The sequence below is a fragment of the Vigna umbellata genome, chromosome 8, assembly GCF_029865625.1.
Source record: "Vigna umbellata cultivar VRB3 chromosome 8, Vumbellata_1.0, whole genome shotgun sequence".
Lineage (NCBI taxonomy): Eukaryota > Viridiplantae > Streptophyta > Magnoliopsida > Fabales > Fabaceae > Vigna > Vigna umbellata.
Window position 1 is genome coordinate 22,317,635 of NC_142172.1, and position 72,089 is coordinate 22,389,723.

The 72,089-nt window shown below is 33.7% G+C and overlaps 3 protein-coding genes across 4 annotated transcripts; 2 read left to right on the forward strand and 1 right to left on the reverse strand.

Moving 5' to 3' along the window:
• The first annotated feature begins 27,196 nt into the window (after positions 1 to 27,196).
• Positions 27,197 to 29,743, forward strand: LOC124835718 (U1 small nuclear ribonucleoprotein C-like). 2 transcript variants are annotated; one of them, XM_047310692.2, is made up of 7 exons: positions 27,197 to 27,321; positions 27,432 to 27,472; positions 27,558 to 27,600; positions 28,291 to 28,332; positions 28,419 to 28,689; positions 29,162 to 29,425; positions 29,579 to 29,743. In XM_047310692.2, the coding sequence occupies exons 2-6, from the start codon at positions 27,465 to 27,467 to the stop codon at positions 29,410 to 29,412; spliced, it is 615 nt and encodes a 204-aa protein (XP_047166648.1). In that variant the 5' UTR covers positions 27,197 to 27,321; positions 27,432 to 27,464; the 3' UTR covers positions 29,413 to 29,425; positions 29,579 to 29,743. The 2 variants fall into 2 exon arrangements, with proteins under 2 accessions (XP_047166648.1, XP_047166647.1); XM_047310691.2 differs by lacking the exon at positions 29,579 to 29,743 and having other exon boundaries at positions 27,198 to 27,321; positions 29,162 to 29,564.
• A 3,694-nt stretch (positions 29,744 to 33,437) lies between these two features.
• On the forward strand, positions 33,438 to 34,227 carry LOC124835716 (uncharacterized). Its single transcript, XM_047310689.2, has 3 exons — positions 33,438 to 33,467; positions 33,661 to 34,047; positions 34,129 to 34,227. Exons 1-3 carry the CDS (start codon positions 33,438 to 33,440, stop codon positions 34,225 to 34,227), a joined length of 516 nt encoding a protein of 171 aa, XP_047166645.2.
• A 25,818-nt stretch (positions 34,228 to 60,045) lies between these two features.
• LOC124821579 (30 kDa ribonucleoprotein, chloroplastic) lies at positions 60,046 to 62,497 on the reverse strand. Its single transcript, XM_047293488.2, has 5 exons — positions 62,056 to 62,497; positions 61,850 to 61,951; positions 60,956 to 61,285; positions 60,435 to 60,532; positions 60,046 to 60,291 (listed from the first exon to the last, which is right to left on the reverse strand). Exons 1-4 carry the CDS (start codon positions 62,395 to 62,397, stop codon positions 60,473 to 60,475), a joined length of 834 nt encoding a protein of 277 aa, XP_047149444.1. The 5' UTR covers positions 62,398 to 62,497; the 3' UTR covers positions 60,046 to 60,291; positions 60,435 to 60,472.
• Between the last annotated feature and the right edge of the window lie 9,592 nt (positions 62,498 to 72,089).

Below are 72,089 nucleotides of genomic sequence, written 5' to 3' on the forward strand. Positions count from 1 at the left end.
GAATTATCACAGATAATGTATAAGTATGCAATGATGTAAATGTGACAGTAAAACATGTTCAATTGCATACATACAAAGTATGCAATCAATTATCAACTATTTTATGTTACTATCATCTGGAATTCCTAGTTCATTTTGGATTGTGTAAAATCTTTCCTTCTTCAACGATTATGTGAAAAATTCAGCCCATTGATGTAAGGTGTCTACATATTCGACCTTAATTTCACCCTTGAGGATGTGGTCTCGTATGAAATGATGTCTTATTTCAATATGCTTAGTTTTAGAGTGAAGAACAGGATTCTTAGTCAAGTTTATTGCATTGGTGTTATCACATTTTAGGGGAATATGATCTAATGATATCCCGTAGTCCTCTAGTTGGCTCTTGATCCAAAGAGATTGAGCACAATAACTTCCAGCTGCTAGTGGCTTCTATGGTAGATAATGCCACACAAGCTTGTTTTTTTGAATGCCAAGATACTAGTGAACATCCTAGTAGATGACATGTACCACTAGTGCTCTTTCTGTCTAGCTTGCAGCCACCAAAATCAGAATCACTATATCCCTCAAGAAAAATGTTTGAACCACTAGGATACCATAGTCCAAGATTCTTGGTTCCCTTTAAGTATTTCAAAATTCTTTTTACAGCTGTTAGGTGTGATTCTTTTGGTAGAGACTGAAACCTAGCACAAAGACAGACACTTTGCATGATGTATGGTCTACTAGAAATTAAGTACAGTAGAGATCCAATCATACCTCTATACATTTTCTGATCAACTGCTTTGCCTGCTTCATCAAGGTCAAGATAGCAGTTTGTTGCCATATGTGTTGCAGCCTCTTTGTAGTCCAACATTTTGTATTTCTTTAACAGATTAATGCAGTACTTGGATTGATGAATAAAGATGCCATTCTCAGTCTGCTTAACTTGAAGTCCTAGGAAGTATGTGAGTTCTCCCATCATGGACATCTCGAACTCATCCTGCGTAGTCTTAGAAAACTCTTTGCGTAAAGTAGGATTAGTTGATCCAAAAATGATATCATCAACATAAATTTGCACATATAATCTATCCTTTTTGGAATTCTTAATGAAAAGAGTTGAATCTATTTTACCCCTAGTGAATCCCTTCTTTACCAGGAACTCACTTAGGTGCTCGTACCATGACTTTGGCGCCTGTTTCAGTCCATATAAGGCCTTTTTCAATTCGAAGACAAAGTCTGGATGTTCATAGTCTTGAAATCCTGGTGGTTGTTCCACATAGACTTCTTCCTTTGATATACCCGTTTAGGAACGCACTCTTGACATCCATTTGGTACAACTTGAACTTCATAACTGAGGCAATAGCTAGCAGTATCCTTATTACTTCCAATCTGGCCACTGGTGCATATGTCTCATCATAATCAATTCCTTCTTCTTGACTGTAACCTTTAGCAACCAACCTTGCCTTGTTCTTGATGATTTCTCCTGATCATCCATCTTGTTTCTGAAGACCCCTTTAGTGCCTATAACTTGAAGTTTTTTAGTTCTTGGAACCATCTCCCATACGTTATTCCTCTTAAATTGATTTAGCTCCTCTTGCATGGCCATCGTCCAATTTTCATCCGCAAGTGCAACTTCAATATGTTTGGGTTCGATCTTAGAAACATACGCTACATTCATGCATAATTGATTAAGTTGACGCCTGGTGGAAACACGTCTCGTGATATCACCAATGATGTTGCTTGTCGAGACATTTCTTGGTGTTTTCAATTCCTTAATCGATTCAGCTTTGGGGGATCGATTACATTCTCAGAATTTTCCTCTTTTGGAATTTCTTCATTTTCTTCTTCCTCTCCAGCAGAATCATCTGCATCTATAGACTTTCTAGAGTGTACAGGATTAGTGGCAATATCAATATACTCGTCAAGAGATACATGTACAAACTCTTCAACACACATTGTTCTTTTGTTATAAACACGATAACCTTTACTTGTAAGAGAATAACCAATAAAGATGGCCTCATCAGCTTTGGAATCAAACTTACCAAGGCTTTCCTTACCATTGTTTAGAACAAAACCTTGCATCCAAAGATCTGCATATGTGAGATGTTAGGCTTTCTTCCCTTGAACAATTCATAGGGAGTCAAGTTCAACATTGATCTTATCACTGTTCTGTTCAGTACATAACAAGTTGTGCCCACTGCATCTACCCAGAAATACTTCGGTAAGTCCCTCTCATTCAGCATGGTTCTTGCCAGTTCTTCTAATGCCCTATTCTTTCTTTCAACAACTCCATTCTGTTGAGGTGTTCTTGGTGCTGAGAAGTTGTGAGAGATTCCCATCTCCGCACAATATTCATCAAATGCTTCACTCTGGAACTCCTTGCCATGATCACTTCTAATCAATTTAATCTTAAGCTCCTTTTCATTTTGAATAAACGCAACAAATTTCTTGAACACCCTGAAGGTTTCACTCTTGGCAGAAATGAAGAAGGTCCAAGTAAAACGAGAATAGTCATCAACAATTACTAAACCATACAAATTTCCTCCAAGACAACTAACCCTTGAAGGACCGAATAAGTCCATATGTAATAGTTCTAGGGGTCTAGTGGTAGACATTTCTCTTTTATTTTTGAATGATTGTCTTGTTTGTTTTTCATTTTTGCATGCATCACACAATTTTTCAGAAGCATAGCGAATATTAGGAAGACCAATAACAAGATCCTTAGACAGTACCTTGTTCAATTGACCAATATTAATGAGCTAGTCTCTTGTGCCATAACCATGCATCATCTTCTTTAGACAAAAGACATACAACAGACTTGAAAGAAGTTTTTCTAAAATCGATTATGTAAATGTTGTTGTATCTCTTTCCTACTAGTAACAACTCATCAGTTGAACCATTGCTAATCAAACAGTATCTTTGTTCAAAAGTTTCTTTCAGCCCTCTATCACACAATTGACTAATATTGAGCAAATTGTGTTTCAATCCTTCAACCAGTAGCCACATTATCAATTTCATATGCAGAGGGAGTTTTTTGATTTTACCAATACCGATGATTTTTCCTTTGTTGTTATCACTATATGTGACATGGCCAGTAGTCTTGTAAGAAATGCCGGTGAATTTTGTTGGATCTCCTGTCATGTGCCTTGAGTATCCGCTGTCCAGATACCACATGGAATCTTTCGCTCTTTTTTCCAAACATGCTTTCAACGTTTCAAATTTAGCCATCATGATGAGATCACTTCTGATACATTTTCTTGGTTATCATTTTGATGCTTGTGACTTTTCTTCTCATTGAGGAATCTTGTAAACTTTTCAGCCAGCAGATTCATCCTTTCAGCTCTTGATTATCTACACCATTTTTCTTATTTCTCAAGAAACATGTTTCATGAGACTCATAAAAGGTATTAGTAACGGAATTTGACTTAGCATTACAGGTAACATGCACAAGTTCAAAAACAAATTCACTTGTCCTTCTTGTTTGAGAAACCGAGGCCATTTTTTAGGATCGAATCGATTAATCGGAAATAGTAATCGATTTTTTTTCAAATATTTTATGAAAACCAACTCTGGTGTCAATTGTTAAAATAGAATGGCTTAGTTTCTCACACCAAGAGGGGGGGTGAATTGGTGAAGTGGAAAAATACAAGCTTTCAAAATCTATTTCAAAAAATAAGATGCTTTTACACTTTTCTTGAATCGCAAGTTAAAAGATATGCAATGTAGCAGTAAACTTAATCGAATATACTGACAGCTTAATCGACTTAATAAAAGAGTGTAGGGATCAGAGCATTCAAATGCTAATTTTTATACTGGTTCAATGTCCTTCCAACCACAGGAAGCAGATGCACTATAAAGATCAAGGTTTTTACAACAAGGTTCAGTGACCTCCCATCAAAAGTGTAAAACACCTCTCTAACCCTCTAATCTAAATATAGGCAACAAACAAACAAGACCAGCAACAAGAACACCCTCTTCTGCTGTCTATACCTTTGAGGCACCCTCAAAGTCAAGAACATCGTTCTTCTTCCTGCAAACACCGTAGGGAATCTAAGCCAATCTTCAAAGATTGCAAATCCTGATCGCGCATAATACACCCAATTGTGCAGATTGATTAGACGTTTAAATCAGCAACCCTTGCTTCTCAAGAAACCTCAAGTCTTTGATCACCACGGTTAATCTTGGTTCTTGGAGCTTTTCCTTTCTCTGTAAGATCACTCAACGTTCTGTAAAAGATATGAAAGTGTCAAATGCACAAAAGTTGTTACAGAATTCAAATCAGCGTCAATTTATAGTAATACACACATCAGACGCACTTTAATCGATTTTTCTACTAATATAGTCGAATACATCATGTAGTTATAACAGACTAACATTAGTCAATCTCATGAATTGAATGCACATTTAATACAGTCGACTCAAAATAAATGCTGGGTCAATATATTTAAAAATATGACCGTTAAAACAATTATGTCAAGCATTCAACCAGTTTTCAAAATAACAACCAACTTAGTCGAATACAAATTGCATGCAGTCGATTAAGAAAAATCACTTAGCACATTTTTGAAAACTTTTCTCTTAAAAATAACTCATAGCACACTTGATAAAAGTTTGTGCAAACACACGAGTTTTAATCAATTCATCCCATAATATAATCTACTTAAAAGTGTTGTTTTGCTACACATTAAAGTTCAACCAAAGTGCTTATGGTTTTCCATTTTCAAAAACTTATGTCATGCATACACATATAAAATCACATATTAAACACAGTGGTTTGCAATGAACAACACAATCATGTTCACAAATATGCTTATACAGATTTATGACAATAAGAAAAAGCATATACCATGTAAGCACATAACATGTAACATAGTGTCGCAACCGGGATCGCGACGGCACGACGAGCCGAAAAACAAACGGGTTTGAGAAAAAGGTTTTGGGAGTCGCCACCATAATTTATTATGGAAAAACTATGTAAAACCATAAAATAAGACATGGTCTACGAAAAGAGATTTTCAGGTTCGGGAATCGGTTACGCGTAAGGAAGGTATTAGCACCCTATCGCGCCTACCCAAAGGCAGTACCTTTAATTAAATGTATAAAGTTGACGTGGTTTTTCAAAATGTTTAAATTTCCCTAAAAAAATAAAAAAATAAATAAATAAAAAGCTATTAAGAAACAAAAAAATATTTTTTGTTTTATGAACCCGACAAGAATTGACCTTAGTCCTACGTACATCCATTTATAATGGACAATTAGGGGTCACGTAGTTCTTTATGTAGAAAAAGGTTTGTGAGTTTGTTTTAAAAAATTATTATAGATTGACTTAGAATTTTGAACAGCGAACCCAACAAAGATTTGATTTAACAAGATTGACATTTTTTTTGTTTTAAAGATCTTGTATTTTTTTTATTATTTAAGAATGGTGGGAAAAAGAAAGAAATTGGCCATAAGCCGACACATACTTATAAAAAAAATTATGATTTAAAAGAAACATTATTTGTGTGTAGGAAAAATAATACCTTTAGGAAAAACTTCAAAGTATGATAAAAAGAAAAAGAATGGTGTAGAGGTGACATACCTTTTTAGCTTTCAGTACTCTCGTATTTCTTCTTTGATGATTGTCGTTGACAGAACCCTTATGGGTGAGAACCTATTTTTCTCTATACTCTCTTTCTCTCTTTTTATTATTTCTACATGTTTCTCCTTTTTTTTCGTCCTCCTCTTTTCTATGACAGAGTGCGTATTTATATACACACTGTAATATTATGGTAATCTTGCCTTAATTGTGAATAAAACAAAATAGGGAAAGAAATGGTCTTGGTTGCCAAAAAACAAATTAAATAATACTCAAAACATTGATTATCATTATTGTTAGAAAATCATATTTTCCTCTTTAAAAGCAACTAACGGAACAAATTATATTAATATACTATTTTAATTATTGTTTATAATTACTAGCATAATATTAATTCAAATTATTACCATATTAAACTAATATTTCAAAAATATTGTGTTTGGTATTAAAGTTATTATTTTATCCCTTTTTACCCAGTATTAATTATTATTCTCTTATTTTTTTATTTTTATTTATTTACTTACCCGAACGAAATTGGGTGTTGACACATAGAATACTCATGTGTTATTAATTATGTGTTGTCATCATCAAAAACACATATATCACTGAGATTGTGGGTTCAACTAAACCAGTGCCTCCCTATCAACAATCTCAACAATATATATATATATATATATATATATATATATATAATATTAAATTAATTTGGTAAATAATAATTACTATTCATAAATGTCATTACTATATGAAGTGATATATTTACTAAGTCTTTGTACTTTAAGTTATTTTGACACTCATAAGCAACGACATTTTCTTCCTTTTTCAACTTCAATTTTCTTCTTCTTTCAACAACATTGAACTTGTTCTTCTTTTGAACAACATCCTTTATTTTCTTTAATAAAACTTCCTTCATTTTCATTCATCTTCGTTTGAAACAGGTACACACTTTGTTTTTCTTACATATACTTTTGTTTTAGAATGTAAATTTGGTATTTAATTTTATTATATTTTTCATATACCAGATTTTGAAATCCAGTTTATAAAATTATTCACCGGATTTTGAAAGTCGTAGGGTAGTTTTAGTAATAACCAGATTTCGAAATCTGGTTAATAAATTTAACAACTTTAGGAACTCATCATATTTTGAAATTCAGTTTAGGAAGGTGCCGAATTTTGAAATTCGATTATGCTTTCTATCGAATTTCAAAATATTGTTAAGCTTTCTATTGAATTTCAAAATCCAATTAAACTTTCTCCCAAATTTCAAAATCTGGTACTATTTTTTTAAGAAAATTAAATATATATTTTTATATTTATTTTACCCTTTTCTTAAATTTATTTTGGTTGTTTCGTTTTATAAATTTCTTGATCTCCATTATTATGAAACAAATGAGGTATTTTATGCTTATGTCATGTTATAGTTGTTTACAGTCTAAGATGAAATATTATCATTTAAGTTTTATGGATCCACAAGTAAATTCCAACTTCATATCAGATTCCTTTTATTTTATAAATGAAATGTGCAAGAAAGATTACATAAATAACTTCACAACTAATCATATTTTTCCACACGTAATGAGTTAGTTTAGTGGGTCTGAGGGGTTGCTTTTGATCTTAGTTTTGTTGTTGTCATTATAAGATTCTATAGTTAATAGTCAACTTAAAAAAGTACAAAAAATACGAATATGATGTTCAACCTAGTATATACTCAGCATAAGAAAATGTGATTGTCCTTTAAAATTGAGAGGTAAATCAATTTCTAGTGGAGAGAGGTGGGTATTGAAGGTAATGTGTGGATATCATAACCATTAATTGTTACAGACTTTAATTGGTCACTTTTTTGTTAGGAGGTTAAAATCCATTGAACACTCATTATTTGTTGATATGACTAAGAGTAACCTAAAGCATACAATCATTCTCCTTACTCTCAAAGAAAATAGTGAGTGTAATGTGACAACAATCAAGCAAGTATATCATGAAAAATACACTTACAAACGATCATTGAGAGATTCAAGAAATGCTAAGAGGATTATATATGATATCTTAAGGTAGTTTAAAAGTCATTGTTAGCAACAAAGACTTAGCTTTGATGAATGTCATTAACATTATATTCTCTGCATATTATCGTCTCTTATGTCATTTCCATATTCAGAAAAATATACAAGCCAAGTACAAAATATTAGTCAATTATGTTGAGGCATGAGATATTGTCATGGAAGCATGAGAAAATGTCATGGATTATGTGAACATGAGCCAATCTTTAGTGATTGTGTTGATCGCCTGCATCATGCTTGTAATTAATGGCCTTTATTCTTTGAATATGTTAATGACTCTTGGATTATTTTGTATAAGAAATACTTTGTAAAGGCGTGAGTAAACCGAGCAATGCATTTAGGAAACACAACATCAAACATGTATGTTTGAATCTTATTTTATTTAGTTGTTTTTGTTAGATGTTTTATGATATTGTTCATGTCCTTTGTATCAAGGTTGAGTGTGCTTAGTGGAGCCTGAAGAAAGTGTTGATAGGGGGAGCACTGTGATAGCTGAACCGAATCCCTGTGATAGTGGTTTTTGATGATGACCACACATTGATAATAAAAACACATGTATATGTACTATGTATGTTGATTGTTGCATATTGTGTTAGTAAAGTGATTATATTTGTGTATGCATACTGTATGTTTTGGTGATAAGGAAATCATGTGCACAAAAGCATATCCGAATGACTAAATCGATTACAGAGGTGTGATAATCAATTCAGGTCATCAGGCAACTTATGGTTTTAATTTGAGGCAAAACAACTTGTTTTGAATCGATTACATTAATTGGTGAATCGATTAAAACACGTGTGTTTGCATATATCTTTTTCAAATGTGTTGTGTTATGATTTAGAAAGAAAAAGTTTTAAAAAATGTGCTAAGTGTTGAAGCTTAATCGATTACATGGATTATGTATTCAATTAAGTCTATTATTGATTTGAAAATTGTTTCATGCTTTTCATAACTGTTTCAACGGTCATATTTTTAAATGTGTTGACTGAGCATTAAATGAAAATCGATTCCATTAATTGTGTAGAAGGTATGACCAAGACCGAGCAGTCGAAGGCATGACCGAGACAAAGTGAGGTATGACCAAGACCGAGCAGTGGAAGGCATAACCAAGAACAAGCAAGGCATGAACGAGTCCAAGCGGTTGGACAGTGAAGTGGTGGTAGGAAGAATTCAATCCTGGAAATCGAGCAAAGGCATGACTATGACTGAACGGTCACTAACAAATGAAGGTTGAACACTAACTGAACTCAAGCTGAATGATGTTAAGTGTAGAATAAAATGTTAGAAATTGGAAGGCGGAGTGAATTTTAGCCGCACGGTGGACAATGGTAGGAAAAAAGAAGAAGAGCACCGAATGGTGGAAAGATGTAAGAAAGAAGAAGAAGAAAGTCGAACGGTAGAAGGCTGTGAGGGCTCAAACCGAACGGTAGAAGGAGTTGAAGAACTGAAGTCGACTAGTTTGAAGAGTCAATATTCAAACTGTTCCAAGCCTCGCAGATAATTGATAATCACTTACAATAATCGATTATCACTAGTAGTTGTAATATGTCGTTTCAGTTTTAGACCAGTAGGCTATATACGTTCTTCTTCCAAACCTTTCAAAAGCAACTTTTGCGATTTTGAGAATACAGTGCAGTCTGAGGAAGTTCTCAAGTGCTAGTTCGTGCTCATTGTCAAGTCTTGTGAATAAGAGAAGCTCGCGCTTTGTGTGTCAAAGGTCGGAGCGGTTCTCTTCAAGTTGGCTGAGCAGTTCACTTCTGGTTCGTTTGTCAAAGGAAGGTTCTTTCTATTCTTATTTGTATTTCATCCTATTGTAATTTGTGAACAATATTTTAGTGAAAAGGTTAATCACTATTTATAGTGATTAACGACTGGACGTAGAATCTTTTGATTCGAACCAGGATAAAAATCATTTGTGTGATTTTTCTACTCCAAACACTCTTTATATTTTCTGCACATCAATTATTTGATAATATCTTTGTAAGAAAATTAAAGGAACCATTTTAATTGACCGAACACGATTTACGCTATTTTATTCCGCTGTGCGACTCGATGATACCGATTGTTGGTACCAACAATATACAAGCGAGGCAAAAGGTCTACCCCTTTTTCCCTCGGTTCACAACTGAGGCAAAAAGGAGTAGGATTTTGCCTCGGTTCAAAGGTAACCAAAGTAGTAGGGTTTTTGCTTTTTTTTTGAATGACTTTACGCCTTGGTTCCTTATTAACCGAGGCAGTATCTCGGACACTACTACCTTGGTTGGGACCTGAACCGAGGTAATAGAAATTTTTTTTATTTTTTTGCTTTTTTGATAGTCTTTCTGCCTCGGTTGTGACCTTAACCGATGCCATAGAGGGTTTTTTGCCTCGGTTATTGTCACAACTAAGGCGTATTCCCCTGTTGTTTTTTTAAGAACAAGTCTGTTTCTACAACATTCCCAATTGCAGAAACAAACCTGCATATATTTATAAACCCAGAATAGTCCAGAACAATCTAGAAGCGTAAATTTTCAATAAAAATTATATTAAACATAAATCCATTCAATTTAATCATAAATCAACTTCTTAGAAGCATAAATCAATTCAATGTAATCATAAATGAACTTAGAAGCATAAATCAATTTAATCAATTGTACAAAGTTAAACTAATAATAATGTACAAAGCATAAATCAACTTAGAAGCATAAACTTAGAACTTACTATATCCTAATATCTACTACAGACTATTATACAATATAATTAGATGTTTAGCCAATGCTTTCCTAATGAGTTTAAGTGACCTCTCTAAAACTGAAGTAATCAAATTGAATTTCTACAAAAAACACAATGATTTCAATTAGTGTATATGAAATCTAAACTATAGAGAAAATAAAATTCAAACCAAAATATTACCTATAAAAGAGTCAGATATCTAGTTACTTGTTTTGTCTCTACAAAGCTAGCATCTCTAAGATGCTCGTAGGCAAATGTAGCAATTCTCCATGCATATCTACCACAGGGATATAGATCTATAAAGACCATCAAGTAGGAAATGTTGAGAAAAGATCGTCTTGAGAGATTGGATCATCTAGAGCATCTTTGCTTTTAAAGTTTAACAAACAACATTAAACGAAATAATCTTGAATAATCAAATGTCTAACAAAATAGGGAAAAAACATAGATATATCATGCAAAGAATAAAATTTCACTCTCGAGTGGTCATAAGAGAGGACATTTGAACACTAGATAACAAACAACATAGAATCATCTAAGCATCTATCAAATGAACAATCTAGATGTCTGTTTAACTACAAAAAGAAGTTAAAGAGAAAAACGTCTAAAGATTAGAAACATATAAGCGTCAGGCGAAATCAGAGTTGTCGCAACCGGATCGTGACTAGGAGACGGCGAAACCTTTGAAAATAATAAATAGTTTGAAAATCATAGTTTGGAGTTCCCACCATAGTTTATTATGGAAAACTACAGAAAAACCATATAATTAAGGTATGGTCTACGAAATCCAATTTCTGATTTTGATAGTCGGTTACGTTTAGGGAAGGTATTAGACCCTACAATGTCTGCCCAAAGGCAATACCTTTAATTAAATGTGCAAAGATCATGTGGTTCTTAAAATGTCATTTTTCCTCGAAAACAACAATGCAAGATAACATGAAAGAAACAACTTTTTTAATTTTTTTGGAAGTCCAACAAGGATTGACACTACTCCTACGTATTCTCATGTGAGCAATCAAGGGTACGTAGTTCTTTTAAAAATCTGTTTGGAAAGTTGTTTGAGAAAATATTTTGAGAAGTTATTGGAATGTTTGGAAATTTGTTTGAAAAATTATTTGGAAAATTATTTGGAAATTTGATTTTGGAAATGATCAAAGATAGTTTGGGATTTTTTTTGGGAAGTGAACCTGACAAGGGTTAACCTTGCTCCTACGTATCTCCACTCATGATGGAGAATCAAGGATCACGTAATTCTGGCTGAAATTTTCATGAGAAATTTTAATATTTTTTACTTTTAAGGATTTTATGATTTTTTTTTGGTGTTTTACGAAATCATTTAAAGAAGAATAACATAATACAAACAACAAAAGTGTGTGAAAGATAAAATCATTATGTTTTATTTTGTATTTTTATATTTTTTTTGGTAACTTTGACATGATTAAGGAATTGAGGGTAATGAGCATTACGCTGATGCGAACGATCACACGAGTACTCATTCCGCTTTTTATTTATTTTATCGTTTTGCATAATAAGCACTAGGCTGATGCATACCATCGCACGACTACTCATACGGTTTTTTGTTTATTTATTTTATTATTTTGCGTAATGAGCACTAGGTTGATGCGTACGATCTCATGAGTACTCATACGATGTTTTGTTTATTTATTTATTGTTTTGCGTAATAAGTATTAGGCTGATACGGACGATCGCACGAGTACTCATACGACTTTTTGTTTATTTTTATATTTTGGGTAATGAGTACTAGGTTGAAGCGTACGATCGCACGAGTACTCATACCACTATTTATATTATTATTATTATTATTATTATTATTATTATTATTAATTTTTATATATTTTTGTCATTATTTATTTATTTTTTTAAGGAAGAGAGATGTGTTAAAAGATGTGGTAGAAAACAAGATATATGATAAAAAAAAGTATATATAATTGGAATTTGAAGAATATGTGTACCTTGTTGAAGATTTGAATGATGGAGGAAAACCTTACTTGCAATAAGTTGTGAGAAGAGGTAGATGGAAGGTGAAGAAGATGACCTTGGAGTAGAAATGTGGTATGAGATTTAATGTGTATAGAAGATGACCTTGGAGTAGCAAATGGTAAAGTGTGAGAGAAGAATGAGGTAGAGTTTTGGAATGGAATGAAGAGGTTTCATGTGAGAGAGAAGAGATGAATATTGTGTAATTGTGTGTAGAAATGAAGTGAAGAGAATGTGGGTATTTATAGAGTTATGATTAGAGAAAGCTTTGAATAAAATATAATTTAAAAAAAATGGATAAAAAAAATGAAAAAGTTAATGTGGAAAATAAGTAAACAAAATAATATTAAAAGTGGGTGGAGAAATTAGGTAAGATAAAATATAGTAAATAGTAAAGGTTAATGTGAAAAATAAGTGCAAAAAAGTAATAAAAAAAGTGGATGGAGAAATTATGTAAAATAAAATATAATAAAAAAATGAATAGAAAAAGTTAATGTGGAAAATAAGTGAAAGAAATAATATAAAAAGTTGGTGGAGAAATTAGGTGAAATAAAATATAATAAAAAAGTGAATTGAAAAAGTTAATGTGAAAAATAAGTGAAAGAAATAATATAAAAAGTTGGTGGAGAAAGTAGGTGAAATAAAATATAGTAAATAGTAAAAATTAATGTACAAATAAGTGAAAAAATAATATAAAAAGTGGGTGGAGAAAGTAGGTTAAATAAAATATAGTAAATAGTAAAAGTAAATGTGAAAAATAAGTTAAAGAAATAATATAAAAAGTGGGAGGAGAAATTTGGTGAAATAAAATATAATGAAAAAAGGTAAGTGGAAAATTAGAAAAGTTAGGAGAAAAATTATTAAATAAAAAATAAATATTAAAAAGTAATTGTAAATGAAAAAGATAGGTGATGTGGAAGGTGATGTGGATAGCGAGGTGTGATAAGAAAAAAAAAAAAGTGGTGAGGAAGTAAAAATGTGTGGTATTATTTTGGGTCATTGGGTTAAGGGTTAAAAATTTAATCTGGGGGTGCAAACAGTAAAACAAATAATATTTTTTTATTTTTTTTATTTTTTTCTTTATTTATTTTTTTGTGATGACTTTTATTTACTCGGACAAAATTGGGTGTTGACAGTGGCTCATCTTTACTTAGATTTTACTAGATTATATGAAAATTTACCATTTACATATTATCGTAGTAAAAGATAAGTAAAGATAAAAATATTAATTTTGTTCGGGTTTCAAAACGAATAAGAAGAAAAGAAATAACAATAAATTTTCAACAAAGTATATACGAGATGAGAGAATTGAGGTGCGCAAACCTTGTAAAGGGTGTCCTAACTCTATGGATGACTTTGTTGAGGTGTCGCAACCTCGTGGAAGGTGTACAGACCCTATGGATGAAGTGAAGTGAGGTGTCACAACCTCATGGAAGGTGTCCTAACCCTATGGATAGATTTGTTGACGTGTCACAACCTCTTGAAGGATGTACCAACCCTATGGATGAAGTGAAGTGAGGTGTCACAACCTCGTAGAAAGTGTACCATCCTTATGGATGAGGTCAAGTGAGGTGTACCAACCTCGTGAAAAAGGGTGTACCAACCCTATGGATGAACGATGTGAGGTATACCAACCTCGTGAAAAGGGTGTACAAACCCTATAAATCGATTATGTGAGGTGTACCAACCTCGTGAAAAAGGGTGTACTAACCCTATAAATGAATGATGTGAGGTGTACGAACCTCGTGAAAAACGATGTACCAACGCTATAAATGAATGATGTGAGGTGTACCAACCTTGTGAAAAAGGATGTATCAACCGTATAAATGGATGATGTGAGATGTGCCAACCTCTTGAAAAAAGGTGTACCAACCCTATAAATGAATGATGTGAGATGTACAAATCTCATGAAAAAAGGTGTACCAACCCTATAAATGGATGATATGAGGTGTATCAACCTCATGAAAAAGCATGTACTAACCGCATAAATGAATTATGTGAGGTGTACCAACTTCGTGAAAAAGGGTGTATCAACCCTATAAATGGATGATGTGAGGTGTACCAACCTCTTGAAAAAGGGTGTACCAACCCTATAAATGGATGATGTGAGGTGTACCAACCTCGTGAAAATGGTGTAGCAACCCTATAAATGGATCATTTGAGGTGTACCAACCTCTTGAAAAAGGGTGTACTAACCCTATGGATGGATGATGTGAGATGTACCAACCTCGTGAAAATGTTGTACCAACCCTATATATGAATGATGTTAGGTGTACCAACCTTGTGAAAAGGGTGTACCAACCTTGTAAATGGATGAGTGATGCGAGGTGTATCAACCTCTTGAAAAGGGTGTACCAACCCTATAAATGGATGAATGAGGGAAGAAAAAATTGAGTTTGATGATTGGGTTCAACCATTGCCTAGTAGAGGGCCGAGACACCAATGGCAGAAAAATAAAATTGGGCTCGACCATTACCTAGCAGAGGATAGAGATACCAATTGCAGAAGAATAAATTGCTTGTTATGATTTTGAAAATTTTGAACTATGTGATTTTTTCTTAATTTTTCTTTTTGAAATTTTGAATTTTTTGAATTTGTTTTTTTTAAAAAGAAATCAGTGTGCATTTCCGAGGAAAAGTCCTAATCGAAGGATATGAGAAACAAGGTTTTAACCTTGGCATAGTGTTGAAACTATAACCTTGATATGAGAGATTGGTCAAAAGGGTAATAAAGATGTTTAGAAGAGTTTGAAGGAGATTGAGATGGCCACTTGGACATGTCATTCCTCGTACAATCATCAATGGAGATGATGTGAATGTCAATGTGAAATATGATATACCCAAAGGTTGCCCCTGTTTGGTGTTTCAGAAAATGAATGTGAGGGTATAAGTTATGAATGTGGGAGTGAGAAAATCATGTGAGACTCATAAAACTGACCCAATTTTGGTGGTATGGGTTTATGAAAGCCAAGGCGAACCAAGATCATGCAAGGCTCAATAAGGGTTCCCCAGTTTTGGGTATGGGTTCTGATGAAAAATTTGTGAGACTAGCAAAGTTGCCCTAAATTTACAGAATGGGTAAAAAAGTTATGTAAAACCCCCAAGGTTTCCCCTAGTTTGAGGATCGGGGGAAGAGTTTAAATGGGATATGAGTTTTGTTTCAAACACTAGTAATGGATATGGAAATGATTGGCTTAAAGGATTGCCCCAATTCGCTTGATTTTCCTTTCCATGAACAGGGAGTTTCATTCTTCCAAGGACATTTTTATTCTGTCAGTTTTTCTAACAACCACATTGTTAATGATTTTGTCTTGTCTCAAAATTAAGATTTTATGAAAATTTGAGCAACCATTATTCAATATGTGTGGGCTTTTATCAGGCTTGTAATGGGACTTGGGCTGAATGGTATTGAAAAAATATAAAGGCTTAAATGAATTTTTGTGCGTTATTTGAAACAAGAGTTATCATCTTCACCTTCTATCAGCTATTCGTCAAATTTGTTTTGACTACTTTGCTATTTCTTTCATTTTTTTCGTTTGTCATCATTTTGTGATTTTCTTTCTTGACAAATTCCCTTCTTTTGATCATTGAGTGCCCCTTTTTTTTATTTGAATCTTGAGTTGACTTCTATTGTGATGATAACTCTTGTTAGGGTAATTTTGAAAAAGATTGTTTTTAGGGCTCGATGTGGGTAAAAATGGATATATATTTTTTCTCTTTTGGATGAAGAAAGATGGTCACACATCATTTCAAATTTTGATTGTTTTATTTTCAAAAGATTAATTATGAGACAACACTAAATAAACTTAACATGAGTCATTTTTTTCTTTCCCCTTTTCTTTTGTCCTGACGGATTCAAAGATCTCCCAAATAATACCAACGAGGATGATCTTGACATGGAAAATTTGTCCCAGCATAAAACATGTGTTCATTATTTCTGCTCAAATAGCATGATCTAGGAATATTCTTATTCAATGAAGGTTAGAGGATGAATGTTTTCAAGCAATGCACATGCATATGTTTTGTCTAAAAATGTGATATAGTCAATTGACCACAGAAGATTATGACATCCATTATATTTTTCTTCTTTTTTTCTATATTTTTTGAAATGTCACAAAGTTGATGATTTGCATCGAAAACAATTGACTAAAAATGTAATATATTGTTTTTCTTTTTTTCTTTTTTTTGTGAAGCAAAAATTATAAAACTTATTGAAATATTTTTTTTAATTTTTCATAACCAAAGAAAATTGGGTTTAAGGAATGAGACAAAACTAGGCTCAGAGGCCAAACAATATTGGTTTAATGGGTCAAATTCAACAAGGATTGATGTGTCAAACCAAATTGGACTTAATGTAAAACAACTGGACTTAATGAACCAAACGCAATTGGACTTAACGGGCTAGACACAACTGGTTTAGTGGCCAATGTGACAATTAAGCTTCTGGGAATTGGTCTTTGAGGCCTTCTACGAGATTTAGGGTTTACAAACTAGTGTTAAAAGTGGGCTTATTAACAAGTGTAGAAGTTCAACTTGGGAGCCAGTGTTGGAATTGGGCTTTGATGGTTAGTTTGAAAGTTGGGTTTGAGGGCCAGCATAGAAATTGACTTTATGGGCTAGTGTGGAATTTCGACTTTAGAGTAGTGGGAAAATTGGGCTTTGTGTCCAGTGGAAAAACTAGGCTTTGGAGCCAATGAAAACAAGGCTTTGGGGCCAGTGCATGATTGGGCCACCAGGAAAATGCGCTAATTAGGATGGTTGGCCATTATGGAAATGAGTGCTAGAACAAAATTGAGTTTGTAGAAAAATTGGTTTGAACATCTAATAAGGTGGTGTTAATGGGTCACATGGATTGAGCTGGACATACTAGACTTAGGAAAGTATTAGAGAATTTTTTTTTTTTGAAAGAAAGAAAAACATCCGACATGATGAAACATATAGAAAGAAATTCATTTTTTTTATTTTTCATTATCAAAGAATTTCAAAGGAATTGGAAGAAAGGAAAAATTTACAAGACAAAATCGGCCCAACAGGCTTGAAAACTAATCTTTTTATTGTGATTTTTTTTTTAAGAAATTGGATTCCTTTCTTTTTCATTTTTTTTAAAATGCAAGAAAATTTCATAAGAAAATGAAAACTATGAAAACAATCTATTTCTCATCATTTGTTTTTTAAATTCAAAGATATCGGACTTGAGGAAAACCATAATAGAATTTAGGCCTAATGGGCTCGAGAACGTTTTCTTTTTTCTTTTTAATTTTGTATTTATTTGCAATGAAGAAACAAAGAATTAAATGAATTAAATTCAAACAAAATGATGTGAAGTTAAAATTATGGATCTGCTACAAGAATTTTTTATTTCAAAAGAATTGGGCTCAAACAAAAACCACACATGGTAACGAGGCCCAATGAATTTGAGATTGATTTTTTCCCATGAATGATAAAGAAAAATATTGGAAAATATGAATTCAATTTTCATCATTTTTTTAAATATTCCTTTTCATTTTATTTGATTTTTTTTAGAAAAATAGAACTCAAGGAAAATCATTTTTGTCAATTGGGCCTAATGGCTAGAGAACTATTCATTTTTCTATTTTTTGATTTTTTTTATTTTGTATGAAGAAAAAATTTTATGTACATGCAAAAACATGAATGTACATTCGAAACATTTTATCTCACAGAATAAAAGAGAAGAAGAAAAAACATAAAATTTTTATTGATTTTTTTTTGTTTTCTGATTTTTTATATTTTATATCTTTTTGAAAACACCGGTACTATTAGAGCCTTCGGTAGCCTGGAACTGTCGTCATAGTGGGATTTTTGGATATAAAAAGCGAAGCGGATCACGTTGGGTGACACTTTGAGACATTGCGAGATTTGAGTGTTGCCTCCCTTTGTGAGATCTGAACATGTGAGGGTTTGAGAGGGCTATCCTTTGAGCGCGTGAGATTTGAGAGTTCTTGAGAGCCTCTGAGTGTGAGAGCTTCTGGGTGAGCAAAAACTCTGCATCTATGTTTGTAAGTCTCTCATTCCTTCTCTTTGTCCATTATTTCTTTTACGTTCTTCCTTTTATGCTCGCTCTTCCTATTTACTATTTTTTTCTCTTCATGTCTTATGTTCTTTATTTGCTTTTCGCTCTTTATCTGCTCTTATCTTTGTGTTATTTACTCTCTTTTGCTTTATATTCTTTTTCAGCTCTTCGCTCTTTCTATTTTTTATGTTACACTCTATGCTCTTCGCTTCCTCTTTTACTTTATTCCTTGTTCATTTCCTTTCTCTTTCATCTTTTATTTTTCTTTTTATCAAATTAATGAACACACTATCATGAAATACGGGGTATATAGGCTTGAAAATCGTTGTTTATCTCCCTTCGTTTGAAGGTATGAAAGAGACATTTAGGTAGAACAACGCCACGTACCCCACTAAAAAAAGAAGAAACTTTTATTCTGTTATGTACAAAAATGGACATGGACATTTTGGATCTAGACCTAGTTAAGATCCATTGCGATGAAATAGATATATTCCTGGACATTGAGACTTCAAAGATGGGACAATGGACAAAACTTGACTTAAAAGAAGAAAAGAATAAAAATGGATAAAGATGACATCTAACTTGAACACACTAACTCTCTTCCTTTTGCTTGTTTATATTTTTTTTTTGTTATTTTTATTTTACAGAAAAAATGAAGAAAAACTTAAAAAAAATGAAGATCGAAGAGAAGCTAGTCTATCAACAGTGGCAAGCCACCCAGAACCAACTTAACATCTTGGTGAATATTTTCAACCACGGGGTCACACACCCTAGTCAGGATCAAATACGCGAGATTATTGCACGACCGAGGGAGTACGGGGAAATCAGAGAATTTAACATCTACTGTTGGTTCCAAAACCATGGAAACCCAATGAAGCTTCGACATTTAGAGTTGGATGTTACCGGCGCATTATATTCTCATCTATCGCCGTTCATGTTTGGTAAGCTTATTTTTTACCTCATCATTTTCTTATTATTATTTTTTGTTATTATCTCTTTTTCTAACCTTTTCTTTTTTAATTGGAGATCTTTCCTGGTAATCATGAAAGCTCCAAGGCTCCTAAGCCTCTTTCCAATCCCGATTATACTTGAAGAAGAAGAGGAGGTCACTCAACCTATGCCATTTTGCATCAGACCTCCTTCCACGGAGCTTTCCTTGAGACTATCATTACCCGATCAAGAGTCTCCTTAAGGGGACCATGAAGAAGTTTTTTCTTGTTTGTTTTTGTTTTTATGGGCCACTTGTGGCCGAATTTGAATAATGTCTGTAAAATATGCACATTAAATGTTTTTGTATATTTTTTTTATTATTTTTGGTTTTTTTTATGTTTTTATTGGTCACTTGTGGCCTAAATTGAACAAAATATGAGTAGTATGTACAATGAGACATATTTTGTTTTTTTATTTGCTTATATTTTTATCGACCACTTGTGGCTCAACTTGGATAAGGTTAGTAATATGTAAATTCTATTTTATTTTTGTATTTTGTTTTTCATTTTTTTTGTTTGATTTTTTTGAAGTATCAAAACATCGCATTTTATGTTGTTTATTTATTTAAAACCTACCAATTATTTATGGTTCGATCGTCAACCCCACATGTGTCGGTAGGAGACAAGGCTTTTGAAGATCTTTGCTCTGCATTCTTTTTGTAACTTTGGTGCTTTTGTAAAATTATTTTTTTTGTTTTGTTTTTTTCTGCCACCTGGGCATCATTATTTGTAATAATTCAAATACTGCAAAAGTAAATGTATTTTTTGTTTTTTTTATGCAACTGTAAAGGTAAAAATGTATTTTTTATTTACATGTTTGAGAATTCATACATATAAAAAATTTAATTTTCTTATTATGTGAATCCATGGAATCATCCTTTACTTTTTATTTTGCAATTCTTAGTTAGATCAATTAAAAAAAACCTAGTTCATCATTTATTTTGAAAAATTATTTGAATAACATGCACAAAAATGCTCAAGCTCTTTGAAATGATTGAAATTTGTGCAATAGATAATTATTGATAAAAAAACATGTACACAAATTTGTTCCTAATTTGGAAACAATTTCTAGGTCTCTCGACCTAAAATTAATGTACGCATGTTTACGTTAAAACAACAACATAAAGATATGCCCCTAATACAAAAGTATGAATGAACCCTAAAATGAGAAACACAGATTGACATGAATGAGGTAAAACAAGAGTCGGGCTTACACCTATTGATCATGGTAGAGTGAAATGATGAGTAATAAAAAAAATTAAAAATGGAAAATTGGACATGGTTTAAACTATGATATATAGGATATGTTTTAAAAATGAAATTCCTACATAATGAATGAATAACAAAAGATGCTCCTCATATGAGTGAATTCGTGATTATTTACCCGTGACCCTTGAAACAAGTTGATTATGATGAAAATCGCCCTGTTAATTGCAACCAAATATCTGAACACATTTTTTTTATTTAAATTCTTTTTTTTAAAAAACTTGCTAGTAAGTAATTTTTTTTGTTCGAAATATAATCACCAATTTTAATTTTATGTGGACTTGTAAATAATCGACATTAAAAGACTAAATATGGTAAATGTTTTGATTTCTCTCATTCGTTTTTTTTTTGTTTTTTTTCAAAAACATTTTCTATGTCAAAAAAATGTTTCTCGAAATTTTGATTTTGTTTTTTATTTTTTTAAGACTAGAAGTGGGTATTAAAAGTTGGTTATTTTTAAGAAATAGGTCTACACAGACCAAATTATAGTTGTTTTATTTTTCAAACACCCTAATTTAAAAATTTGTGAAACCTTGCCCCTTGTTTCTTTGTTTTACATTTTTTTTTGTTCAGATAATTGCTTGCGATCAACTTAGAGCAAATCCACTTGTAAAGTGATTTTTTTAATGAACAATGGATGATGAAAAGTGATGAAGATGAGATTTATTTGAGCAATTTCATGTAATGTAAATCAAATAAGTGTTTCAAAATTACTGATAAATGTTGTCATTTGTCCTTTTTATTCAATCAACTCATCTTGAATGGTTTATTTTGTCTTATTTTTATACTTTTTATTCATTTTTTTCAAATTTTTAAGAATGATCCCAAGAACTTGGTAACAAGGAAATGAAAAATAATTAAGTATGAATTCAATTATTTTTTATTTATTTTTATTTATTACGTTTTTTTTCACCTTTTTTAAAAAAAACATGACACATTTAATGTAAAATACAAAGAAAAAGTGAAAAACAAACTATACAAATAATCTCCCTTTTGTGTCTTGTCAAAGGTTAGGTGCTTAAAGTTCTAAGGTCAAATACATGCACTTACAAAGACAACTCCCTAATACTTAAAGATCAAGACCACTAGAGTTATGGTTCCCTTCACCGCATCTTCACAATAGTCAGAGTAATCAACTAGGTGTGAAGACACAAATGAGGAGAACAGACTCTGGGTGGAGTTCTCACGATAGCCAAACAGGAATCCCAAATTGACATTGTTACACAATCCCTCTAATTCTAAGTTACACTCAGACCTGGGTATAGGGCCCTACTCATGATATGCATAATATGTGTGTGGTGGGAGAATATAAAACATATCTAAAATAACACCAGCAAAATGAACAGAAGATCCCAAACAGATATATAGCATGTCATCTACCCTAGGATTCAATATCCAATCATACAATTATTTTAAATATAACAAATAAGCAAAAATATTCACATGCAATCATTTCAAATATCAAAATTAAATAAAGACACACATGCAATTATTGCAAACATAATATACATACCCAAAAAGAAAGGGGAAAGAAAAACATACTGAAAAAACCCATCAATTTTGCACAAAAAAAGGCCTGACTCTCTTAAAAATGGATCCCTAGTGGAGTCACCATCTGTCGCAACTGGAATCGCGACGGGGAGACGTCAAAACCTTTAAAAATGATAAATAGTTTGAAAATCATAGTTTAGAGTCACCACCATAGTTTATTCTGGAAAACTACGGAAACACCATATAAATAAGGTATGGTCTATGGAATCAAATTTTTGAGTTCAGGAGTCAATGTAGGGAAGGTATTAACACCCTATAGTGCATGCCCAAAGGTAATACCTTTAATTAAATGTGCAAAGACGATGTGGTTTTATGTCATTTTTTCTCGAAAATAAATTTGCAAGATAAGATGAAAGAAATAATTTTTTTTAATTTTTTGGGAAGTCCAACAATGATTGACCTTGCTCCTACGTATTCTCATGTGAGCAATCAAGGGTACACAATTCTTTTAAAAATCTGTTTGGAAAGTGGTTTGAGAAAATATATTTGAGAAATTATTGGAATGTTTGGAAATTTGTTTGAAAATTTATTTGGAAAATTATTTGGAAATTTGGTTTTGGAAATGATTAAAGATAGTTTTGGATTTTTGGGGGAAGTGAACCTGACAAGGGTTAACCTTGCTCCTACGTATCTCCACTCATGATGGAGAATCAAGGATAACGTAATTCTAGCTGAAATTTTCATGAGAAATTTTAATATTTTTTACTTTTAAGGATTTTATGAGTTCTTTTTTGGTGTTTTAGGAATTGATTTAAAGAAGAATAACATAATACAAACAACAAAAGTGTGTGAAAGATAAAGTCATTATTTTTTATTTTTTATTTTTATATTTTTTGGTAATTAATTGAGGGTAATGAGCACTAGGCTGATCGGACAATTACAAGAGTACTCATACCACTATTGATTTATTTTATCAATTTGCGTAATGAGCACTAGGCTAATGTGTACGATCACATGAATACTCATACGACTTTTTGTTTATTTATTTTATTGTTTTGTGTAATGAGACTAGGTTGATGTGTACGTTCGCATGAGTACTCATATGACTTCTCTTTATTTATTTTATTGTTTTGCGTAATGAGCATTAAGCTGATGCGGACAATCACACGAGTACTCATACGACTTTTTGTTTATTTTTATATTTTGGGTAATGAGTACTAGGATGATGTGTAAGATCGCACCAGTACTCATACCACTATTTATATTATTTTTTTTAAAGTTTATATATTTTTGTCATTTTTTATTTGTTTTTTTAAGGAAGAGAGATGTGTTAAAAGATGAGGTAGAATACAAGATATATGATAAAAAAAAGTATGTATAATTGGAACAAGAAGAATATGTGTACCTTGTTTAAGATTTGAATGATGGAGGAAAACCTTACCTGCAATAAGTTGTGAGAAGAGGTAGACGGAAGGTGAAGAAGATGACCTTGGAGTAGAAATGTGGTATGAGATTTAATGTCTATAGAGGAGTTAGGAAATGATAAAGTGTGAGAGAAGAATGAAGTAGAGTTTTGGAATGGAATGAAGAGGTTTCGTGTGAGAGAGAAGAGATGGATATTGTGTAATTGTGTGTAAAAATGAAGTGAAAAGAATGTGGGTATTTATAGAGTTATGATTAGCGAAAGTGTTGAAAAAAATATAATTTAGAAAAAATGAGTAGAAAAAATGAAAAAGTTAATGTGAAAAATAAGTTAAAGAAATAATATTAAAATTGGGTGAAGAAATTAGGTGAAATAAAATATAGTAAATAGTAAATGTTAATGTGAAAAATAAGTGAAAAAAATAATATAAAAAAGTGGGTGGAGAAATTATATAAAATAAAATATAATAAAAAAATGAATCGAAAAAGTTAATGCGGAAAATAAGTGAAAGAAATAATATAAAAAGTTGGTGGAGAAATTAGATGAAAAAAAATATAATAAAAAAAGTGAATAGAAAAAGTTAATATGGGAAATAAGTGAAAGAATCAACCACAAAGAAATGTCTTGCTTTTGTGACCTTACATCGAATATCATGGGGCATTCGATGTCCAACATAGCATGGGAAGGGCAGTGTTGAGACTTAATGGATGTTGTTATTACCAATGACGAGGTTTACGTCATATTGTGTAGGAGTTCGACGTCCAAAATAGTAAAAAAAAATTCTTTGGGGAAGCAAATGACCGTTTAGCATTCATTGTGCATTGGGGTTTGACGTCAAACTTGGTTGGTATTCGACGTCATCTATGCAAGGGAAAGGAAAATGATGAGTCTTAATGGATGTTGTTGTTACCAATGAAGAGGTTTACATTGTATTGTGTAGGAGTTCGACAGTAAAGACTTTTTCTTTGGGGAAGCAAATGACCGTTTATTATTCATTGTGCATTGGGGTTTGACGTTGAACTTGGGTGCTATTCGACGTCATCTATGCATGGAGAAGGGCAGTGCTAAGTCTTAATGGATGCTATTGTTACCAATGAAGAGGTTTACGTCGTATTGTGTAGGAGTTCGACATCCAACATAGTAAAGATTTTTTCTTTGGGGAAGGAAATGACTATTCAGTATTTATTTATTTTGGATTAGATGTCTGGTGTTTCCTGAGCGAATGTTATATGATTACTAAGGTCATTGTTTAACGTCGAACTGGTGTATGGTTGAACGTCATTTCATTTTAGATGGCGGTTTGTATTTTCAAACGACGTCGAGATTGAATTTATTTACAACAATGTCATCGATCATTGTTAACATTGTTGTTCTGTTATTGGACGTTGAATGCTTGATGTTATACACTATTTTTGCACTAGTGTATGACAAGTAATATATTTAATTTAATGTTTGTTGCACTCTTGCTATTATATCATTGGTCACTTTTGTTTTCTCTTGAATAGTCTAGATAAGTTTGACAATAATTTCCACAATGCAAAAAATAGTCTTAAAAAGACAAACCTAAATCAATCAAGTTTACATTCCATAAATATTTTTTTACTATTATTATATGAATAATATACTTTAAACCATTACAAAGCAAAGGGAAATGTAATGAAAAGGGTTTTGCATTTTTTTCCATTTGTATTTTTACTTTATTAATCTCTGCATATTATTTCTATTTTCAAGAACATAATTTACATATGTTGCTGCATTGTGTGCTCGATACTTTATAGTCTAATAAAGTGATAGTCTCCTCCTTAAGCTAGGATGATCCAAAGCATGAAGATGAGACCATGAAGGTGAGTATGCACATGGGATTGTATGGTGGGGATGCTCTCGATTTGGATGTTAGGATGGTGGGAATAGGGATATTTAGTGCTCTTAAAAGATATTGGATAAACTCTCAAGGAATGTGATTAGGGGATATCACATACGATGCTTTATCCATGACTTTGGAGACAAGTAAGATAACACAAAAAATTGACAGCATAACAATATTAATCTCAAAGTTGAGTTTACATGGGGGAGACACATCTATTTATAAGCTTAAGTTATTCAAAATGTGTCTCTAAATTATAGAAGCAAAATCCTAATACTCTAACTTGAAGACCAAGGTAAAATCATCTCCATTAGGAGAATGACGCATGACCACTACTAAGGAGAAATCCTCTCTATTAAGAGCATGACACATGGTCACTACTAAGGAGAATCTCCCTTAGGAGCATGCCACATGACAAGAGCATGTGTCTCACAAAAGAGAGCAATTTGGAAACCACTATAGCCAAATGCTCACAAGCTTCTAGAATGTTTGCTCTCCAAGTTAGGTTTTTACCTTAGATCCATGTGTCTTCTCAGGGCCCATCTCTTTTTGGCCAAAAACCCTACCCTACAACTCAAGGTCCAAATATAAGGCCTAAAAGAAATCCTACCACTTAGCACATTATACAAGACCCCAATTAAACCTAATATATTAAGAACTTACTGATGGTCCATGATGATAAGAGTTTGGATCCACCTCCCACATATGAGTTTAACTCTTCTTGAGTATGTTTGGTCATGACTAGGGGTATGCTATCATCCCCTCTCTTGAAAATGATGTCTCCTCAAATTTTCATGTTTCTTCATAACAATACTTTTTCTTATTATTGATAAACTTGTGTATCATTCCTCCAAGATCAAAGATCCATTTACAGTAATTACCAAACATAATCTCAATTAATTTTTATTTCATAAGTAAAATATATCTCAATGAAAGATTAGAAGGAGACCTTATGTTAATTTTGAAAGACTTTTCTTGAAAGTTTTTAAAACTTTCCATGATCTACTTTAAGTTAAATGTTACCTAAAAAATAACATTAACTTAAAATATATTTTGGAAATTTTGAAGAATTTAAAATAAAGAAAAATTTGCTTAAGTTATTTTAATTATTTGTGATTGTTTAGAAACGTTTTTACCCTAAGAATTTGGATTTGATTTTTTGGGTTAAAAAAAAAGTGTAGGTAGTTTTGCAAAGATGTGGTTGGATCTCAATTAGTCGTTTTTTCAATAATATATTATGCTTAATAGATTTGTTTTTTCGATATTGAAAAGTTTATTTAATGCAATTTTTTTAATTTAGTATCTATTTTATTTTAAAAAATTAATGTAATTCCCAATTATGGATTTCTTCCTTTCTTCCACCTTTTTTTTCCTATTCACCTGAACTAAGAATTAAAGAAATTGACAAATCACAATAAATAAATCCTTCAAAGATATCTAAAAACGTGTTAAACTAATATATTATTATTGATTTATAAACTATGTACTATGTGTAAATTGTTGTTTTATGGGTGATCGATTTACATTTCTTTGATTGTTTGAAATAAAATTAAGAATGAATCGTATTCTTTGCATATAAGAAAGACTTGAATATAAATGGGTGAATTACTTAAAACTTCATTTATATGTATTTAAAACCCATTTCACTTTCCCTCAAATATTGGGTGTCTAACATAATATTTAATTAATAAGGTTTTTGTAAAAAATCTCACTAAAAAGAGTCTGAATTAAAAAAAGTAAAAATCCATTTAAATAAAAATTATTAAGAAATTTACATTGTTTGGAAACTTTTATAGTGAATAAATGGAATTTATTGAATAATAGTTCAAGATCAAATCAAATCAGAGTATAAAGCATTCCCTCTGGCTGATGGAATCTGGAAACTTTCGCGCTCTGAGCATATAGTATCTGCTTTGTTCCTTGGCGAACATCAAGCTCAAGTTACTAACCTCATTTATTCCTCTTATTTTTTTTTTAATTTTTTTTTTACACTTTGTAGGGTTTAAGTTTTTTCTCCTTTCACGGTTTTGATAATTTGCTTCATTTCTAGGGTTTTGGCGGGACTCATTGTCATTGAAACAGGATGCCTCGGTACTTAGAAAATTGTGGACTCCTTTATATTTCAGTTTTCATGAATCCGCGGTATTAATTTTTTTTGGTCGATTTTGCATTGCAGGTATTACTGTGACTACTGCGACACCTATTTGACCCACGATTCTGTAAGTTGTTTACCTCGTCAATTGTGTTTCGCCCTTTACTTTGAGTTAGTTTAGTCTAGTGAGTTTGTTGTATTTAGTTGTACCTGCAAACTGCATTTGAAAATAGTTTATTGTTTTTTTCATTGTCATAGCCTGCTAGAAAGAGTCTCTACCTTGCAATAATAAGATGCAGCTGCAAGAATCTGCAGTGTTTCCTATGTCGTGTGGGATTCTCAGGTGTAGTGACCTCTTTATTATGGCTAAGGTTTTGTGCATGAAACCCCCTAAACCCTCAATTTTTTTTTACTCAAATAATACGGGGTTGAAGCATAATTTGGGATGCAAAACAAACTGATGCAGAAATTTGAAGGATTTTTTAAGATGTGCCATGATTTTAAGAAGGGTGAGGATTTGTGATTGTTTGATTTTGGGTGAAATATAATGTTTTTGTTGGTGATTTTTTAGTGTAAGAGGGTTTAAGATGATGAATTTGTGGATATTTTATTTAGAAATGGTGATTTTAATGTTCTAGGTAAAGGAAAACTTATGAAAGTATTTTGTTGTGGCAATTAAAAAGGATTGGGGGACTAACTTTGATGTTTTTGGGGGGACCAAATTGAACATTAATAACCGTAGAGGAACTAAAAGTGTACTTTAACCATTAGTGTTTCATGAAGGTTTGTTAGCTAGATTGTTTGTGTCCTATTGCAGCCATCTGTTAGAAAGCAGCACAATGCAGGTTACAAACACAAGGTACCATGAAATTTCTGACTTCTTGGAATAAAAGTATTACAGTGCACACCATACTCATGGCGTTTAGTATCTGATCATATCCTCAGGCAAATGTGAGAACCTACTACCAACAATTTGAAGAACAACAAACACAGAGTTTAATTGATCAGAGGATCAAAGAACATCTTGGGCAAGCTGCAGCGTTTCAGCAGGTTGGTGTAGCTTATAATCATCTGATGGTTCAGAGGCCAAACCTTCCTCCTGTGTTGCCTCCACCAAGACTGCCTATTCCTGGAAATGCACAAGTACCTGGAAGCCAACCCCTAATGCCAGGGATGAGACCACCTGTCTTTCCTAGACCACTTCCTGGGGCACCAGGTGAATTTGATCTTGCACATTTCTTTTGTGAAGTTCATAAAGCTTCCATCTCCTCTTATTGAAACATTCAATATGGCTTGGGCTGTCATATTTATGTTTTTGCATTTTACATGCAGACATGTGGTTCTTTCAATTATTATCTTAACAGTGACTCTTGTTATGCATATGCCAAGGGCTAACAACAAATTAATTTTGGTTTATGTTGTTGCAATGACCTTGTTGTTTAAATCTCCTTCTATATGGTGCTTCTTTCTTCGGATTTTCTATATTAGAAATAATTATGTTGTTAAATAAATAAAATAAGTTTTGGACAAGGAAACCTATCTATGCTTTTATCTGTTTCTTCTCTAAGCTATAACTTTTATCTAATGCTGAAAGTTCTGAAAAACTTGATAGCTAAGTTCAAGCATTATAAATTTGTTCTTTTATTACCCAATATCTGATGTAAGCGGTTTTCAATTGGAATATACAGGATATATTTCTGCACCGGCCATGCCTCCAATGTTACCCCCACCTGGTGCTCCCCAGGTGCCGAGTCAACTTAGTACCCTACCAAGGCCCCCTTCATTAGCTCCCCCTCCAACTGCTCCTGGTAGCACTGCTGCCCCAACTTCCAATGGTGCTCCCTCGTCTGGAATGTACCAAGCCAATCCACCAGCACCATCATCTGGAGGTTATGATAATTACAATGCCAGTGCTCAAGCACCTGAGGGCAATCACTGACCTCGTTAAACTTGTATGTTATTTTATATTAATTATTGAATTTTATGAAATACAATACTTGTTCAACTGTAACTCGGAGAGAAAGCATTGTAGTTGCTGGAATAACGCATCACTGAATTTCAACTAATTAGCATTCTTTCCTATTTCATTTATTTGTGTTGTGCAGTTCTCTCTGCATAATGCTCTCTATTGCAATCTTAAGACTAGAGCTATTTGTGCTTTCCCTACCCGCCGTTCATCAAACGAGGACTTGCCATTTGTATATGTAGAGTAATCATTGGTATGTAGCATGTCCATCAGCTCGAATGCAGAAAAAAAATCTTATAAGTTATGTTTTTGATGGAAGATTTATCTTAAGTGCCAATCGCTATAACTTAGCTTCTATTCTGCAATTAGTTTATTTTTAAACCGAGTTTCATTAGTGATAAATGTAGTTGTATCGTAGGTTTGGAGAAAAATTCATTTTCGTATTGTGTTATTGGCTCTGAATTTCTTAAAAGTTTTGCCTGTTGATCAACAACAGAAGTCTTATTTCACAATGTAAGGTCGGTTACATAGATCACATATGCCATTTTCCTCTATTATGACCAAATCTTCATAGATATTTCTAACCACGGATCCTTCTTAACAACATCTTTTAATGTTCTTCTTACTCTCCACTTCTCCCTTTTCAAGGATTGAAAAACCATGCAATCTACTTTCCTCATTTTTATTTTATTTGTAATGTTCAAACCGCCTCGACTGATTTTTGTCAACTTTTCATCAATATGTGTCATACTAATATCTCATTATAGACAATTTATTCATTTCCTATCATTTCTTGTGTGATCACACATTCATCTTAACATTATAAATTACGCCACTCTTACATATTTTTTTTTCATGTTTTTCTTATAGAGTCTAGCATTCACGACAATAGCCGAAATATATAACAGTGTGCAAACATTCTTGGTAGTTTACTTTTTTATCACAAATAACTAATAATACTATACTTATAGTGATATATATACATATAAGATATTATGAGAATATTTATTATTTAGTATTATTTTTTAACTTAGATAGACGAAAGGTATATAAGTCTCCCCAAACTCTAAAGAGAGAATGAATGGGCTTGTATTATTTTATGGATTTGTTTTGCTAAGTCTGGATTGCTGTAGCCGAATTGGAGTATGGCTCTTAGCCATAACTAGATCTGAGCTTATGTGATTTGCTGATGTGAGACTCTGTCGATGACCGCGTAAGGGTTCTTTTTTAGGGTATGTTCACTTTAAAGATTGATTTCACGGAGAGTGAACGAATGAATTGATTGTTGGTTTTTTGAGCGGATTTGGAAGTGAGAGTAGATTTAAAAGTAAAGTTTGTGAAAGTTAATGTAGGATTTGTTCGATGTGTTGAAGATTACTAAAATGTCTATAGTTATAAAATTAGTATAGAATAATAATTGTTAATGTTATATATAATTGTAAAAATGTTTATAAGAAAAAAAAATAAAAATTAATTTTTAAAATGTAAAAAAATGATAACTTAGTAAATTGAAATAATTATTTTTAAAATATAATATTTTTTTTAACATAATTGAAGTGCAAGTGGTTTGATTTTTTTTTTTGTTATTGAAGTGAACTTTAATATTTATGATAAAACAAATAATTAACCGAAGTTACAATATTTCATGATATAAAAAAAGTGCGAACATAATAAGGTTTACCGTTCGGTCTGTGGCTGATCAGACGATCATACGGACATAGATCCAAGCCCAAGCCTGAAACGACTAGTGAAAGAATTTGATGTTGGGTAAATAGGTGTCACTGGTTCAAAGTGTTTGAAAATATGACCATTCAGAGGAAGCGCGTAACACTTCGAATCTCACGCCTATTAGAATTCGAAGGGATGAATGCTTTTAACCATTGAATTTGGCTTAATCTAACGACTAAGGATGGATGACAGGTAAGGCCTTCACAACTATAAATAAGGGTGAGTATCACTTGTCATTTTCACCTTTGCTCTTGTATTCTTTGCTTTAGATCGATCATTTTTCATATTTAAGGTAATAATGGCATTCTTCCAATTGTCTTCGTCTTAGGAGTCTTTAGGAAAGGGTGGCTAAGGGTATGAAGGCGATGCTTCTTTGTCATCGGTGTCCCTTCACCCATTTTGGGATCAACTAAGCAGGACAAGGATTTGGACGACAGCTTGGCCACTATAGATACCAATAAGGCCACTAGCTTCGACAACATAAAGTTCATGTTGACTTGGATGTAAACACAAAGAATGAGGGGGAGGAATTAAACATGTTGGTCGTTTATAAGGGAGCGTACCTTGTTGAGGCCAATAAAAAGGCTAAGATGTTCATCTTGACCGTTTATAAGGGAAACAAACAAGTATTTCATGGAAAGGGGATTTGCTCTATAAACTACTTTTATATGTATGTTTGTCTTTTCCTACATATGCTCGTTCGTCTTCCCTTCGACGAGTTTCAAATGAGTATTTTACAGAAGTTGAATGTGACACCTACTCAGCTGCACCTGAACAACTAGGATTGGGTGCAGGCCTTTAGGGTGCTCTCCTCGACCCTCAATATCACCCCAACTCCCTCCATTTTCTTCATTACTTTCACACTCGCCTGAACGCCAAAATGAGTTTAGTCTCCCTTGTATATGAGAAGGGGAGGTGGCTCTTTTCATCATATGTCGCCTCCTTCAACGGTTTCAAAACTAATTATTTCAAAGTAGGAATAACAAAGGCTAGTCAGCCTAAGTTTTTTTATGAGGCCAATCGACCCAAGTTTCCTTTGTATTGGACACAAAATCCCCAAAAAATTTACTTCATGGCACAAATCTCAATGACACCAGATGAAGTGGTTGTAGTGGAGATAATCGATCAGCTCTCTCACCGCCTTCCTCCTTGAAAAATTGTCACGTGTCATGGGTTTGTAAACCTCTACAACAAGGTGTTTGGTAAGTTTTCTTTATCAACATTTGATGACTGATTGACTCTAACTTGCTAAATTTTCTCTTATTTTTCAAAAATAATGGCTTTCCGCAATCCAAAATAAGAAGATTGGTTCAAGAAGATCTCCGCTCAGAGGGGATTGACAGTGGTGGCGTAGCTAGCGTTGGGTCTTTGGGCAGTCCATCAACGAGTCTTAAAATAATGGCTTTCCGCAATCCAAAATAAGAAGATTGGTTCAAGAAGATCTCCGCTCAGAGGAGATTGGCAGTGGTGGCGTAGCTAGCGTTGGGTCTTTGGGCAGTCCATCAACGAGTCACCCTACCTTGGGCACTCCAACACTAAGTCGCCCTGCTGTTGCTGAAGGAGCTCAACGCCTTTTTCCCAATCGTCCTCTCTCTAGGTGTCCATCCACTTAACTTGCTCGGGCTGTTGAATATTCTCAAGATTTTCATCAATTTTTTTTTAGTTAACTTAATTAAAATTAAAGAAAAGAAGAAAATTGTTTAAATACCTTTTTCTAAACATTTACTTTTTAGATTTAAATTTTATTCATCTCAAACGAAATTGAATGTTGACTCATTTAATGTGATAATCTCATTGATTTTTTATTATTTCGAATCCAAATATTATAGTATTTTAGGGATACAAAATATTTTTAACCCAATAATTACCTATCTTGAAATATATATGCAAAACTAATAATGAAATTATGACTATAAAAATTATGAACATGGTATAATTATAAATAAATGTCGTTTAAAACCCTCAAATGATCCTCATATTTGTATAAGAAGCCGAATTCAGTCATATGTCTTTAAGTTGTCTCAATTTGATCCTCAATTTTGAAAATGTGATGTAATTTGACCATTTTTTTAGTAGACAATGTTAGTTTAATGGGTTAAATATATTTTTCGTCCCTTAAGTATCACACGATTTTGTGTTTACTCCCTATTCGAAACTTTTGTTCCTTTTAGTCCTCTTAGTTTTGAAACTATTATAATCAGTCCTTAAAATTGAACGGCGTTAACTTTTGTTTGATGTGGCAAACGACGAGTCCACGTGTGAGGTCAGCAATGTCAGCTTCTATGTTAGGTGTCTACCACGTATCTTTTCTTCTCTAAATCAGATTAGGGTTCTTCTATTCTGATTCATGATTTCACCGGCCGGTGGATTCATCGGCAGATCCAAAGCAAGACCCAAAATCGCAAGCCCAAAAAAACCCACGAAGGCCAAGCCTCATTCTAGTTCCTCTCCTTGAAAACAGTCTCCCCCTTCAACTGCTCTGCCTTTCCTCAGGCTCATCCCGTCTTCGCCAACACCGTCGAGGGCTTGCGCTATCCCTTCCTCTTCTCCCTCTCCGATTTCGAAACCCTCCCCGACAAGCCTCACAAGAACATTGTAAGGATGCTCAAAGGGAAGCCCTTTCGCAAGCCTGACATATCCATCACCATTGATAAGGCCAAGAGCAAGGGCAAGGATGGGTTGGTCGTCGACGTTGGTACCAACGTGGGTATGGCCACCTTCGCCGCCTCTGCCATGGGGTTTCAGGTTTTGGCGTTTGAGCCCATGTTAGAGAATTTGCAAAAGATCTGTGAAGGGATTTACTTCAACCGAATTGCGGATTTGGTCACTATGTTTGAGGCCGCTGCGTCGGATCGCGTTGGTAACATTACCGTTTACAAGGTTATATTTCTTGCTTTATTTATTTTTTTAATTTAATTTTTATGTCCTATTTTTCGAGCTTGAATTGAATGTATGTTGTAGAAGCAGGCTTGTTTTAGTTGGATACCAATTCAATTAGCTGGGAAAGAATCATTTGAAGTGCGTAGAGAGAAGAAGAAACGTAGAGAAAATAACTATTGAGGGAAATAGATAAATTAATAAAGAACTATTTCTATTAGTGGGAAGTAACACACCCAGTGAAGTATTGGTAAACATCCCCAGAAAATATGAAAAATTTAGAAGGGAAAAGCGCAGTAAGCATGTTTGAGGAAAAGAACAAGATGGAATCCCGATCATCTATAGAATCCGATGGAAGCACAGAAGTTGGAACATGGAAAGATGATTCTGATTTTTTTGAACTGGCGGGAATGGAAGAATTTGGTGCAAGGTACTGGAGCTCAAAAACATGGTCAGAAGGAAAGAGAGGCATCCAATGTGCAAGAAAAGCGTAAACAAGTAACGAGGAAGATGACATTACACTTGGACTCGCCGTTTGCCATATCAAACAAAAGTTATTGTCGTTCAATTTTAAGAACTAATTGTAATAGTTTCAAAACTAAGAGGACTAAAAGGAACAAAAGTTTCGAATAGGGACTAAACCCAAAATCGTGTGATACTTAAGGGACGAAAAACATATTTAACCTAGTTTAATACCACATGTTAGTATGAGGTTTTTTTAATTTGTTTTATTTTATTTTTTTTTAATTTTTTTAAACTATCACATGTCAAATGAGGATCTACCACATGATAGAGATAGTGTGATATTTTGTCTCACTTCAATTCTATTTTTTTTAAGTTGGAGTAATTTCACCCCTTCTAAATTAAGATCATATTTAACTTTTATATAGATATATAATAATATTTTATTTAAAATTAATAATTTTATTAAATATTCTTAATAATATTAAATTTATATTTGACATTAAACTTTATTTAAATTTTGTTTCAAATATTTATATGTTAATAATTTCAAGGATTAATACCTTTTTTGGTCCCTCGAAAGAGGGGGGATGTTCATAATCGTCTTACCTTTTTTAAAATGTTCAAAACGGTCCCAACTTTTACAAAAATTGGTCAACTTAATCCTTTTTTGTTACGACGTTAAATTTCTAACGATACAGCTGCCACCCTGGACAAAAGTTAATGACGTGTCCAGTTTATCTGACTGCGTGGCAACCCTAATTCCCAAACCCTAGCTTCCTTGTGCTGCCAGCACCATGGGCAACCGTAGGCCGCCATCAGCCACTATGTCGTCTTGCCGCAACCTCGCCATCACCCAACACCAGCGTCGTCGCAGGTAGCCACCACTGTCACCAATACAGAACGCGAACACCAAAGTCGCGAGTCCTCCATTATCATCTTCAGCATCTTCCTCGACTTCCATCTCCACAATGAGACACTTTTCAGGTCGCCGTAGAGCTGCAAGGACCGCCATCCACCATGACCATTGTAAGAGCACTCTCTCGCACACACCTGTATAAACCAAAACGGAGAAATCCCCAATTCCAAAAATCTTTCGAAACCTAAATCACCGACACAGCTCTTCAATTAATCTCCTCGTGACTTTCGCCCAACCTTGAGCTAGCCATTAGCGCCTCCATCAGACCTAAATCGCGCCATCTCCCACTGCGATAGAAACCCACCATGGCCAATGTTCATCATCTTCTTCGCACGGTAGAACTATCACGCCGCACCTCCAGATCGCAACCTGCACACCATGGTTTCTCCACCTTCGCAAACCGCGAGCACCTGCAAGAAAAGAAATCCAGACAAAGATCCCATTTCCAAATTGTAATCCTAATTGCACAACCATGGTTTCTAAATCACGGCTTTAGGGAGCCTGAAACGTGAGGCGAGGTTGCATCAAGATGGCAGGGTAGCTGACAGCGGCCTACGGTTACCAATGGTGCTGGCGGCACAAGGAAGCTAGGGTTTGGGAATTAGGGTTGCCATGCAATCAGAGAAACTGTACACGTCATTAACTTTTGTCTAGGGTGACAGTTGCCCCGTTAAAAATTTGATGTCGTAACCAAAAAGGATTAAGTTGACCAGTTTTTTCAAAATTTGGGACCGTTTTGAACATTTTAAAAAAGGTAGGACAATTCTGAACATTTCCCCTCTTTCGAGGGACCAAAAGAGGTATTAAGCCTAATTTCAATATAAATCTTAGAGTTTTTTTAAAAGATAACAATATTATAAATTGAAATATAAAATTTTAAAATAGTTTTATAACAATTTAAAATAAATATATTTAAAATTTAAAATAATATTTTGAATAAAATTCATAATAAAATATTAATTTAAATAAAATTAATCTTATTAAAAATATTAATAAAAATATGAATTTTATATTAAAACCCTTGTATTTTTATTAATATTTTAGGTTAAATATTAATAAATTTCAATGTAAGATATTAATTTTAAAAACTTAATCTTATGAAAAATATTAATAATATATAAATTTTAGGTTAAAATTATTGGAATTTGTATTAATATTTTAGATTAAATATTAATAAAATTATAAACTTGGAATATATTTATTTTAAATTGTTATAAAACTATTTTAAAATTTATACTTAAATTTATAATATTGTTATTTTAAAACAAATTCTAAGATTTGTACGTAAATTATTAGTATATAAATATTTGAAACAAAATTTAAATAAAATTGAATGTAAAATATAAATTTAATATTGTTAAAAATATTTTTAAGAACCTAGGAAATAGATTATTATAGTTGGTAGGTGTATTAAAATAATGAGACCGAATATTTTATTATAAAATAACTTTATAATATAAATAAAATTTTCTAAATTCGTCTCATTACTTTAAGAACATTTTATCTCTCTAAACCATTTTTCCTTCATTTTCTCTCACTTCTCTTTAAGATTTATTGATCTCAAGTCATCTATTTGACGATGAGGAGGTGCTTAGACAATTACAGTGTCAAGGTCTACCTTTTTATCCGATCAATTTGGTGTTTAGAGCAAGTAAGTTTCATCTCTTTTCTATGTATTTTTCTTGACTCTTGACCATGCAACATAAATCGGTTTTGCATGTGCTGAGAGTTTCTCTTCCTTGATTCTTGGTTCAATTGAGATTCTAAGGTTGATCTCTAATCACCAATCAGTGATGTGTAGGTTTTTCTAGAGATTCCTTGCGGAGGAAGCAACTATCGTGGATTTTTAGAGTTGTAGAAGTTTTCTAGAGGTAAGGGAAGCTAGAATTTTCTTTAATTGATGATTAATTGTGCATGTCTGAAGAGTTTATGAGTATTAAACTGTTGAATGAACTTTTTGTTTAATGATAGAAGTAGCATATTCAATTTGGATGTTTCAAGTGTGTGGTGATGAACTGTGATTGTGAATTGTATTGAATGATGAATAGTTTGTTATTTAATATTAATATGAAAAAATTCTGTTTGGAATAGGTATAGTAAGGTTTGTTGTATAATGATTGAAAGCGGTGAAGTTTTGGTATTGTTTTGGAAGGAAAAAGTTAGATAATTGGTATTGAAGTCGTGAGATAGGAAGGGTAACTTGGTTTGATGCAGTTGTGGTCCTTTATGGAATGTTTTGTGAGTGTTCAAGTGATTGAAATGGAAGAAAATCTATGATGAATTTGTATGGTGATGGATAGGTATAGTTTACATTAGTTTAGAACTAGTTTTTGGGGAAGTGGACTAGTGAAAACTTGAGTTGGGAGTTTTGTTCTCAAATGGTCAGTTTGGGGAGTCTTGGTAAGTCATATGGGACTTGTTGGAGTCCCCAAGTTGCTTGAAATTGTGCCACAAATGGTAGAATTCAATTTGAGTCTCTTAAGTGAGGATTTGTAGATTTTGGAGTTTGTTCTTGGTAGTAATCACCTTAAATGTGTTTAGGATGGTCTAGATACAATTGCTTAGGTATAATTGAGTGTATAACACGATCTAGGAGAATTAGAAATTGGAAAAAATATATCAATTTGGTCAAGAGTGGTTTGAGGTGAAAATTATAAAGTTTTTGTGCTGTAGAATTATGTAGACTCGCTGAGCGAGTGGAGTCGCTAGTGAGAGGCTAAGGCTTTGGACCACTGTTTCTAGTCTCGCATAGCAAGTTAGGTCGCTGAGTGAGAGGTTGGAAGGTCTCAACCATTGTTTGTGTATTCGCACAACAAGTTGGGTCATTAAGCGATTAGTTGAGGGGTCTGAACCACTTTCTCTGGATTTGCCCAGCGAGTTGGATCGCTAAGCAAGTGGTTGAGGGGTCTGGACCACTATCTGTTTATTCGCACAGTGAGCTGAGTCGTTGAGCGAGAGGTTGGGGTTTGGGATTAATGTTATTTTATTCGCACAATGAGCTTAGTCGTTGAGCGAGAGTTTGGGGTCTGGGACTACTATCTATGTATTCGCACAATGAGCTGGGTCACTGAGTGAGGGAACTCTGTGGTCGTCTAGCGAGCTTGGTCGCTAAGCTACTAGTCCAAGACTTTGTTTTGTTCTTTCCATCTTTGTTTCTTGATAGCTTGGATTGGTTTTTAATGAAAATACTTTCTTTTTCTATCTTTTGGAAAATCATTGGAACTTTCTTTAATCACACAAAACATTAAAAAGAATAATGCAGTAAAAGAGTTAAGAGATAGAGAAACCAACACATATTTTTTATACTGGTTCGGCCAAGCCTACATCCAGTCTTCTTCAACAACCTTAGTTGAATGGAACCACTATAATGATTGAGTTTACAAGCAATAATACAAAGAATACGTCTCAATGCACTATCCTTCCCCACTCAAAATCAATTACAGCAAACAAGAGGTGAACACCCTCACACTCTCACAACCCAGAAAGCAATCCCAACTTTCTAAAACCTTAGAGCTATCCTAACTCTAAGAAAACCTTGAGAGCAATCCCAACTCTCAACAAACACAGTTCTCTCTCTCTGGCACAAACGCACAAAAACTCAATCTACAAATTGAAAAAGATAAACATGATCTTCACAGCAGACACTCCAGTAGTGCAGATATGATAAGAAACCTTTGAGCACAGATCTTGACAAAATCTTTACGTATTAACCTATATTTGATCCTTGATTCTTCGAGATGGTTCTTGGACACTTTCTGTAATCAAAACTCAATCAAATGTTAGATATGAAAATGTATATTCAGAGATTCGTTTTGAAACAACGCACATGACAACTATTTATAGGATTTTCATAATCCTGACGCATTTTAATCGATTACCAAATTAATGTCATCGGTTATGCTTTAACAGTGTTATGCCAGATTTACATTAAAATAAATTTAACAGATTAAGCAATTTATGTAATTGATTTCACATATATTGTAAGCCAAAACATTTGAAAATATGACAGTTAAGACTTAATATGAAAACAATTTTCAATATGTACCAGATTTAACCGATTAAGGAAACTGTGTAATCGGTTAAGTATTACACTTAAGCAATTTTGAAAACCTTTTCTCCTCAAAAAACATCATTACACTCAGCAAACAGATGTTAGCAAAAGCACGAGTTTTAATCGATTATATAATGTAATCGGTTAAAACTTTAGTTTTCCATAGTTTAAGCATTAGCTGATATCTGATGAACTTAATTGATTACATAAACATTGTAATCAATTACTCCCTACGGATATGCTTTGTGCAAGTGGTTTTGTCATTTAAAAACATGAGTATGCATACTACATATGTAAACACATGTATGACCATAGTAAGTATGCAAACCAATCAGTTCAAGTACACACAAACATGTAAATGCATATATGCATATAAAAAACCTTTCAATGTTTTGCAAGAAACATATAGAATAATTTTTGTTGTTGTCATCATAAAAAACAAAACACACAAGGGATTGGGTCTATCACATTGCTCCCCTGTCAACAAGATTATATGATTATCAAAGTTAAGTGTTTTGATTCAAAGTGAAAGTATGTGGTATCAAGTATGGTTTCAAAGTCATGAAAGTAAGTTCCAAAGTGGAACCTCTTGGTGACGTTCAAGTATGTTTAAAATGAATCCAAGAGCTCAGTCTTGGGGGTTATCCTGAAACTCTAATGGTCTTTCATTCTCAAGTAGAGAGGATTGATCCATGTCGTGAAGAGTAGCAGGAGGTCTTAGTCTTGGGTGCTTCCGATATGATCCAACGCGTGGAACAGACTAACCTTGTGAGTGTGGTAGGGTGAACTCATTGGAAATGACTTTGCAAAGTAGTAGAAGTCACCACAAGTGCACAACTTGCCATAGCTCGATAATCATTCAAAGTCCAAACAGTCCATTCATATTAGTGTCATGCATAATACGTTTTATGATGGTTAATTATTATGTGTGTTGTATGTAAGGTGTATGATGAGTTATATTGGTTGTTCTTTTATTGTAAACTAGCTTACCCTTTTTATTTGCTTGTGTTTGTATGTTGTTGTGTTCTTTCCTTTGCGACGATCATCCTGTGGGTGTGAGCAAAGGGAGAGGAGGTTTCCCTGGAGCAAGTATTGGATGGAGGAGAAGCGACTGCTTAGTTTATTTAGACTAGTCTTGTAAATAGTTTTGTTTAATTGTTTGTATATAAACTTTAAATTTTATAGTTATTTTTAGATGACTCTAAGTTTTTACTTTACATTATAGTTAACAAATGTTCTATCATATTAGATCTGTGATGACTCTTTTATATAGTATTCTACTATATTTTTGAGATGTTACAATATTTAATAAAAATATTAATTAAAAAAATATTATTATATATCTATATAAAAAGTAAATTTGCTTTTAATTTTTTGACAAAAATAAATTGTTTCATTAAAAAAATATGACAAAAATAAGATAAAATATAAATAAAAGAATCAAATTAAGATTTTTCACATTACACTTACCCACGTTTATGATCTTAATATTGCCACATTACACTATTTCTATCAGAGAAACTTCTAACACATGACAATTTCTTTTTTGAAAAGAAACATTAAAAATAAGTTTAATGTTTCGGTAGGTCCCTTTTTTCGTTCAGAATTTCAAATAGGTCCGCTACTTATTTAGTGTCTCAATTGGGTCCATATTTTTGAAAAATTGAATCAAATAGAGGTTTGCCGTCAAATTAGACAAACGCCATTAAGGAGGGTGTTACGTGGGCATGCTGACAGTGTACTTTTAATTGACGTGACATTAAAAACGTCTTTTGTGTATTTTTAATTTGAGAATTAAAAGCTGCAGGTCAAATTTGGGAAAAGTAATTTCATTAAGGGCAAATTGGGCAAAAAACATAAAAATAAGGGCACCATCCCCTTTCTCTTTCGAAATCGAAAACATATTCGAAGGTGAGTTTTAGGGTTCGTGGGAGAAAACAAAAGTGCGATCTTCTTCGATTGGAAGTGCGAGGGTATGTGGGTCCAAAACATCGTTTCAAATACGGGTGCGTATACGGCGTTTGGAAGAACCTGAAGCATAAGGTGAAGTGTGGGACCTTGTGTCGTTGGAAGCGTGAGGCTGAAACATGTGGTTAGTGGTGGTGAATCTGAACGAAGGTCAGTGTTTGTGCTTTATTGACTTTGTTGTTATAGTTGGGAAACTACAATATTGGGTAGTGGTCCCCCATGGTTTCAATGGTTTGATCTGCGTTGTTGATTGCCATCTGTTGGTCTCACATGTATGCTTAAAGTTATTTGACAGTGTATGTAAGGAAAATCCTAAAGTCAAGGGTGTAGATATTCATGAAAAAGTTCAAAGGAAGTGGAACATAGGTATATCTAGGTGTATGGCTTATAGAGCCAAAAATATTGCTTCTGATCACATTGATGGGTCCGTTAAGGAACAATATAAGAGGATATATGATTATGCACATGAGTTGGTGGAAAGAAATCTAGGATCTACAATTAAGGTTCATGTTGAGGACAATGAAGGTGAAGTAATTTTCAAGAGATTTTACTCTTGTCTAAAGAAATGCAAAGACAATTTTGTCTCTTATAGGCCAATGATTGGATTAAATGGAGCCTTTTTGAAAGGGAAGTATGGTGGTGAGCTATTAACAGCTGTTGGGAGAGATGCAAATGATCAAATGTTGCCTATTGCATATGTGGTGGTAGAAGTGGAAAACAAAGAGCCGTGGTCGTGGTTTTTGAATCTATTGATTGATGACCTTGGTGGTAAAGAAGTTTGTTCATCAATAACTTTTGTGTCAGACTAACAAAAGGTAATAGTGATTTTTAATTTGGTACTTTCCTACAGTCATTGATTAGTTATATATGCTCCTAACTGTTGTTTATTATTTTAAATCCATAGGGTCTACTATCAGCCATACAAGAACTACTTCCTAATGTTAACCAAAGATTTTGTGTGAGACACTTATATGTGAATTTTAAGAAGAAATTTCCTGGTAAAAATGTGAAACGACTGATGTGGAAGGTAGCTACTGCCACTCACCCACAAACTTGGGAGATGTAAATGGGAAATATTAAAGATGTCAATGAAGACGCATTCAAGCATTTGATAGTCATCCCTCTAAGGTTTATGTTTTTTAACTTAACCCCAAGCTTTATATTTTAAACTTAACACCATATTTTTTTTTATATACTGTTAACATATGTTTACATCATATGCTGTAGATACTGGTCAAGGTCCAGATTCAGTCCAAAACCAAAATGTGACACCTTGGTCAACAACATGAGTGAGGCTTTCAACAGTGTTCTGGTTAATACAAGGACTAAACCAATCATAATAATGTTGGAAGAAATTAGGGTGTACATCATGCAAAGATGGGCAAGAAACAGGTCTAAGATGCAGTCCTTTGCAGGATCAATTTGTCCAAAGATCCAGCCTAGATTTCAAAAGGAATCTCAATTAACCAAACACTAGATTCTGAGGTAAACTTTCTTCCATACTTCTGTCTCAACTTTGTGTTTCTTGATAATAACCAAAAAATAAAAACAGAAAATAAAATAAAATAAAATCAAATGAAATGAAATCAAATCGAATCAAATCAAATCAAATCAAATCAAATAAAATCAAAATAAAATAAAATCAAATAAAATCAAATCAAATAAAAATAAAATAAAACAAAAACAGAAAAAATAAAAACAGAAATTCAAAATTAAAGTCAAAGATAATCAATAATCACACAAATTAACCAGTTAAACCACGAGTCCCCGGCAACGGCGCCAAAAACTTGATGGACAAATTTATGAACACCAAAATATGATGTCACAAACTTGTTTTTCAATCGGCAAGTATGACCGAATCGTTCAAGTAATAAACTTGGTAAGACCAAGTATCGTTCTTCCCAAAGGACTCACGGCCTAGTTTAGTTGTGTGGTTTATTGATTAGCTAAGACTTAAAGACGAAATATTTGGATTTTTATATGCAAAAGACGAAAATTAAATATGTATGCATGAAGTTTTGATCAATGGCAAAAAGCAAAAGATAAACACTTTCAATGAAATATATGTATGAATATGTTGTTGGGGGTCAATTTCATCTTATCCACTCTCATATATTTTAGGATTTCAACATTCAAATCATCATTGTTAATGCCACTCTCTAAAGTACCTTTCAAGAAGGCTTCTTCCTAATCACGAGTTCATACAATTCCTAGCATTCCTAATTATTAGTTCATAAGTGCAGGAGCTTAACGACAACCAATATAATATTGGGAGCAATTCGCCGGATCTAGACTTCCCCGTACGTTCCCGTATCGACAAAATCAATAATCATGCATTGAATGAGTTAAACAAAGCAAGCATTAAGCAAAGAGGAAAAACCTAACTAATGATGAAAGAAAGCATAAATCTTAGATTAAGATGCAAGCACAAATTCCATATATGAGAGCTTCAAAAGATTACATTGATTCCCCAACAAACATACAAGGTTTAGTTCACCATATTCATGGTGAACCTAGATGAACAATAATGAAAGAATGAAAGAGATAGAAAAACCCGAGAAAGAGAAGAGGAGAGCTGTCACCATCTCCCAATCTACCCCAAGGGGTGGAAGAGAGAGTGTTTGCTTCGTTTCTGCCAAAGGTACAAACCCTAGGACGTGCAAGTCCTTAAATAGGGCATAAAAATAACATAAAACAAGTCCAAGCCCATAAAAACAAAAGAAAACCGGTCCAAGCCCACTTAGAATGGCGCTCAGCGGTATTTTACCGCTGAGCGGTACTAGCGCATGATCCATTTTGGCCCCCAGCTGCTGTTTTGCCCCTCAGCGGTGATTTCGGCACCCGAAAAGTGCCGCTCAGCGGTATTTTTCCGCTCAGCGCCACTCGGTCAGACTTTTTCTGCGTTCTGGTTGGTTTTTCAGCATTCTGGTTGACTGGTTGACTTTTCTGGTTGACTGATTGACTTTTCTGGTTTCTGGTTGATTTTTCAGCACTCCAATCATTCGGTATTTCAATTCTTCTTTCAAATCATTCAATTAGCCTACAAAATCAAGGGAATCTTGCACAAAACCATTAAATTCACTTTCAACTCTCTTATTTTCAAAACTAAAGCAAAAATATGAGTTCAAGCTAGTTTCTAAGTCTTAAAGGTTGCTTTTGGTATCAAATTTAAGCATAAAAATAACGATTTTTCAACCGTTATCACAACCCCAAACTTAAAACTTTGCTTGTCCTCAAGCAAACAAGATGTAACTCAATCTTCCATCAATCCATATAATGGTTCACCACATTCAAAAATCCTTCTTTCAGGACAAGTAAATACTCAATTTAGCTCATCATCAAGACTTCAATCAAGATGTGCACCTGCTTTTAGTGATCACTCAAACACATACTATCCAACAAATGCTATTTTCATGAATGATCAATTAACTAAGCAAAGATGTTTTTATGTGTTCATGGAATCTATCCTCACTAGATAAAGTGTTTCACTCAAACACATAAGTGTATAGGATTCACTCTACTATTACAATGTCACATGAATCAACTTTGCCTTTCATTTAACCACAATCAAAAACACTTACTAGCAAGCATCATCACAAGGACTTTTCTATGGCTTATAACGTGGCTGGGCTAACAAGAAAATTGGTTTTTCTTTGGATCACAAAATCCTTGAGTTAAGAGAATCATAACAACACAATTATTCCTATTTTTCTCAACTTGCCTTTGCATTGAGCTTTGCCTTTCTTTTCTTTCTTTCTCTTTTTCTTTTTCTTTTCACATACTTAATTATTAGTTCTTAGCTCAATGCTTTCAATTTCCCTTTCTATTTTCCAACAACCCCAAACTTGAACATTTGTCAATACCACAAAATATTTTCTAATTAACTCAAGGTAAAGCTTTTCAACAAGGGTTTTCAAATCATGTTCAAGGCTAGAGGTTCAAAGGATATAACACATAGTGTTCTCTTTTAGTGGGCTCAATTTATGAATTTGGCTAATAGAAGGGTTATCAACAAATGGCCTTGATCATATGATGCAAACAAGCAAGTAATTCAATCATAGAAAACCTGGGCAAAGTCATTCATGCTTTCACAGTAGTAGTATTCAACAATAACAACTCTGGAGCTCAAAACCTCACATATAAGCTCATTCACATTCCACATATAACATCCTGCTTAGAATCATAATCACAATCACAACATCTTGCATTTGTTCACAATGCTTGTGAACCACCTGTATAAGCATATAATGTGCACATTCTCAACATCAATCAATATCAAAGCATCATCAGGCATTACTTATCAAACAACAATCATAAGCAAACCATCATAACAAACAAAATTTCCAATTGAGTACATCAAATGCTATTCTAAAAACATAAGTGATTGATAAAACAAATCCTACTCTAGTGCTTTGAAAAACTCAGCCCCATCAATGATGCTCTCTCCCAACCCCAAACTTAGATGGAAAACTAGTGAGAAAGTGAGTGGAAGGGAGATTTTCTAAAGAGAAATGAAAGGAAAAATGTAGAGAACCTTTGGAAAAATGTTTAGGAGTGTGTGTGCAGAGAAGAATCTAAAAATAGAGGCCAAAGGGTGACTTAGGGTATAAAAATACCCTAATGGGCTCGGGTTCCGCTAAGGGGCAACCTAAGCCCCTTTTACGATACCACCGCTCAGCGGCACTTTCGTGTTGTGCTTTTCTTCTTCCTAGCTTACCCTAGGTGCCTTCTACTCATGCCCCTCACTTGCTCCCTGCAATTAATTTCTCAAATCACTCAAACATTCAATCCCTATCATGCAACTAAAGCAGAATCAAAACAAACAATACAGATAAAATCAATCAACTGGGTTGCCTCCCAGGTAGCGCTTGTTTAACGTCACGAGCCTGACCCAAAATCCTCCAGCACCCTTCAGTAGATGCAAATCTTTCTTACCAACACCCATCAGTAGGTGTATACAAACATAGTATCCTTCAGTAGATACTCTTCCGCCTAACATCCATCAGTAGATGTAAACCCTGTAACAAACTTATAACAAAAACAAAAATACCCAAAAGTTCAAAATTACATCACCAAACCAAAAATTAAAAGTTCTTAAATCACTGGGTTGCCTCCCAGCAAGCGCTCTTTTAACGTCACTAGCTTGACCCAATAAAGCTCATGTTCCATCTTCTTTTTCTTCTTTCTACTGAACTTCTTCAGAAATTTGATCAAACCAGGAACCTGTTGCAATGTCTTAATCATTGGAACTTTAATCTCCAATTTCTTGAAGATTTCCATGAGGCACTTAAATTTCTTTTCCTTCCTATGATACTTCTTTGGATGAGGAAGAGGTTTTTCATATGATTCTTTCTTTTTTTCTCTCGTCCTCTTTTTCTTTTCTCTCACTTTCTTTTTTTCTTTTCTTTTTCTACTCACTTTCTCAATCTTCACACAAATTTTCTCTTCTTCTTTCTCTTCTCTCTCTTTTCTCTCTTCTCTCTCTTCTTTTTCCAACTCAACTTTTTCAACATTTACACTCACTAGCACTTCACACTCTTCCCTGGGGTTAACCTCAGTATTAGCCCCAAAATTTTTGTCAGGCCTTTCTTCCAATTGCTTGGTAATCTGACCCATCTGAATCTCCAAATTCTTGATAGCAGCTTCAGTGCTCTTTTGGGTAGACTCAGTTTTCTGTATGAAATTATTAAGAGTGTCTTCCATCCTCATGGACCTTTCATGAAGCATAGAAATCTGCTGCCATAAGGTGGGTTGCTGCTGCTTATTAAATTGACCAGCTTGCCCAGTTTGCCCTTGACCAATGCTTGGGTGTGGTTTCCACCCTTGATTGTAGTTCCCTTGACGGTATTGATTGGTCATGTAATTCACATCCTCCACGGCTTCTGCTGGAAAGGCACATTGACCATTTATATGGTCGCCTCCACATAATTCACACAACTGAGATTGAACCTGTGCAACAGTCTTTAACTCTTTTGGCAGTTGTGCAAGTATCTTTGTGAGATTCTCCAATTGTTGAGTTAGTATCTTGTTCTGTGCAAGCAAGGCATCATTGGTTTGTAACTGTAGAACTCCTTTTTGTTGAATAGGAGCTCCTCTTTCACTGTTTAGTTCATTATCACTTGTAGCCATATTTTCAATGATTTCTGTAGCTTCCTCTGGAGTCTTCCATTTGATATTGCCTCCAGCTGAGGCGTCAAGCATCATCTTGGTTTGTGAACCAAGACCTCCAAGGAAGATTAGGACTACTTCCACTTCGTCAAATCCATGCGTGAGAGTCTTTCTTAATAGGCTTTTATATATGTCCCATGCATGACCTAGTGATTCCTCCATGCCTTGCCTGAATGATGAAATCTCTAGTTTTCCTTTGTTGACCTTGGAAGAATTGAGTGCCCATATAGTTAAATTCTTGACCGAATTGCATCTTGCACGCATTAGGCACAAAACTCTAGAAAATATTTGTTAGCACAAAAAGATAGAGAAGATATAAAGAGTAAATGATAAGAAGATAAAAGATAGCAAGATAGAAGATAAAAACATAAAATAGAAAAATGAAAACATAAAACAGAAAAAAAAAACAGAAAACGAAAAAAAAATAAAAATAGAAAACGAAAAAATAAAAACAAAAAACAAAACAAAAAAGAAAAAAATAAAATAAAAAATAATAAATAATAAATAAAAATAAAAATAAAAACAAAAAAACAGAAAATAAAAAAAAACAGAAAAATAAAAAAAATAATAACCAAAAAATAAAAACAGAAAATAAAATAAAATCAAATGAAATCAAATCAAATCGAATCAAATCAAATAAAATCAAATCAAATAAAATCAAAATAAAATAAAATCAAATAAAATAAAATCAAATAAAAATAAAATAAAAAAAAACAGAAAAAATAAAAACAGAAAAATAAAAACAGAAATTCAAAATTAAAGTCAAAGATAATCAATAATCACACAAATTAACCAGTTAAACCACGAGTCCCCGGCAACGGCGCCAAAAACTTGATGGACAAATTTATGAACACCAAAATATGATGTCACAAACTTGTTTTTCAATCGGCAAGTATGACCGAATCGTTCAAGTAATAAACTTGGTAAGACCAAGTATCGTTCTTCCCAAAGGACTCACGGCCTAGTTTAGTTGTGTGGTTTATTGATTAGCTAAGACTTAAAGACGAAATATTTGGATTTTTATATGCAAAAGACGAAAATTAAATATGTATGCATGAAGTTTTGATCAATGGCAAAAAGCAAAAGATAAACACTTTCAATGAAATATATGTATGAATATGTTGTTGGGGGTCAATTTCATCTTATCCACTCTCATATATTTTAGGATTTCAACATTCAAATCATCATTGTTAATGCCACTCTCTAAAGTACCTTTCAAGAAGGCTTCTTCCTAATCACGAGTTCATACAATTCCTAGCATTCCTAATGATTAGTTCATAAGTGCAGGAGCTTAACGACAACCAATATAATATTGGGAGCAATTCGCCGGATCTAGACTTCCCCGTACGTTCCCGTATCGACAAAATCAATAATCATGCATTGAATGAGTTAAACAAAGCAAGCATTAAGCAAAGAGGAAAAACCCTAACTAATGATGAAAGAAAGCATAAATCTTAGATTAAGATGCAAGCACAAATTCCATATATGAGAGCTTCAAAAGATTACATTGATTCCCCAACAAACATACAAGGTTTAGTTCACCATATTCATGGTGAACCTAGATGAACAATAATGAAAGAATGAAAGAGATAGAAAAACCCGAGAAAGAGAAGAGGAGAGCTGTCACCATCTCCCAATCTACCCCAAGGGGTGGAAGAGAGAGTGTTTGCTTCGTTTCTGCCAAAGATACAAACCCTAGGACGTGCAAGTCCTTAAATAGGGCATAAAAATAACATAAAACAAGTCCAAGCCCATAAAAACAAAAGAAAACCGGTCCAAGCCCACTTAGAATGGCGCTCAGCGGTATTTTACCGCTGAGCGGTACTAGCGCATGATCCATTTTGGCCCCCAGCTGCTGTTTTGCCCCTCAGCGGTGATTTCGGCACCCGAAAAGTGTCGCTCAGCGTTATTTTTCCGCTCAGCGCCACTCGGTCAGACTTTTTCTGCGTTCTGGTTGGTTTTTCAGCATTCTGGTTGACTGGTTGACTTTTCTGGTTGACTGATTGACTTTTCTGGTTTCTGGTTGATTTTTCAGCACTCCAATCATTCGGTATTTCAATTCTTCTTTCAAATCATTCAATTAGCCTACAAAATCAAGGGAATCTTGCACAAAACCATTAAATTCACTTTCAACTCTCTTATTCTCAAAACTAAAGCAAAAATATGAGTTCAAGCTAGTTTCTAAGTCTTAAAGGTTGCTTTTGGTATCAAATTTAAGCATAAAAATAACGGTTTTTCAACCGTTATCAACATCATGCAAAGATGGGCAAGAAACAGGTCTAAGATGCAGTCCTTTGCAGGATCAATTTGTCCAAAGATCCAACCTAGATTTCAAAAGGAATCTCAATTAACCAAACACTAGATTCTGAGGTAAACTTTCTTCCATACTTCTGTCTCAACTTTGTGTTTCTTGATGTTGTATAGATAAGTGTACCGACCTGCTTGGGGAATTTTGCTTACGCGGCTCGAATAGTTTCGACTTTTGTCATGTTATTATTTTAAATGTTATTACAAACAGTATGCTACTGGGAAATCATTTCGCGGTGTTGCTTGCTGATAACAGTTGAAAAACTGTTATTTTCATGCTTGAAATTGATACTAAAAGCAACCTTTAACACTTAGAAACTAGCTTGAAATCATGCTTTTATTCATATTTTCAGAAATAAGAGAGCTGGACAGGTTTATGCTTGATTTCAGTGTTTTTGTGCAGGTTTTAAGGTGAATTTGGTGAAAGAAGTGAAGAAGGAGAGAGATGAAATCAGAAAAGACATCAAAAAGTGCAAAAGGAGAAGCCGCAACTGCCGCTCAGCGGCAGTTTACCGCTGAGCGGCACTCAGAAGCTCACGGGGGATCCGTTGAGGGGCAAAATGGCCGCTGAGGGGAAGAAACCAACTCACGCACTTACCGTTGAGCGGTACTTTACCGCTGAGCGGCACACTTATGGGCTTGGGCCTAAATTTTCTGTAATTTTAGAATAGTATAAAAGCTTTAGGACGTCCTAGGGTTTGTATCTTTGGCAGAAACGAAGCAAACACTCTCTCTTCCACCCCTTTGAAGGAGGATCTTGGATGCTCAGGCTACCTCTTCACCTTTCTAGGGTTTTATCTTTCATTCTTTCATTATTATTCATCTAGTTTCACCATGAATATGGTGAACTAAACCTTGTATTGTTGTTGGGGAATCAATGTAGTCTTGTGAAACTCTCATATATGGAATTTGTTTTTACATCTTATATTTAAGACCTATGCTTTCTTTCATCATTAGTTAGGGTTTTTCCTCTTTGCTCAATGCTTGCTTTGTTTAACTCATTCAATGCATGATTATTGATTTTGTCGATACGGGAACGTACGGGGAAGTCTAGATCCGGGGAATTTCTCCCAATAGTATATTGGTTGCCGTTAAGCTTCTGCACTAAAAGAACTAATTATTAGGAATGCTAGGAATCGTCTGAACTCGTAATTAGGGATAGGCCTTCTTGCAAGGTAATTTAGAGAGTGACATTAACAATGATGAAAAGAATGTTGAATTCCTAAAGTATATGAGAGTGGATAAGATGAAATTGATAACCCCGACAACATACTCATCCATATATTCCATTGAAGTGTTTGTATTTTGTTTTAGCCATTGATCACATTCATGCATACATGTTTATTTTCTGTTTTGCATATTAAACTTCACTTATTTCGTTCTTAAGTCTTAAATAATCAACAAATCACATAACTAAACTAGGCCGTGAGTCCTTTGGGAGAACGATACTTGGTCTTACCGAGTTTATTACTTGATACGATTCGGTCACACTTGCCGATTGTTCAACAAGTTTGTGGCACCGTTTTTCGGTGTTCATAAATTTGTCATCACTTGCAAAATGAATAGTGGGGTGTCTATTTTGTTTAAATCATTTATTTGTCATTAGAAATTGAATCTTGGTCAGTAACATGGTATTTGATGCGATTCTTGATGATAAAAGAATGTATATGGCTTAATGCAGCTGTAGATCTTTGCATTGTAGAGTGTACTGGTAGTTGGATAACAATGATGAACTAATGATAGCTAATGTTAATTGAGATTTTATAAGTAGTGTAATCACTTGTCGGCCTGCTTTGATAATTTGTAAATGAAAGAGTGGAAGAACTCAATCAACATATGAAAATTACAATGGAATTAGGGTTTTTAAATTAGTATATAATCATATGCTTACATTGTTGATAATTTGTAAATGAGAGTGTGTAACACTGGTTTGTTTTGAATGCTGGTTTTAATTTATGACAAGAGTGGTTGTTGGTAACCAACTCAATCTCTTGCGTCTTTTCCAAATCTGCCTGCAACCAAATATGACACTCATAAAATATTTTGATAGGGATTTTCTCACTTACTAGTCCTTTCCTTTCACTACCTCTCTTGAGTGTGCAAAAGTCATCATTCTTTTAAAGGCAACACTATTTCTTGGTTTCCAAATGAAACATTATTTCTTTTTGTTCACAGCTGGTTAGCCAATAAACTGTTTGAGGTGAGATATGTCTCTCATAGTGGAGACAAGTTTGTCGTAAACATATACGAGTTGTCATGCTCCTGCAGGAGATGGAGCATCACAGGAATTCCATGTTCTCACTCCCTGGTCGTAATGAAGTTTCTGAATATTGATGGAGAGCAGTTCATTCCAACTTGCTTTATGAAGTCCACCTATGAAGAAACATACACATCAATCGTATTACCCCATTAACGCCAACAACATGCGGGAGCTAACACCATATCCGAATGTCATGCCTCCTAGGAAAAAAATAATGCCAGAAAGACCAAACAAGAAAAGAAGACTGGAACATATGGAGATTAGAAAGGATGATTCTCGACTCAGCAAAGCTGGTTTGCGTAAGAGATGTGGGCTATGTAGGGAGGTTGGACATAATAGAAGTTGTTGCACCAAAGCAACCGAACAACCTACCCATGAAGCAACCCATCAACCTACTCCTTCATTAGAACCAGTCATCCCATCAACACAACCACTCATGCCATCATCACAATTATCTGAAGTTTGTCATGACCGTGAAGCTCAATCATAGCAGTGTCTATGAATGTTGATGCCAAGTTTAAGAATATTTTTATGTAATAGTTCACTTGTAAGGAACAATGTTTATGGTTTTGGATGTATGTATTGTTTCACTGCAACTACTTTTAAGACTCTGTGATGAACTTTTTAGTACCCTGGAATTCTATGATAATTGTGTATATTCAGCATCACATGTTTTGAATCCATTTCCATTCTGTCAGGAAGGATGTCCAGTCCCATTAGTTTTCCTATTACATTTGGAATCCTGCCCTTCTCTGGGTTGGAGAGCGTCTGATTACTTGTGTGGAATAATCACTCTTTTTCAAAGCTGATTGTAAAGATTAACAGTGTTTGCACTAGCAATTTAATTAAAAGTTGACATGTTTTCGAAATTAAGCTAAATCAAGCACATTAATTTGGTTTTGATGGGGATCCAACAATAAAATCAGTAATCCAAAAGTCGTGCCTATGTTTCGTAGTTTTGTACCACTACAAAAGGGTCACTAAATCTTCATTTCTAGTTGTTCGTGCTTTGTTATAAAACAGGAAAGCCACATCCGAGTCTATGATGTTGATTGGGGCTGGAAAGTTAAAAATGACATCTTTGCTAGAAACTTATGTTGGACAATTACTGATACATCTCTGTCACCATATAAACTCTATCTTGTAAGTTAAGTTGATTACTAATGAAGGTGGTGTTCGTGGATTAAGGATTTTACAACTAGGATTAATGATTTACAACTAAATACTACTTATTTTGTGAGGCCAAATTCTTTACTGGTTTTTTGGTACTCTCCCTCTACCGTGCCTCCAATTTTGGGAAGTTTAGGCTTTTGGAGACTTATTGCTATATAGGAGATTGTAAAGTGTAATGGAGATTATTCCTTCTGTGTTGAAGGTTTCAGTGGTTACAGTTTGGGAACAAAGAGAATGACTTGGAATTTTAAAATTTTGATGTGCTTAACTACTAAAAGAGTGATTTCCAAGGAGGGTATGAGTTATGTTTAAATTATAGGTTATTTTGTTTCCTAATTTTTTGGCTAATTTTTTTCTTAATTTTAATTATTCATGACAACTTATAGTAACTCCACACAGAGTTACTCTTTTTAATTTTCACATGTTTCAATATTTTCACTCTTTTGTTTAGAGTAGAAAGAATCCCACACAGTGTTACTTTTTTTAATTTTCACATGTTTCGATATTTTTGTTACCAATGAGGAGCATTGGTATCCTGAAGATAATGATTTTGATGATGTTACAAAGTGAAGAATAAGAAGATTTCTGTTGTATGAGTTTAAAAGCATTTCGGTATAAGAGAAGACACCAGGAATGTGCAGCTAAGGCCAAACGGTAGAAGGCATGAACGAGACCGAGCAGTTGGAAGATGAAGTGGTGGTAGAATTGAACCTGACACCCGAGTAGAGGCATGACTGAGACCGAACGGTCACTATCAGTCAAAGACTGAACGGTATGTAATAGTTGAAGGTTGGACGGTGTATAGCCAAACATTGTTCAAGACCGAACGGATTCTCAGGACCGAATAGAGTTGAATAGTGGCGAAACTCAGTTGAATACCGAACAGTCACTAACACTAGCCGAACAAAAGTTGTGGACCGAACGGTGTTAAACACAAGCCAAACAATATTGTGTCCAACTAACACTGTAGAAGAAAATGTTAAGAGTTGAAAAGTTTACAAGTATTGAGCCAAGCAGTGGAGAGCATGACCGAGACCAAGCAGTTAGCACCGAACGCTGAAAAGCTGTAAGGTGACAAGCCGAATGGCAGAAGGCAATCAGGGCTCAAACCGAACGGCAAGAGGCTGTGACGAATCAAACCGAGCGGTAGAAGGTGAAGAACTTGAGCCAATCAGTTGACGAGTTAAATATCCTAATCGGTCCAAGTCTCGCATATAATCGATTATTACTTACAATAATCGATTATCACTGGCAGTTGGAATGCGTCTTTTCATTTTTAGACCAGTAGACTATAAATCTCTTTGCTAGAACCTTCCAAAGATAACTTTGCAAATTTGAGAATACAGTGTAATCTGAGGAAGTTCTCAAGTGCTAGTTATTGCTCTTGTCAAGTCTTGTGAATAGAAGAAGCTCATGCTTTGTGTGTCAAAGGTCAGAGCGGTTCCTTTCAAGTTGGTTGAGTTGTTGCTTTTGGTTCGTTTGTCGAAGGAAGGTTTTTTTGTTATTGTTATTTTCTATTCATTTTCATTGTAATTGTGAAACTATTTTAGTGAAAATTTAATCATTATTCATAGTGATTAACGACTGGACGTAGAATCTTTTGATTCGAACCAGGATAAAAATCATTTATGTGATTTTTCTACTCCCTACACTCTTATATTTTCTGCTCATCAACATTTTGATAAAAAGTTTATAAGAAAATTAAAGGAACCATTTTTTAAATTGACCATACAAGATCTTTGCTTTTAACAATCCGTATCGTACTCTGTTTTAATTTTTCCGCTGCGCAAAATCGGTACCGGTTGTTCCAACAACTTTCAGTCTTTTTGTTTAGACTAGAAAGAACTATCAATGAAAAACTAAAAATTAAACTAAGTTAGGTATAATTGAAATAGTATAAAAGTTCAAAAGCCAGCAGAATTTACGAAACATAGGTATGAAATTGTAATTAAGTATAAATGATTATAAACCAGCATAGAATCAAAATTCTAATTAAATTTTGACCATGGCTCGTGACTGTGAGCACCTTTATTACAAGTCTGAGCGGTTAACCCCTTTGTTTCTTTTAATTTCTTGCAACTCACATTTGGCAATTTGTTAATTAATTATTGCAGGTTTATGCCAGTATGTCACCAATTATCCATATTGTTATTGTTGGATCTACAACAACAGAGTCAATAGCAAACATTACAGTACCTTTGGAATGTGGCCTTGAAATTGGTTTCTACTGATGTCCAGAACCTCCAACTTTCAGTTTCATATCCTTACTTTACAGTTTACAAATAACTGAAGCTTACTATAGTAAAATGGGTTTTATAATTCTCATTCAAAATACCCCACCCTATTCGCCTTATTTTACTGTCCATACATAATAACACAGACATCTCTGATTCCTTCATCTCAACATGTTTCTCGACCCTAAAACAACTACCAACAAAGTCAAACACTAAACTGAATATAACACAACTTCATTAATTCAAGATAGTCAAATACATTGCTATTTCAGTTTTCATTCACAAACTCACTTTAACATCATTTATTGCATCCTATCAAAACGAAAAAACCATGCTACATTATGGATTTGTCATCCATATTGAAATTACAATAATATTAAGCAAGCAAATAAAACAAACCACCCCTATCAACAACTTTATCCATTTTTCCACAACCTTAACAGATTTCTGCAAATCAATCATCATCTTCGTTACACCTCCCATTTCTTCTATCTTTGACAAACACTCATGCTTTTCTTCCCACTTCAGATTCATATAATTTTTGTCAATACCATCATCGTAGCACCATTTGAAGAAATTGCAACCATTGTTTTCATGTCCATTCTGTAAAAAGAAACACTCAATTACAACGATTTTCTAGTAACACAAACAACTACTCATCCACGTTCTTTTACCATGTACTGAAGGCACCCCCAAAATTGTTTCTCTATGTTCTTAGCAGTTCAAGCTGTTCTGACGATTGTTTTCTCTCCACATAGGCAAACGAGTGACACATCACGAAAAACGACATTAGGGTTTCCATTCCGCCAACCATTGCATGTCGAAGAAGAACAAGAATGTGAATTCTACATTTCATTATCCATCGCGCTTCCAATTGAAGAACATCACACTTTTGTTTTCTCCCACGAACCCTAAAACTCACCTTCGAATCTGTTTTCGATTTTGAAAGAGAAAGGGGCTGGTGCCCTTATTTTTATTTTTTTGCCCACTTTGCCCTTAATGAAATTACTTTTCCAAATTTGACCTAAGCTTTTAATTCACAAATTAAAAAATACACGAAACACGTTTTTAATGTCACGTTAATTAAAAGTACACTATCAGATGCCACGTAACACCCTCCTAAACAACGTTTGTCCAATTTGACGGCAAGCCTCTATTTGATTCAATTTTTCAAAACTAGGGACCCAATTGAGACGCTAAATAAGTAAGGGACCTGTTTGAAATTCTGGACGAGAAAAGAGACCTACCGAAACATTAAACCTAAAATAATAAACAACAGTTAGGAGCATATATAACTAATCAATGACGGTAGGAAAGTACCAAATTAAAAATCACTATTACCTTTTGTTGGTCTGACACAAAAGTTATTGATGAAAAAACTAACCACCAAGGTCATCAATCAATAAATTCAAAAACCACGACCACGACTCTTTGTTTTCCACGTCTACCACCGCATATGCAATAGGCAACATTTGATCATTTGCATCTCTCCTAACAGCTGTTAATAGCTCACCACCGTACTTCCCTTTCAAAAAGGCTCCATTTAATCCAATTATTGGCCTACAAGAGACAAAATTGTCTTTACATGCCTTTAGATAAGAGTAAAATCTCTTGAAAATTACTTCACCTTCAATGCCTTTAGATAAGAGTAAAATATGGTTCATTGGCATTCTTCTTTTGCAACCACGCACTTGAGCCTCAATCTTGTTTTGTCAATTTTTACAAACTTTATATTCCTCCCATTTTCCAAAGCATAACCTTTTACAGCATCTAAAATATCTTGCTTTTCAGCAAAATAAGTCCCCACTTCCCATGTAAAGTCTACCATACTTTTTGGTGTACAAAACGTACCAAACCTCCTCTAACCTTCATTATCATTAACCTCTTCATTATCATTAACCCTCTGATTTCCACTCCTCATCTGACAAACCTCTATCCTCATCATTAATCTTGTTGTCTGAACTGTCTGAAAGACTTTCTACTTCTATTTCCACATTACCATATATATCATCATCTATATCACATTCAACACTCACATCAACCAGCCCCTCTAAGCACTCACTATTTCCATGTACACCACCTTCGCCAGTAGATGAACTCCAACTACAAAGATCAACTTCCTCCTCCATAACTCCTTCACACACATGCAACTCTTGCTCTTCGTCACCATCATCATCACCTTCAACTTCAACTTCAACACCATCAACATCTTCTTCACCCTCATGCACCTCTTGTACGTCACCATCACCTTCACCCTCTACTTCAACACCATCACCATCTTTTTCACCCTCATGCACCTCTTGTGCGTCACCATAACCTTCACCCTCTACTTCAACACCCTTCACCCTCTACTTCAACACCATCACCATCTTCTTCACCCTCATGCAGCTCTTTTTGTACTTCACCATGACCTTCAACTTGTCTATCATCATTAATAATATTGAAGCATATGTATCACTTCGGCTCAGAAACAGCATGTACAACATATAAATGGACCTCACCATTAAGCCTAGATAAGTTAGCCATATGCATGGCACCAGTGTCATCAATCAATTGTTCCAACCTATCTTCCAACACTAAACCCCCTCCGACAGAGTACCATAAATCTTTAAAGTTATTCAATCCAAAACCTTTCACTACACTAACAACCACAAAATAACTCCACATATCAAGGTCAAAGGACAAAGTTGTTGTCTCCCTTCAAACTTCAAGGTACCATCATTAATGAACTTACCTTCATGGTGGAAAACACAGTCAATATCGTCGTCCATTACGCACAACACAATATAAATATATCTACACACCTATTATGCAAACATATGACGATAAAAAAATATTAAAACAATAACAAAACGCACTCACATACACTGTCTTATAACTTTAAGCATACATGGTTGACCACCATATGGCAATCAACAACGCAGATCAAACCATTGAAACCATGGGGGACCACCACCCAATATTGTAGTTTCGCAACTATAAAAACAAAGTCAATAAAGCACAAACACTGACCTTCGTTCAGATTCACCTCCCCTAACCACGTGCTTCAGCCTCGCGCTTCCAACGACACAAGGTCTCACTCCTCACCTCGTGCTTCAGCTTCTTCCAAATGTCGTGCACGCACCCTTATTTGAAAATGATGTTTCGGACCCACGAACCCTCGCGCTTCTAATCGAAGAAGATCGCACTTTTGTTTTCCCCCATGAACCTTAAAACTCACCTTCGAATCTGTTTTCGATTTCAAAAGAGAAAGGGGTCGGTGCCCTTATTTTTTATTTTTTTTTTGCCCACTTTATCCTTAATGAAATTACTTTTCCCAAATTTGACCTGTAGCTTTTAATTCACAAATTAAAAAATACACAAATTAAAGAATACACAAAACACAGCATGCCACATAACACCCTCCTTAAAAGCGTTTGTCCAATCTGACAGCAAGTCTCTATTTGATTAAAATAGGGACGCTATTGAGAAACCAAATAAGTAGAAGACCTATTTGAAATTTTGGACAAAAAAAAGACCTACCAAAACATTAAACCTTAAAAATATTAAAAAACCCACTTACACGTGAGATTGAATTAACGTACTCGTAACGGTTTTAACCAATAAATGTTTGTAAATTAAATGTTTATAATATACTTTTGTTTTACCTACTATTTAGAATATATAGAGACTTTACTCCGAGCATTAAAATTTCATAAATAAACAAATAATTATTTTAAAATTGATTTTTCTGTAAAATATTTCTTTTTATATTTAATCCATCTATCGAAACATTATTTCTTTTATTTATTATCAATTTGTTAGATTTATGACAGTGCCTGTGTCTAAAAATACATTGCTTATAAAGGGAAAAAGTGCTTAGATGGAAGCTTATAAGAACTTTAGGTACACATCATACTCTAAAAAAGATTATAGTACTTCAGCTAATTAAAGCTTAACAGCTGATTTTAAGGCAGCTGTTGTGTCTCTCACCAAAGTCACTTTCTGTTAATTGATTCATCTTTCCTATTTAATGTTGAAAAAGGTGAAATTAATTCTATTATGTAAAATAAAAAGCAAATTTGAAAGAATTCACATCTTAAAAGGTGGTGGCATTATAAAAGTTCTCTCCTGCTAGTGTTTTCTTATGCTTAATTATATCCAAGCCCTCCACAAACTAAATACTGGTTCAGCATTAAAGTAAAAAGAAAAGAAGTTGGGCGACACAAACTTTAATAATAATGACTGAGTACAAAATTAAAACTGTCATAAATTCTTGCAGGAAGAAAAAAATTTCTTAACTAAAATCGTCTTGTATATAATTAGAAATCAAATTATAATCAATTTCACAATATCTACTCTAAAAGCTAACTTTTAGCATATTCCGATTAACCTGCTCTATTTTTTCGTACATGTTTTCATCTTTTGCTTCAAGTACTTAACCAAATAATAGAAAATTGGGAGGGAAGATGGAACGGGGTAAGCAATAATAATTGAGACATCTACTTCTATAGAAAATTGTGACTACAAATCAGTTTGAAATGACAACCAAATTTGTAACATTCAACTTCTATACAAGAGGCAGGGATGCGCTTTCCTCGAGAAAGAAATTGGTCAGATATTACCACTGTGTTTAAACGTACTCTCAATAAAGTAGGTATATTTTTCACCCCCACAAACTGTTGGCCAGTGTCTACTTCTTGAATCCGTAAAAACTCCCAACTTCCTGTTATGTCAAACATTATCAGAAGCTTGGAACATTCATCACAAGACAATGTATTGCGGTAAGAGATATCATGATCTTAAGATGTTATTATTGCTTCAGAAAACACATGTATTGAGAAGAGAACAGAAATGCACATGTATTACCAAAATCCTCTTTTAGATATGAATGAATGTTAAAATCTTCAAGACATCCTGGGCTTCGAGTCTGCTAATGAGACTCGTATAGGTCTGCCATTCAAGTCCTGCAAAACAGAGTCTTGGGTTTAAATATATAACTGAAGATGATCCAATGCGAAAAAGGTCTACACAGCTACTATTGTTAAAATGGGTTTAAAAGGATCTATTTACCCACTTATTATAAGATGAAATCTCGTAGACATGTAACTACAGAAATTCACAACATGCATTTGTGCACGGCAGAGATATCTGTTTGAATTCCAAAATGCAGATTTTTCAAACAAAGTGCATGAAGGGAGATTAACTTCTCTGATCTGAAATGCTTCTTATCTAAAATCTAAAATTATTCCGTGCCCATATGAGTTTGAAATGTGAATTCCGAAAAAGAAAAGGCACATCTTTGTTTTTCTAAACAAATGATGATATATGGAAGAAAAAGCAAACTAAAAATATCGCACACACACACTCTTCAGGATTAGCACGCTTACCACACCATCCAAGGACTCAATTGCACTGCTGACTTCATCGGCACTACTGTAAGTCACAAATCCAAAGCCTCTTGATCGTCCACTATCCCTGTCATAGACTACCCTTGCTTCCACGACATTTCCTTGTTCCCGAAACAATGACTCCAATGCTACATGGTCAACACCCCAAGCAAGATTACCCACATGGACTTTGTTTTTACTATCTGAAAAACCACCACCACCACCACCACCACCACCACCAACTCTGTTAGAACTTCTAACACGAGATGAACTCTCATTCCGAGCAGGGGGTGGCCCAGCATTCACTCTAAGGGCCCTTCCATCCAGTTCCTATGAATTACCCAAAGATTCATTCCTTAGATATGATAAAGAAATGAACAAAGATACACGGCGTTGACAAATGAAAAATACATTCACATTTCAAACCAGACAAATTCAATCTCAAACAACACTGTTTAGTTATGCTGTTAGTCACCTTAACCACTAGCTTGTTGGATTACAAGCAAATTGTTGTTTGTATCATCAACCAAAACCAATACATTGTTTCAATTGTAATCACCAAAATCTGTTCTGCAGTCAATAAAACAAATTTTAAGTGAAATGTGTATGCCGAGGGTAAATAGAGTTGATTCTGGGATTGAGAACCACCAAGAGTTTGTCTGGCTGGTTTCATAGTGTAAGTACAAAATTGATTACCAACTCCAATGCAACTCAAAAACAAACTCCACTTTACCACTCAAACACAAAAAACAATTCTTCCAAACATCACCCAAACATAAATCAATTTTATGAACCTCATTTCTTACAACATCACCAATCTAAAAAGAACCAAACAAATGTTAAACCTTCAAACACAAACCACCTTCATCAACAACAACCAAACTATAAACTCACATATCCATTGAACTGCTGAACAGCCGCTTCAACCTCCTCAACCGAAGACATTGTCACAAACCCAAAGCCCCTGCTTCTCCCAGTCGTCTTATCATAAATCACCTGCCCAAAACAGAAAACAAGTCACGACCCATTTAAATTCTGCCCAAAGGGCTACCGTAAAACCCCTCAGAAACCCAAACTTGCAACCGAAACATAAATATCACCTCGACGACCTCCACAATCCCAACGCTTTCGAAGAGGTCTGCGAGCTGCGCACTGTCGACACTGAACGGAAGGTTGCCGACAAAGACCTTAAGGTCGGGAGAGAAGCTCTGGGCGGAGGTGAAGGTGTCCTCTTGCTGGTCGTAGTCGGAGGAGACGGCGACGCGGGGAAGGAAGCGGGAGGAGAGGGAGAAAGTGGGTTTGAGGAAAACGGTAGAAATGGAGATGGGTTTGGCGTTAGGGGTGAGGGAGAGAGAAGAAGAGAAGGATTTGGGAGAAGAGAGAGGGTGATGTGTTCTGAGAGTGAGAGTTGGGAGTGCAAGAGAAGTTGCAGAGGTAGACATTGTAACAGATAAGGTTTTTTGAGAAAGGAGATGAAGTAGGGTTTATGGAGGAATTGGAGACTTTTGGGTGAGTGATAGGAGTTTGATATTTATGGGCAACAGAGAAGAGAGAGCATACTGATAAGGTTTATTCATCATCCATTTACTACTCTGTCCTTCGTCCTTTATCTTGGTCGACGTGGACATGGTAACGTTCAGATATTTTGGGTATGGGTGAAATGAATCTCCAGATCTATATATATATATATTGAGGAGTTATTGGGCTTGGGTGTTGAGCCCAAATCGAAGTATTTTGAAAATTTGATCCATTAATATTAATGTGGAAATGGAGAAGTGTGTTTTTGTTGGTTTGTTCCAAGTAGGGCGAAACCAAAGCTGGATTTGTTCCTTTTGGTTGGCAAGTGGGTTTGGTCACAAAATCATTTTCTGCAGAGACATCACTGGACCCATCTGCCTTTCTCCCATAACTCACTATTGTCTTTTCCACAATCACATAACTTCTCTTTTCTTTTTTCACTTCTTTCTTTCCATCCTTAACTATCCTCATTTAGTAAATGTGTTATATGTAATTTAAATTAATAAAAATCATAAAAATAAGATAATTTCTAAGATAAAATTTGCATCTTATTTATACTATAATTTATGCCATCTTAATAAAAGTTTGAATCTTATTTATACTATAATTTATGCCATCTTAATAAAAGAGTTAATCAATCTTACAGAGTTAATTTATAAAATAAGATTTATATCTTACATATTATATAATTTAGTTAAATGTAATAAAAAAATCACACAACTTTAACCATAGTTATATGTATAATTATCTTAACATCAATTTTTACAATAGTATACTTTCATCTTAAAAGAAACACATGTTATGTAACTTGTGTGCAGGAGGTATACAAATGTGTCAATTGATTCTCTTGAATGCACATTAACCAAATAATAATAATAATAATAATAATAATAATAATAATAATAATAATAATAATAATAATAATAATATAATATATTATTAAAATTCGTTTTGTTCTCTTTCACTTGCTTTTTAATACATTAGTGGTTCAATTATTTTGCATGCCAATAATTCTCCTCCTTCTTCATCAATACGTATCCAGGGGCAACATTCAAATAACTCTTGTCCTTTTTCATCAATCTGCAACGAACACCACAAACCTCAGTTTCTGAATCCTCTCCTTGAAAGCGTTGAGGCATTTCTAATCTTAGTGATTTAATCACATGACTTAAAATTAGTTTCAATTGGAGAAGCCTGTAACGTCTACATAGATATATTTTCAATTGCCATGATAAGGAAATGGTGGGCTGTATGCACCTGTGGGCCAATTTCGATGCTTTTTTAACATCATTTTAAGTTGATGATTTTTAAAGGCATGAAATCACTAATGCTATATGTAAAATGTCAATGTTGAAACTTTAAAAATACAAAAGACAAAAATTAAAGAACTTTGATTATATAAAATTAGACTATAAAATCATAAGGGAAAATAATGTGTTTGTACATTATAAGTAACTTTTTTAAATATATACAGAGAGAGATTTCAAATTCATAAAAATATTATCATCTAAGAAAAGATTCCATCAATATTATACTATTCTATATAATTAGAATATCCATGTGATGAATTGCTTAGCAATCTTATAATAACTACCTTTTTTATAGTAATGATATATATATATATATATATATATATATATATATATATATTATGCTTCAATCATTAAGTTGACCTCGACCGATGCCACCAATTATGTATATTGGCTTGTAGACTCAGAAAGAAAATGATGAACCCTTTCGCAATCATATGCATGTACGAGAAGCTAAAGAACTTGATAATCACGTTTCTAGACTCCAAAAGAGCAAGAACTCTCTTCATTCTACTCAGAATTAGAGTTTAGAAATTAAGATTTAAGGTTTAAAACAAATTATATGTAACATTTAAATTGTAAATAAAAAAATTATAAGACCAAGTAAAATTTAAAATTTAGCATACTAATCTATTGATAGTGTAGGAAGTTAAATTGAAAACATCTCAAGACAAAAACTCCACCAAAGAGTGTAACCTATTTATGCTCCTAACTTTGGGTTATTTTAATTTGGAGATTACATTGAACCCTGTACTAATTATAATTTATCTTTCTTAACTTAATATTAATATATGTAACATGCTTATTATCTTTGTTCATGAAATAATACCTAGAAATTTGGTCTTCAGACCCCTTTTGTTGGACATCTAAAAAGATACGTGCAGTGGTCAAATATATTATAAGCTTGCACACTCTTTCTGTTATGCAGTGCTTAAATATGAAGAAAGTGGTACGTCATCTAAATTTAAGATAAAAAAAACTTTTGAAATAAACTTAGCACATTCGAAAAAGTTTATGTCAATATCATATGTGAGTTGCTGAAATTATCTTAATGATACTTCATTATATCTTACAAGGATAAGGACATTATAACATGAAGTCAACACGTGATTGCAATACAATGGCATGTAGATATTTACAAAAGTAAACCATAGTATTTGTTCTAAAATAGGAAAAATGTAGAAGAAGGAGAAAAGAGAAAGGATATATATATATATATATATATATATATATATATATATATTGAAATATTAAAATAGGATAATAAAAAAGAAATGTTTCTTGAGTTGGTTGTTGATCTGAAATTAGGATTGGAGTTTTTCTTCAAATTTCTTTTCTAGTGATGTTTTTAATTTATTAATTTTTTCTTTAAACTTTTTTTCAAATTGTATCTCTATCTTCTACAAGGCATCCTCGATGTTTTTAAGGATTCAACACTTATTTATTATGGTGACCAAAGTAACCTCAAAGTCAACATGAATCCCCAGTGTCACGTACATGGCCAGGATGTTCGGGTCTTTCAATAGTCATTGTAAGTATGTATTTCTAGCCATGGGACAGAAACGAACCATGAGTCATTTTTTTCAACTAAAGAATCGTGCAACACATATTCAAGTTTAATCATAACCTATCTACTTCATAATGAACTTTAATCTTAGGTTTAGGGTTTGCACTTACAAACCCTTCAACGATTATTTGAGTTGATTAATTATGATGTCATTTGTCATCAAATTTAGTTTAAGCAGCTGTCCAAATCACATACCAAGAAGGTGAAAATGCTACATGGACTCTAACCCTAAATCCTCTTATTTAGACTTCGTCAAGGTTTCTCCAACAATACATATCCTTCTTGCAATATTAGGTGTTGTGCATCTTTTAGTCTTTGTCTTTGTTGGGTTGTTACCCTTTTTTTCTTTCCATACATAAGATAACAAGACAAAAATTAACAATAATAATGTATGATTTTGTGTGATTATAATACTAATGTAAAAAAACAAAACAAAATAACCATACCATGCATCATCCAACCAAGACACGTGAAACTACATCCATCCCTCCCCAGTAATGGCATACTTCACACAAGAACTATCATCTTTCCACTTTCCAAACATATATTTCGGTGTCAGGAAAGTCTTGAAGTCCTTACACCTAATGGATATGGTAGATAAGACCTTCTTTCGAGATGTCTCAGTCTTCGGATGTTAAAATTGTGTTGTAGAAAATAAATATGTCATAGACAAATTAATGAATTAAGTAAACATATGGTGTTAACATAAAATACTTAAATACCTAAGTATCATACCATAAAAGGTTATTCTTTGTCTATTGAACTTCATCCCATGACCGAATAACAATTGATACATGTCATTTCGCCAACAGACCCAAATAACTACTAAACTTAGCAACATTTGGGCCTAAAAACATGTCAATAAGAGGAAGTGTGAAAGTTCACTTCACAACAACTCAATAATAGGAAGAGATGGTTCAATTAGGAAAATAAAATGTACACAAGAACAAAAACATATTATAAATTACATGAGCAAAAGACCATAAGAACATAAAGATAAATTGAAATAAAGAAGCAAAGATGGAAGAAAAAAGGGAGAGGGAGAAGTGGGTGATGTTGGCATGTCACTTGAGGGATGGACCACTCTAGCATGCTCACACGTATCACTAACTTCAATTTACTCAAAATATGCAACCTTTTATAAATGGTGGTGAAGCTCCTTTATATAATCATGGAGAGGAACCTCTAAACAATAATACAAAGTACGATTCTAGAAGGTAGGGCAACCTATCATGACATAAGTGAAGTTGTGGGAAAACACTAGAAAGGGGGTTGAATATTGTTTATGTATCTTTTCGCAATTGAAGATCCAAGCATGATGTACGTAGCACTTGTGAGTTAGTGATACTTCGTCCATAAACGCCATCCTGAAAAGATCGTTATAGAACTAACTCAACTTTCTCTAAAGATATTGAAGCAGTAATTCATTGAAGATGTAAACGCTAGCTGAAAGCCTAAAGCTAACTTAAGCACCTACAAAAATTTCTTTCATCAAGAGCCAGACATTTATTAAGAAGACTACAACACACAAGCAATTTTATATTGGTTCACCTGTTAGGGCTACATCCAGTTCTCCTTTAAGTTCACTTAGAGGGTTCCATTAAATATTCAATGAAGTACAATTGAGTGTTTTAAACCACTCTTGGTCTTCCTAGTCCTATTGACTAACCATTATTACTTTTGACTAGTTGAGTCTGACTCACTCCTGATTGCGTACTATTATTCACCACTTCTTGTATCCCTAGACGCTTCTAGTATCATTTATGATACATCATCTAGTTGAGTATTACTCACTCCTAGTTGTGAAGTATTCTTCACCACTCTTGGTATCCCTATAATCAGTGAATAACCTCTATTTACCTTAGACCATTTGAGTATTCTCACCAATCTTGGTTTCTCAATCAACAAGTAATTGTTAATTACCCTTGACTTGAGGAGTATTCGCACCACTCCTGGTATCTTCAGTTAGCGAATAACCTCTTGTTATACTAGACTAGATGAGTATTCACACCACTCTTGGTATCCCTAGACGCTCCTTGTATCCACTGATACCGTTTAGTTGAGTTTCACCCACTCATAGTTTTGTAGTATTCTTCACCACTCCTAGTATCCATGATAGTGAATAACCTCCAATTACCCTAGACCTGTTTGAGTATTCGCACCACTCCTAATACTAGAGAATTTTGGTATCACCTAATACATTGCCTAGATTTCCTTAGCTCTCTAGAGTCAAGTTGTAAGTGTTTTGATTCTCTCTAGAAATGTAATAACTGATTGCTTACAAGTCATTTAGACTATTAAGTAAGCAAATAATACAGTGAAGCACAAGAGTATTGCTTGACTTTCCTTTTTCTTTCTTCTCTTCCCTGGGTGAGTTGATATTACAATAAGACTCGAGAGTGTTAAGTGTTTCACTAAAATACTCTCTTCTTCCTTTAAAAGGATATTTTGATGAAGCTTGAGAGTATCTTTCTTTTCTTGAACTCTTCTTTTTTTCTATCTTCCTGGTTAGGGGAATTTTGCTTTTAGTAGCTCAAAGAGATTTTCTCGCTCAATTGATGATAAAATATCTTCAAATTTATCTCATCTTCCTCATCACCAACGTTTTCTTCTACTTGTCTTTTATTTATACACCTTGATGATATATTTGTTGTGATGAAGCTTTTCTTGAGATTTGACAATATGACCGTTTGGTGAAGCTTGTCTTGAGATTTGTTCTTTCCTAGCTATTGGTGCGGATGTCTGTCATAGGATGGGGTCTTTTATCAGAGCAGATAACTTTTCAAAGCTTTTATCAAAAGCATATTTGACTTATCATTTGGCAGTGCTTTTGATAAATTGATCAGTTCTTCTTTTATCTTCTTCTTTCCAATGTTCATTTTGATGCTTATAAGATGAGGTAGCTGAACATTTTGCAGCAATTGTCCTGCACAAGATAAACCAGAAGTTTGTACAACAAATATATTCTATTTCCTATTTGTTTTTATGTTTTCAAAAGCTTTCTCTATTTGTTCAGAATTCTATATCTTCGAATGTTACATTTGTGTGTTTAGCTGATATCGTTTAGTCTATAAGAGACTCCTTCTTGGTTGGCGTTTTACTTATTATTTTCATGTTTTAAGAAGATAATAGGTCTTGTGTCACAATTTCCTAAGATAAGAACATTCTGTGAATGTTTTTCTTGTTACTAACACCTACTACTAGTGTGATTGGGTTTTTGATGTGCATTCCAGACACTAAATATCACTTTTGTTGATTTTAAATGTTGAGCATTTAATGTCATTTAATGTTTGCTCAGAACAACAAAGTCTTTTTTGGTTTCCTACCATTAGGTAGGATTTGTCAATTAAACTTTTCTTCTAAGGATACCAAGCGTTGAGCAAACACTTCATCATTATACGAAGTAATGTTTAGCTCTTGGTATTATTTAGACAATGTAAACACTTCTCGCAATTTTGCCATTTTAGGTAGATAACATTTAGCGTTGTATGTGTTTTAGGTTTTATCCTTTTAAAGTGTGTTGTCAATGACATTGTCTTGACACTGTTTCGTTTTCCCAAGAGTTAAACTAAATAACCTTTAGGTATGAAAAGCTTTACGCATTTAGCTTCAACTCTCTTAGACACTTTTGACTAAATAGTCGTTTAGCATTGCGTATGGGTGTTTTGACTTATTTTTTTTTCTATTTCCTAAAATCTAATTGTTTTCCTAAGTTTTTTTTTGTTGTTGGGGATTTTGATTCTAAGTCTTATGTTTTCTGGAGTTCTAGGTGTTTACTTAAGGTTTGTCTGATATTGATGCATTATGTTTTCCTATTGTTGTTCTATTTGTCTTCATCTAGTCTAATCCTATTTTTCTTATGTTGTATCTAGCTAGAGTTTAGGTTTCTACTTGTCCTAATATTCTAGTTTGGCTTCTGTGATTTTCTTTCTTTTAGAGAATCGTCTACTTCTTTTCTTCTTGGTGTTTTAGACTAATTGTATGGATGTATGTTCTTTCTAATTTAGGGTTTTCTATCCTAGCGTTTTAAGGGTTGTTTTCTATTCTATATCATATGGTTACTTGTTCTTTCTGACTTAGGTTTTTCAATCCTATTGTTTATTGTTTTCTATTCTTTTAACCTTGTGAGACTTCTTTTCTATTCTATATTGTGTGGTTACTTGTTCTTTCTAACTTAGGTTTTTCTATTGAATATTTAATGGAACCCTCTAAGTGAACTTAAAGGAGAACTGGATGTAGCCCTAACAGGTGAACCAATATAAAATTGCTTGTGTGTTGTAGTCTTCTTAATAAATGTCTGGCTCTTGATGAAAGAAATTTTTGTAGGTGCTTAAGTTAGCTTTAGGCTTTCAGCTAGCGTTTACATCTTCAATGAATTACTGCTTCAATATCTTTAGAGAAAGTTGAGTTAGTTCTATAACGATCTTTTCAGGATGGCGTTTATGGATGAAGTATCACTAACTCATAAGTGCTACGTACATCATGCTTGGATCTTCAATTGCGAAAAGATACATAAACAATATTCAACCCCCTTTCTAGTGTTTTCCCACAACTTCACTTATGTCATGATAGGTTGCCCTACCTTCTAGAATCGTACTTTGTATTATTGTTTAGAGGTTCCTCTCCATGATTATATAAAGGAGCTTCACCACCATTTATAAAAGGTTGCATATTATTGTAAGAAGAGAGAAAAAGAGCAAAGAGAGAAATAGTTGCGAGTGGTTAGACTGTATTGTATTGTACACACATTCTCTCTACGAGAGTAATAGTCTAGACGACTTTTAAGAAATCGTTGATTTTTAAATCTAAAGAGAATTAAAAACTTGTTGAACTCAATTGAGTTAAGGACATCTAGGCAGCGTACCAGAGGATACCAGAATTGTCTAGTACTAGGAGTGGTGCGAATACTCAACTCATCTAAGGTAACGAAAGGTTATTCACTAATCAGGGATACTCAAAGTGGTGTGAATACTTATCCAGTCTAGGGTAACGAAATGTTATTCGTTGCTGAGGATACCAAAAATGGTGAGAATACTCAATTGTAATCTTGTTGAAGATTATAATGAAAGCCTTTGTGATGGAGGAGACTAGATGTAGCTCAGCTAGAGTGAACCAGTATAAAAAAATATGTGCATTTAATTTTTATCTTTGCTTAAATGCTTCTCTCATAAAATCCTACAGTAGCACTTTAGTTTTACAAAATAAGAATTTTCTCATACTAAACGATTGTTCTTTCACTAAGGAAGTTCTTACAAACTCTACAGTATACAGTATACATTCTGAATAAGATGTTTACTGTAAGATCCTTGAACATATTTGTAAGTTAGATACTAGATAAAAAAAAATTTAAAAAAAACAAAAAAAAAATAGTGAATAGTAAATTGTGAATAGTAAATAGTAAAAAGTGAATAGTAAAAAAAAAATTATTTTTGGAAAGGATAAGTGTTACACGTAGCTTTGAGATCAGAATTCACCAATTTGCAAATAAAAAATTATTTTTGTAATAGTAAAATGAATAAAAAAAATGAATAGTACAAATGAATAGTAAAAATGAATAGTACAAATGAATAGTAAATTTTTTTACTATAAATAGCCAAGGGGGGAGGCTGAAAATTTACACCAAAGAACTTAGAAAAATGTTGAGAGAAGAGAGTTGGAAGAATTTCTAACTGCAAAGGGGATATTCTGGAAGTTTTCAGAGAGCGAGGAGATTAAGTCTGTAATAGAGGTAAGGGAAGCCACTCTTATACTTTGCTTTTCTCTAATCCTAAATCTTGAATATGTAGTATTTTGTTGCTGTATGGTCTTGAATTTTGAATGAGAACATTTATTTGTTTCTTTTGTATTTTTGGAAGGACGAGAAGTTGTCTAACCGGCTCTGCCAGATTCAACTTCTTGTTTCCCCAAAACTTTGGTTGTTTCTTATATCTTTATATTGTATTTTTGGAAGGACGAGAAGTTGTCTAACCGGCTCTGCCAGATTCAACTTCTTGTTTCCCCAAAGCTTTTGTTGTTTTTTTTTTATATCTTTATATTGTATTTTTGGAAGGATGTGAAGTTGTCTAACCGGCTCTGCCAGATTCAACTTCTTGTTTCCCCAGAAATTTTATTGTTTTATCTATTCTTTTTATTTCATCTTTGTGGAAGGATGAGAAGTTGTCTAACCGGCTCTGCCAGATTCAACTTCTTGTTTCCCCTGAATTTTTATATTAATATTATTTTGATGGTAAGGGCAACTAATTATTTTTGTATGAATTTATAAATATACGAATGTTGAACTGGTGTTCTCTTGCGAAACTGTTTTATGACTTTTATTATATTGGGTGTTATAACTGAAACTGTTAAATTGTACATGTTCTGATGTGATGAATTTATTGAATGAGTTTGTTGGCTGAAATTGATCTTGTTAGAAGGTCTGGAGTAAGGGTTCTGTAATAGCTTATATATGAGTATTAAATAGATATACAGATACTGTTTGAGGTTGTTGTGAGAGGAAGTAAAAATATTAAAATTAGGCATTTTAGATTTAGAGCATAAGACAACAAGGTAGATAAATTAAATAAATAAATTGATTAATTATTGAGGGCCTCCCTTTGTTGGTAGGATAGAGGAACCTTAAAAACCTGAGTTGGCACATCCCTGATCATAGAGCAGCCCTGGTCTGGTCCAGTCAGTTGTGACTAGTCATATGTGCTGGCGTCGAAGGTGAGTTTGATGCGTTCAGACATCTGGGTCCTCT

What these genes read in the sequence shown, in the direction of transcription:
- LOC124821579 (XM_047293488.2), bottom strand. Translation starts at nt 62,397, where the DNA reads ATGTCTACCTCTGCAACTTCTCTTGCACTCCCAACTCTCACTCTCAGA. An exon ending in GGATTGTGGAGGTCGTCGAG is followed by an intron (nt 61,952 to 62,055) that starts GTGATATTTATG and finishes TGTTTTGGGCAG; the next exon opens with GTGATTTATGATAAGACGAC. An exon ending in TTCAGCAGTTCAATGGATAT is followed by an intron (nt 61,286 to 61,849) that starts GTGAGTTTATAG and finishes GGTAATTCATAG; the next exon opens with GAACTGGATGGAAGGGCCCT.
- LOC124835716 (XM_047310689.2), top strand. Translation starts at nt 33,438, where the DNA reads ATGTCAGCTTCTATGTTAGGTGTCTACCAC. An exon ending in CTATGTTAGGTGTCTACCAC is followed by an intron (nt 33,468 to 33,660) that starts GTATCTTTTCTT and finishes GCCTTTCCTCAG; the next exon opens with GCTCATCCCGTCTTCGCCAA. An exon ending in GTAACATTACCGTTTACAAG is followed by an intron (nt 34,048 to 34,128) that starts GTTATATTTCTT and finishes TGTATGTTGTAG; the next exon opens with AAGCAGGCTTGTTTTAGTTG.
- LOC124835718 (XM_047310692.2), top strand. An exon ending in ATGCAGGTTACAAACACAAG is followed by an intron (nt 28,333 to 28,418) that starts GTACCATGAAAT and finishes TCATATCCTCAG; the next exon opens with GCAAATGTGAGAACCTACTA. An exon ending in ACCACTTCCTGGGGCACCAG is followed by an intron (nt 28,690 to 29,161) that starts GTGAATTTGATC and finishes TGGAATATACAG; the next exon opens with GATATATTTCTGCACCGGCC.